This window comes from Zea mays, chromosome 9 (genome assembly GCF_902167145.1).
Source record: "Zea mays cultivar B73 chromosome 9, Zm-B73-REFERENCE-NAM-5.0, whole genome shotgun sequence".
Lineage (NCBI taxonomy): Eukaryota > Viridiplantae > Streptophyta > Magnoliopsida > Poales > Poaceae > Zea > Zea mays.
The window spans coordinates 90219112-90291200 of NC_050104.1; the positions used below are offsets into that span (position 1 = coordinate 90219112).

The 72089-nt window shown below is 45.1% G+C and overlaps 1 protein-coding gene and 1 long non-coding RNA gene across 3 annotated transcripts; one reads left to right on the forward strand and one right to left on the reverse strand.

The window, feature by feature from the left end:
• The first annotated feature begins 8156 nt into the window (after nucleotides 1–8156).
• On the forward strand, nucleotides 8157–11356 carry LOC103638656 (premnaspirodiene oxygenase). The gene is given in 4 exon segments (XM_035962606.1): nucleotides 8157–8722; nucleotides 9055–9588; nucleotides 9811–9890; nucleotides 10445–11356. Coding segments are annotated over 4 exon segments (1743 nt in total). The 5' UTR covers nucleotides 8157–8266; the 3' UTR covers nucleotides 11118–11356.
• A 22319-nt stretch (nucleotides 11357–33675) lies between these two features.
• On the reverse strand, nucleotides 33676–35101 carry LOC118473366 (uncharacterized). 2 transcript variants are annotated; one of them, XR_004852706.1, is made up of 3 exons: nucleotides 34494–35101; nucleotides 34310–34405; nucleotides 33676–33793 (listed from the first exon to the last, which is right to left on the reverse strand). It is a non-coding gene; the product is annotated as an uncharacterized lncRNA (long non-coding RNA). The 2 variants fall into 2 exon arrangements; XR_004852705.1 differs by having other exon boundaries at nucleotides 34485–35096.
• Nucleotides 35102–72089: the final 36988 nt, after the last annotated feature.

Here is a 72089-nt window from a genome sequence, read left to right on the forward strand (position 1 = left end):
CCTCCCTTAGGAGCTTCTTCGCCTTTTACTTTCAGCGGTATTCGCGTTGACTTTTCGCGCTTCGCCTTTTACTTAGGCAGTATCAGCGTTGACTTTTCGCTGTATGCTCTGCATTCCCTTTGGAACGACTTTGGAGCAGAAAACTTACACTGCGCTCCCTTTGGAACGACTTTTTTGTGACTTCGGCAAACTTACTCTGCGTTCTTTAGAACGACTTTTTGTTGCTTCGAAGAATTTTCGATAGTTCGAAGGTCCTCTTTGTTATCACAAGTCTTTCAACAATTTAATCCTGTGAAGAAAATATATTTTCCTTGTGGGAATCAACGAAACTATTTACATGAAACCTAAACAATGTCCTTTATTACAGAAAATAAAACTGAATGAAAAAAGATTACTATTAAGGTAGGATATTTGTCAATAGATGTGCTTTGACTCTGGCACAGTGCTGTTGACTGTGCGAGCTTCGGACTGTTCTCTGAAATCCCTTTGATGTGGAGCATATTGGCTCCCTTCTGGCTGCTGACCTTGTTGCAGCGGTGGTGGAGGCGGAGGTTGTTGCCAGGAAGCCTGAGGTTGACTCGCCGAAGCAACAGAAACTGGAGGGTGATTGCCTACATACTCTGGGATGTAAGGCGAATGATACGAAGCAGTGTGCATGACCTGCTTCGGCTGAGCCTGTTGTGCTGCCGCTTCGGCTATTTCTTTTTGCTTATGGATGGTAACATGGCACATCCTGGTGGTATGACCTTTGTTCTCACCACAGAATAAGCAAAAGATTCTTCTCGGTTGATCGCCAAATCTTCCTCCGAAGCCCCTGGCGCCTCTGCCTCTTGGAGCTGGTGGTCGGAAGGAGCCTTGCTGTTGCCCCGAAGCCTGTGAGGAACATTGTGGCCTTTGCTGTTGGCTCCCTCTATCATCATTTTGTGTAGAGTTATGAATTGATCTAACATGCCTCGGGTAGAACCTCCCTTCGAAGCCCCTGGTCATTTCAGAAAACCTGAAAGCCTCCTCCCTTCTTTGGCGAAAATCATTATCGGCCCGAATGTACTCGTCCATCTTCTGGAGCAGCTTCTCCAAAGTTTGAGGAGGCTTCCTAGCGAAGTACTGAGCTGACGGTCCTGGCCGAAGCCCCTTGATCATGGCCTCAATGACAATTTCATTGGGCACTGTTGGTGCCTGTGCCCTCAAACGCAAGAACCTTCGGACATACGCCTGAAGGTATTCTTCGTGATCCTGGGTGCACTGGAACAGAGCTTGAGCAGTAACCGGCTTCGTCTGAAACCCTTGGAAGCTAGTTAACAACAAGTCCTTCAGCTTCTGCCATGAAGTGATCGTTCCTGGTCGAAGGGAGGAATACCAAGTTTGAGCGACACTCCTGACAGCCATAACAAAAGATTTGGCCATGACTGCAGCATTGCCACCATACGAAGAAACTGTTGCTTCGTAGCTCATCAAAAACTGCTTCGGGTCTGAGTGGCCATCGAATACGGGAAGCTGAGGCGGCTTGTAGGACGGAGGCCAAGGTGTAGCCTGCAGCTCAGCGGACAGAGGAGAAGCATCGTCAAAAACAAAATTCCCATGATGGAAATTGTCATACCAGTCATCTTCGTTGGGAAAACCCTCCTGATGAAGGTCTTGGTGCTGAGGCCTTCGGTGTTGCTCATCCTGAGCAAGATGACGAACTTCTTCAGAGGCTTCGTCTATCTGCCTCTGCAGTTCAGCTAGCCTGGCCATCTTTTCTTTCTTCCTCTGTACTTGTTGATGAAGCATCTCCATATTTCTGATTTCTTGATCTATCTCGTCCTCTGGTGTTGTCGGGCTAACAGCCTTCCTTTTCTGGCTTCGGGCCTCTCGAAGGGAGACTGTCTCCTGATTGTGGTCCAGCGGTTGCAGAGCTGCGGCCGCAGTTGCTGAAGCTTTCTTCGGCGCCATAACGAAGGTTTATGATCGCCGAAGGTGTTCAAAAAACTCAAAGAGTGGAAGTGAGTTCACCGGAGGTGGGCGCCAATGTTGGGGACTTGTTCTCTGATGCTATGAGTCAAGAACAAGGCAACATAGAAAATGTTAATCGGTAAAGTCCTTCGTCCTTCGAAGCATTATTCCTCTCAGGATATAATGGTTTTCGGACGAAGGTTATGAAGGGCATACCTTCATAAATATATTATATAATGACGAAGGATGAATTATAAGAAATATAATGAACAACATAAACAATTATGTCTTATTATTATATATAAACAGAAATAATCATTGGATTACAAATGTACCTTCAACTTGAAGGAGATGAAAGTACAAGCGTGACGCAAAAGTGAATGCCAAATCAGCCCCCCCAGTACGGGGGTACTGTTCACCTATTTATAGGCACAGGTCACAGCCTATGCAAAATTACATTCATGCCCTTTACATTTGATAATAATTCTATTGTAATCTATCGAGGTCTGAATAGCCTTTTCATCTTTAAGTCGGTTTCATTTTGTTGCTATCATGCCGAAGCTTTCCTGCTCACACCTTCGGCGCTGTATCAACCTTCGTATTATTCTGGTCTGCTGTGATACCGACTTGAGTCCGAAGATACCTGTTCACACATTAAACTCCAGAAATACTGTTAAATCCTGTTTTTGAGGACCTTCGTAAGCCGAAGGCCCCCAACAACTCCTACTTTGCTAGCCACTAAATCTGATCTTGATGAGTTACATGCCTCTGTTGGACTTTGCTATGCCTTAGTATGCAAAAATGTTTTCTATTCCATTGATGATACGTCTATTGCTTTGCCAGCGGCTATTGCTAACCTTTTGCAAGAGTATATGGATGTGTTTCCCTCTGAGATACCCCCTGGATTACCACCTGAGTTGCCTCCAGATTTTCGGATTAGTTCCACGTTTAACATTTCAGATTTGAAGCCATATATGGGTGAAGAAGATGAGATCGAGTCGAGGACGACTCCAATTCAAGAGGAGGAGGAGGATGAGGACATCACTTCTATACATACAATGAATGGACCGATAACATGATCTCGTGCACGCCAACTAAATCTCCAGGTACGTTCTACCCTAGTCAATTGTGTTTCAGAGCTTACGCTTGGGGCCATGGATGTTTTGATGATTAGGTACTTTGGAGAGGACCAGCAAGGACTTGGGAAAGGCCAAGGTGTTGAGGAGGAGGAGCAAGGGCGGCCACAACAGGAAGGAGATCAAGTCCGACTCGGCTACGACTCCATCTCGGGTTCCAGGACCAGTCTGCACTAAAATGGACGCCCAGGATGCATCCGGACTCCGATTGCGACGCACCTGATATGGTTGGAAAGATAAGGAGATTATCGAACCAACCCAACTAGTTCCACCTTAAAACTCATCCGGAGTCAACGGGAATCATCGAAATAATTTAGCGTTCAGATTCTGTTTTGGTGCTGCGACACCGTCTGTTGGGCCGTTGGGCCGTGTATCGCGTCGAAGCCCATTAGGGGGCGAGTCCAGGGGTCACGCATGCCCTAATACTCTATTTATTCAGCAGCCGCCGCCACATTAGGTTTTGGGTTTTGCTTAGATCAATTCTGTCATCGAACAGTGTCGCCGTCATCGGTTTGTGAGACCCCATCCCGTAATCAATACAATTTTGGTTGCTTTTCTTTCCTGTTCTTGCTTGTGTTCTTGATTGCGCTTGCAGGGATAAGCCTTCGTGGCGAGGTCATTCATGTGTCACGGGTGATAACCAACGGAGCCGTGGTGTAGTGATTGCGAGGAACCGTTCGCTCGGAGCCTTGGATCATCAACGTCGAGATCTCGACTCAATCAAGTTATCGTATCTCACGGAAGATGGGTCGCGTCTTCTATCAAAAGGTAAGAGTAATCAGAGTAAAGCAGCAGTGGATGAGAAAAGATTAAGGAAAGTTTAGAAAGGATAAGAGTAGCAAAGGTAAGTAAGTATTGGTTGTCCAGTTCTATCTAGGTTTCGTCCTATAGTCAACATCCCTTTCATACCACTTGTGTCACACCCGGGTTTTAGGGGTCCAAAGCCCGGGCGCGAAATAATCACCAGGTGTGCTGGGACCAAGTCTCACACATATGATGAATAGTGGTACAGAAACAAATGTCACATCTTTACTATATAATAGGAGTTCTGTACAAAATAAATAAATAATTACATCAGAAGGAGACAACGATCCAGCAACCCAAAGTTGACTGGGAGACAATGGACTAGACCTCTCACGAACTCGTCATAGCATCCTCCATGCGCATCATCCTGCGGTACCTGTTCTTGACCTGTGGGGGTGTGAGACAGCAAGAGTGAGCTCACACACGTTCATCGCTCAACAAGTTGTGGGGAATAATGTGCATGAACTCGCCAAAGGTGGAAGCTCATGTGAAGTGTAAGGCTTACCAAAGAGGATGGTTAAAGCTGAGCATTGCTTTTAAAGTTGGTCACAATTTTGTTAGTAGTTGCTAAGTGTAAGTATATACCAACCCAAATATGTAATAGTTCAAAATTTGATAACAACACCTGCGATGCAATGCATATGACAAATTGAATTTAGTTCCATAAATTACTCATGTGAGGGTCCGAGCTGCTCATGACCGTGAGCACGGCTGATATACCAGTTTTACACTCTACAGAGGTTGCGCATCTTTACCCACAAGTCATGTTACCCCTCGTCTGACCGCCATTGCAGCAAAATCAACCCAAGGGCCTCCCTACACTGACCACTCTCCTACTGCCCTTGCCCCTTTCGAGTCAGGTAGTCCTCCACTAGCTTTCCTAATTAGTTAGCCAAGGGCGTTCCATACCACCCTTGTGGTAGCACTGTTTTCCCAGGTGGTTCTCCATGTTCCAATTAACATAATGATCTTATCATGAACAGTAAATAACAAACTGATAATAAAAGTAGGATCATGAATAATGTGTATCTCCATACCCAAAACCACAATAAGCAATAGTAGGTACTACCCAAAAATTCAGTGGTAAACCAGGTATAGAGATAGCCAAACTAGGGTAAGCTATTGGGTCCCATCAAAATTAACCTATGCAGATCATTATGATTAATAAGAACATGATTGGGTAAAAAGAAGTGATCAAGGGCACAACTTGCATGGGACTTGAGATTCCAGGTACCAACTTGCTTTTTAGATGACTCGTGACCTCACTGCTAAACGTAGCAATACAAACAAACATGGTATAGGCAAAATTAACATCACACCAAACATAAGAACAAACTGCATAATAATAATCTAGGCGTTGCTACGAGATCGCGGGTTCGAGAACCACTAAAATCGGAGTTACGGTTAGAGAGATATGATTTTCTAAAAATTTAGGTGTCCAATATATAATAAACTAAGTGCATAATTTTAATCTATGTTTAATGACAAAATAAGGTTACCAGATGATAAACAACATTATTATGAATTTAATGCAACTGGAATGGATAAAAAAGGAGCTAAAATGAATACTTATGAATTAAACAAGTTTCTGAAATTTTTTATGCTAAAAACTAATTTTAATATTAATTAACCATTTTCTGGTAATCTATGGACTGCAGATAGAAAAATCAGAGACCCAGGGTTGTTTTTGTTAATTTCAAGGCCTCAGCGTAATATTCTTTTAACACCAGAGGACCGCGGCCGCGGGTTTATTTTTAATAAAGTCAAGGGCTTTTTTGCGAAATGGCCGGGCCGAAGGGGGTATCGGCCAATCAGAACCGTAGGATCGCGGGTCAAAGGTTAATAAAAGAAACTGAATCGGTATGCAACGGTGACCCACGGATCAATGGCCAAGGATACGCCATGCCATTCATCTAATCTGATCCGCACAATGAGATCCAATGATCGAGATACAATCTGGTCAAAGGGGTGGGTTGCTTCTAATCCTGGCCGATGATCTACTATTCAACGACCTAGATTTTATTATGGCTATACCTTATCACACCTCCACGGCTTAGATCAAATCACCCAGATGATACGCCTAGCGCCAAATCACGGTCGTTGCACGCTGGATCAACGGCGCAAGCTTGCCCCCACCTCACGTCATCCAAGCACGGCGGCGCCACCAGCCTAGACGGCGGAGAGATGGCCGGAGTTCGGCCACCCCGTCCAGGAGGGCCTTATACTCTAATCTAAAGTGTGAATCATATAGTGCAAGGCATGGCGAACGCAGGGGAAGAGTTCTCACCGGCAGGGACGAAGCATAGAGGCCCGACCGCGGAGAGTGGGTGGTCCGCGGCGGATTCAGTCACCGACGAGAAATTCACCGAGCCCTGGCCGCCCACGGCCCCGGAATTCCACACGGCGACGTCCGCAAACCTTGACAAAGCTTTCCCGAGCGCACGTTTTGCCCTAAATGGACGGTAATCACCGAGGGCCGATTACGGCGGTGGTGCTCGGCTTTCCCTCCCCCTTCTCATTGTTTCTCTTGCGGTGGCTTAGAAATCTGCAGACGAGCAGGAAAGAGGGTCACAGCGTGGTCACTTTTATGGTCCCGGGAGCACGCGACCAGCAGGTATTTGGTTGCTCGCCTCCGGGTTCGTCAGCGAGGGCGCAACGGTCGCGACCGATTCGGCCGAGAGGTTCACAAGGACCGAACCCGCCGAACCGAAGAGCGAGTAAAATGGGAGGCAAAGCCCGCGTGAACCCGGCGAGGATCACGGGAGCGCAACGACCCGAACCTTGCCTTGTTTGTCATAGTCTGCTGGAGAAGATGATCCTGATGCCCTAGGCCCACATGGCAGCGACCCCGCGTGGAGAGTGCCTGATGGGAGGCGGCTACGGAGCGATCCCACGTGCCAGTGATGGAGACGAAGCTGTCCACACGTGGGTTTGACTGATGGGAGGGGCCCATATGTTGACACACATGTCTGATGGAGGCGGGCTGAGCTGATCAAAAAGGGAGAATGGGCTGGCCAGGCCGCATTTCGGCCCAAGCGCCAACAGGTGAGTTTTCTTTTATTTCTGTTTTCTTTTCTATTTTTATTCCCACCTTCAAAATTTAGATTTAAATATGGGTTTCAAATTCTAATCTAAATGTAACATCCAGAATAGCAGCATGAAGGCAATGTATATAATTTTATAGACTTATATATTTATTTTAGTTATTTTGTTTCCTTTGTTTAGTTAAAGGTTCAAAGTATGTTATGCACCCATATTATTTCTTTTTAGGAAGAGTTATTACTCTTGAGTGTGTGATCAAATTCTAAGTAAAAATAAATATTCATTACCTTACTTGTTTAGGGAAATATTTCTAACCATATGATTCAACAAAGGTTGGTTTTAATCATATGATTCAACAAATATTTCTTTTATTTAATCTCTTATCATAATAGACTTTTATTCAAACCTGAGAATACCAATTCCTAAATCTCAACATAATTCTAATATGAATATAAATCTTACTATTTTTATATTATTATTTATTGTTTTCCTTGTCATTTATTTATGTGAGGAATAAATAGCTTAATTGAAATTTTCTTTCCCATTTTCTATTCCTTTATAAACTGAGGTCAAATTCAGGTTTTCAATAAATGCATGATAACCACATCATCAACAAGAGATATGCCATTCTTTATTTTGTTTATTGGTTACTTAACTGATTTAATACCATTTGTTGATTATAAATAGGAAGGGTCCTAATGAAGTTTCAAGGGTTTCAACAACTCTCTTAACATCATCATAAATATATTTATTTATTTTATATCTATATATTTTTTATACCAATTTTGGCTTCACAATGAGTCAGGGACGTCGGCGCTGGCAAATGAAAGAGAAAAGAGCTGATTGGGTCCGGCGGGGTGTGCTGGCCACTGAAATTAAGCCTAATTTTCGATGGCTGGAGCGGGGCCACCGAGAATAGTAGCAGACGCCGAAAAACGACTAGAGTTGTTGTAGTGGAGAGGCATAGTCCTATAATTATTTAATATTATTTTATAAAATAGGATTCTTATTGGAGCAAAGTTTTAGTGTCAGAACTCTGGCCGGAGATGCTCCGATCCTTAGCATATTGGTTATAATATTATGATTATTTGATGTGCTGCATATTTTGCCCACGCGAATCTCATACTAGTGCACGCTTATAATTGAGCTCACCAGACGTCGATATATATGATGGGCCCTTGCTGCCCTCATTGGTGCTATATATATCCCGCCACCCCGAGGGACATGGAACAGCAAGCTAGGTATTGAACTCACGAAGCAAGCAAGACTACTGCTATAGAAAGCAGTAGCAAGGTCTAGTCGGCTGTGTCTAGGCGCCTAGCTATATGCCTATATAGTAAACGGTATCCAGCATGGACGAGTACATCTACCAGTCGCTCTTCCTCTCCGTCCTTGCTGTGGCACTGCTGCAGCTGGTGAAGATGGCCCTCAAGCCGAGGCCACGGCTGCCGCCAGGGCCTTGGAAGCTGCCCGTCATCGGCAGCATGCACCACCTCGTGAACGTGCTGCCGCACCGGGCGCTGCGGGACCTGGCGGACGTCCACGGCCCGCTCATGATGCTGCAGCTCGGCCAGACGCCGCTCGTCGTCGCCTCTTCCAAGGAGACGGCGCGCGCCGTGCTCAGGACGCACGACACCAACTTCGCCACACGCCCCAAGCTCCTCGCCGGCGAGATCGTCGGCTATGAGTGGGTCGACATCCTCTTCGCCCCCTCCGGCGACTACTGGCGCAAGCTCCGCCAGCTCTGCGCCGCCGAGATCCTGAGCCCCAAGCGCGTGCTCTCGTTTCGTCACATCCGGGAGGAGGAGGTGAGCACAGGAACAGCTAGCGCGCACGGTGCGTGCAGAAACAATTAATATGACGCACAGACATGCTTATGCATCGCAGCAAAACATGGCAACAAACTGACAAAAACAATTCCGGCCGTGGACAAACTGTAGTCACACGAGACGCTATGAGATGAGATCATGAGAGTACACTCTGAAGTCTGAACAAAAACAACGCATGCAAAAATCTAAAAATAAAGCAGGGAGAGACTGGTCAAAAGAGGAGAATATGCATGTGAGATACGCTGGTGTGTTGTGTTCTCCGGCCGGCGATACTAATGGTCGTTGGTTCATACATGCATGCATGCATGTAGGTGATGCTGCGGGTGGAGGAGATCCGCGCGGCGGGCCCGGCGACGCCAGTGAACCTGAGCGTGATGTTCCACAGCATCACAAACAGCGTCGTGTCCCGGGCCGCGTTCGGGAAGAAGCGGAAGAACGCGGCGGAGTTCCTTGCGGCGACCAAGGCCGTCGTCGGCCTGTCCAGCGGCTTCAACGTCCCGGACTTGTTCCCGACGTGGACCACCGTCCTGGCCAAGCTCACCGGCATGACGCGCAGCCTCAAGGAGATCCACAAGACGGTGGACACCATCCTCGAGGAAATTATCGTGGAGCGCAAGCGCATCCGCGACGAAAAGATCAAGGGCGGCGACGCCGCCGAGGACGTCGACGAGAACCTCGTCGACGTACTCATCGGCCTGCAGGAGAAAGGCGGCTTCGGCTTCCAACTTACCAACAGCATCATCAAGGCCATCATACTGGTAAATATATATAATACTCAGTTCAACATGTAGTAGTCCTATGTATATAAAGAGTTTAAAGTTGAGCTCAAACCGGCACGTTTCACTGTTTCATCTATCGTACTTTACGTCAATTTTTTTAGAATGGTACTACACGGATTAATTTCGTATCATACGGTGTCGTGCTCAAATACTAAAAACGTAAGCACAACATGATTCAAAATTACTGTGGACAGGTGTTGTTGTACCGTGCCGGTTGAAACACGACACGAAGAAAAACTTATATATCTCTAAAAATACATTTTTGAATTATTTATAACTTCGATGAAGACCCAAAAAATCGTGTATAAGAAAGAGAAATCCCTTTCAAATGTATTGCTAGGACTAGCAACTTAGTTCAAAACTGGTATATATATATATATATATATATATATATATATATATATATATATATATATATATATATATATATATATATATATATATATATATTAACAAAAACACATATTCTACGAAAATAAATATAAGTAGCAATATTTTCTATAGCTTTTGTCAACAAATGAAAATTATTAAAATATAAAAGAATCATTTAAACGTTAGTTTTTTAATTCGTGTATCACCTCATGTCGTTTCAATTGAAACACGCCCTATCTAACTGTATTAATTATGTCATGCCGCCTATTATGCATAGCTTTGAGACATGGTATAACCCAATTATTGAGGCCGTGCTAGTCAGCACATTTTTTCATATTATATATTATAATTAATGTGTTGGATTATTCATCTAATTGCATCACGTGGTACCATCTATCGTGTCTAACTTTGAGCCGTGGTACGATCCAATTATTGAGGTCGTGCTAGTCCAGTTCATTTTTTCATCTTAAACCTTTTTTCGGACAGTTGACGGCCTCAAATGGCATGCATGGCCCAAAGTTCCAGTTGAAGTCCGTGAGCATATATAAACCTTGGTCCATCTCCATTACATCCAATGGCAACACGTGTGCATATATGCGCAGGACATGTTCGCGGGCGGGACGGGGACGTCGGGGTCGGCCATGGAGTGGGGGATGTCGGAGCTGATGCGGAACCCGCCAGTGATGAAGAAGATGCAGGCGCTGATCAGGGAGGCGTTCCGTGGGAAGACGGCTGTGACGGAGGGCGACCTGTAGGCGAGCAACCTCCAGTACCCGAAGCTGGTGATCAAAGAGGCCCTCCGGCTGCATCCGCCGGCACCGCTGCTGGTGCCCCGGGAGAGCATCGAGGAGTGCGAGCTGGACGGGTACACGATCCCAGCAAAGTCACGGGTCATCATCAACGCGTGGGCCATCGGCCGGAACCCCAAGTACTGGGACGACGCCGGCGAGTTCAAGCCGGAGCGATTCGAGGACGGCTCCCGAGACTTCACGGGCAGCAGCTACGAGTTCTTGCCCTTCGGCTCCGGCCGGAGGATGTGCCCCGGCTTCAACTACGGCCTCGCGAGCATGGAGCTCGCCTTCGTCGGCCTGCTGTACCACTTCGACTGGTCGCTGCCCGAGGGCGTCAAGGATGTCGACATGGGGGAGGCGCCTGGACTCGGTGTACGCCGTCGCACGCCGCTAATGCTTTGCGCCACCCCGTTCGTCCTGGTCCCCGCCTAACTATAGGCACGTACATCGATCGTCATGCTAGCTCTAGCCGCGAGAGCTGAGGGGCCTATACTTGTATCTCTGTCTCAATAATTTCTCTCCACGATGGATGTGCTTGCTGGCTAAATACGTAGTATTATTACTGCGAAGCGTGTATTATTATGTACCTAAAGTTTGTACTTCTATCCTAAATTAAAGTGCGTCCCGCAGTAGACGCAAGGGTAATAAATAAGTGCATGCCGTTATTTTTTCTTGCTGTGTTTTAAATATTGCAATATCTAGGAGATATTAATGATAGTTAAAGCTTTCACATTTCACATGTCTGTGACATTATTGTTTTTTATTATATATATTATTTTTTGCTGTGGAATTTTTGGATTAATTAAATTTCGTGGCTAAATTCCTAACATTTTCTCATAACAAACCAATCTGTAGAATCGCCCTTGCTATTTGCTACCGATGGAAACAAGACTAATGACTAGATCAATAATAGCTGGGAACGGGAATCAAAACAAAGACTGATGAGAATCGAAAAAGTAATTAAGGATCATGAAATGTCTTAGCGCAACTCCAGTGTACAGAGCCAACCTCAATAATTCTATAATAAAATGACATCACCTCACTTGTGAAACTCCAAAACTATAAGACTGGTTCACTAATTAGAAAAGAGTTCTAAGCTGGCGGTAAGCATAAATTTTCCGTTTCAGTTATAGCGCGCTAGTGAAATTAAACAAATGGAGCCGGCTTAAGAAACCTATTTATGTACACGGCTTATAGATTCTATAAGATGAGAGGTGGAAAGTATGACCTGTCAAAACAACATGTGCCACTAGACATCCACTATAAATGACCGGCAAGCATATGAATTTATAAATACATATCATACATGTACGTATATAGGACAATATTACAACTAAATAACCAATATCCCGTTATGCAGTGCCACAAGCAACCATCCGGATTGGTGTGTTCTATGTGTGTAGTTCATGAGACAGAACGAACGACCCTGGCCAGATATTATTAGTACTAGTCATGTATGCATTTATGTCATTAAAGATGGAAATATGTTATCGAGTATACATAGATGATGTTTATAAACTTCCTTTACATGAATTTCAACGAGGAAAACCGAAGAACTTGACCGAAGGTGCATTATATGGCATAATTGAGGACCTATGCACATTCATAATGAAAGAGGTCCTTTCCGTTAACGGAAAATATCACAATGCTACCGGTACATTAGCTAGGCCAGAGTTTAGAGTACTCACAAAAAATTATTAGACTATCTCTTAGCCGAGATAGTTATTAGAGCTTAGGTGAAAATTTGATGTATAGAATGTGTGATGGTTGTAATTACACTTTGATGTATATAAATGTATAATAGAATTTAATTCCATGTTGATTTCAATATGAATATATATATAATAAGTCATGTGCTTCCAATAACTATAGGAAGCCATACATGATACTCAAAATGCCTAGACCACTATAGGAATCCAATTAATTCTCGTCGGCTCAGAACCGATGGGAATAAGCACTAAACCGACGGGGATTACTAATTCCTGTCGGTATATGGTTAATTCCTGTCGGCCCTGAGCTGACGGGCATCAGATGTCGGGGATAAGCTTATTCCCGTCGGGTGTTGACGGGAATTAGTAATTCTCGTTGGCTGCTTACAAGCCGTCGGGAATTAGGGTTAATTCCCGACGGCTATGGCTGGCCGACGGGGATTAACAATTAATGCACGTCGGCCTAGTAACTCCCGTCGGCCCTACCTAACCGACGGGAAATATTCGAATAATTCCCGTCGGCCTTGTCTGGCCGACGAGAGTTACTGGGCCGACGGGAATTAAGTGTTAATCCTCGTTGGTTTGACCATAGCCGACGGGGATTAACCTATATACTGCTGCAAAACCAGCACCAAATGAGGTCATTATTTCTCCACAATTGCACACAAAACATATATATCATCATACAGAACAAACACATTACAAACACATACATTGATAATCAATTCACACATCACAAACTTCACATCACCAACATAGTTTACACAAACATTTCAAATATGAACAACGAGATATGTTAAAGTGTTTAGTTCACGAAAAACATAGCTTGCACGAGTTAAGAAACAAATACGAGAAAACACCATATTTAGGGATGACCACCACTTGGATGGTTAGAGCTTTGACCGCTGCCGCCACCAGGAGGAGGAAACGCGAAGAGGGACTCAACAAATTCAGTCCATGCTGTGGGATCAGACCCACTACCACCCGCTTCGGGCGTAACCTATGCAAGTTAGCAAATATCAACACGTTAAATGCAAATATCAATAAATATACAAGTGTATAAATTCACCGACAGTTATCAAACGTACCCTATCTCCAAGTGTAGGTATATGTGTTGGAGGGGTGTTGAATTGTTGAGTTCCTAATCACTATTTAATGAATATTCAACAAGTTAAGTATATGGTTCATGTTTTGTTAACTAGATGAATTGCTAGTTTAGACAATGTTATTAACCGAATTTGCTAAGATTAACGTACCGGAGCTGGTGTGGATACAAATCGGCTCCATTGTAGTGGCGGTGGAATATTTGGTGTCATGCCATGTTGCTGCATTAACTGTTAAACATATGTGTTACTATTGAAGATGTTGTATTGAAATATAATAATTTAGAGTTCGGATTATTTATACTCACTTGATACATCGCTTGGTTATGTGCATTGGAAGCCTCCATAAATTCTCGTTGTTGTCTAATTTCTTCACGCATCCTCGTGATTTCCAGCTCAAAAATATCTCAATTCATCCCGGTCCAGCCTAGCTATAGGCTTGTACATCGATCGTCATGCTAGCTAGGCGCGAGTTGTGGGCCTACTTGTATCTGTCTCAATAATATCTCTCCACGATGGATGTGCTTGCTGGCTAAATACGTAGTATTACAGCAAAGCGTGTATTATATCATGTACCTAAAGTTTGTACTTCTATCCTAAATTAAGGTGCGTCCCGCAGTAGACGGAAGGGTAATAAACAAGTGCCGTTATTTTTCCTTTCTGTGTTTTAAATATTGCAATATCTAGGAGATATTAATGATAGTTAAAGCTTTCACATTTCACATGTCTGTGACATTATTGTTGTTTATTATATATATATAATTGTGATAGTCCTCCTGTTACACCCGGATTTAAGGAACAAGCCGGGTGCATCTCATATATGCGCCAAAAAAACAACATATATAATAACAGAGTGTATAGAGATAAATGTTACAATATAATCAGAATACTTATTACAAAGCGGAAGTCTTACAAAATAATAATATAAAACGAACTAAAGTCCATTCTTGGCGCCAATAAGTCAACTAGGAGACGACACCTAGATCAGATCAAACTCCTTGTTTTGTGGCTCCTCTTGAACCACCTGTTCTTCTCATATGGGGGTGTGAGACAGCAAGGGTGAGCTCACAAATCTTCATCGCTCAACAAGTTGTGGGGAATAATGTGCATTAACTCACTAAAAGTGGGAGTTCATGTGAAGTGTAAGGCTGATCAACAAAATAAAGGTTGAAGTTGAGCATTGCTTTTATAAGTTGGTCAAAATTTTATTAGCAGTTACTAAGTGTAAGTAAATACCAAACCTTAGTAATAATAAATAGAAGTAATAATAAAGTAATCCCAATGCGATGCAAATGACAAATTGAATTTAATTCCATAAATTAATCATGTGAGTGTCCGAGTCGCTCATGACCGTGAGCACGGCTAGTATACCAGTTTTACACTCTGTAGAGGTTGTACCCTGTACCCACAAGTCGTGTATCCCATGTCGCCAGGGTTTGCAAGACCCTTAAACACTACCGAGGTGAATGGCTAGGGATCCACTACGAGGCCTTTACAAGGTTCCACTAGCTTCCAAAAACCCGCTACAGTTTATGGAAAGAGCACTTGCAAGAATTCCTCGTCTGACCGCCATCGCAGCAAAATCAACCCGAGAACCTCCCTGCATGCAACTCCCCTACTGCCCTTGCCCATTTTGGGTAAGGTAGTCTTCCACTAGCTTTCCTAATTAGTCAGCCAAGGGCGTGCCATACCACCCTTGTGGTGACACTGTTTTCCCGGGTGGTTCTCCATGTTCCCATTAACATAATGATCTTATCATGAACAATAAATAATAAACTGATAACAAAAGTGTGAACACGAGTAATGTATATTTCTATACCAAAAACCAAATAAAGCAATAGCATATACTACCCAAAAATTCAGTGGTAAAACAAGGTATAAATATATACAAAACTAGGGTAACCTATTGGATCCCATCAAATTAACCTATGCAGATCATTATGATTAATAAGAACATGACTGGGTAAAAAGGAAGTGATCAAGGGCACAACTTGTCTTCAATGAGCTCCTGCTCAGCAACTTCTATCTGTTGGGTACCAGGATCCTCAGCCACTGGCTCTTCTACTCGCCACACTACACACAAGCACTATATATAGAGAAAATTAACATCACATCAAACATGTAAACAAGATACATAATAAAATATACATATTAAAATAAGATCCTAGGAACATGAATCATTAATTTTGGAGTTATGGATTTTAAGTTATGACTTTCCAAAGATTTTATGTGTTTGGTATAAGATTAGTTGGGAAATAAATTTTAATGTGACTTTCATGTTAAAACAGTGGTACTAATGGATAAACAATAATATTACAAATTTTAGAAACTGGAATGGATCAATTTGGAGTTCATATGAACTTTCTATGATTTAAACCAATTCTAGCCATTTACTTTACATTAAAAATAGATTTCCAATTCAATTTTCCTGATTTACAAATTCCCTGGGCTGCGCCTCAAATTCTAGAGACAACAAGGGCTAAACTACAAAAATTCCAGAGACTCAGAGCGTTGTTGCTCTGGACGGCGGGTTCATTTCCTAATTTCAGGAGGTTTTTTATGTAAAAACGATAGGGCGAAGGAGTACGCATCGCTCTCAGCCGTCGGATTAGAAGTTTACGGCTTAGATCGAACCTATCCGAGATCAAATCGGTATGCAACGAGGACCGCACGATCTAAATCTAGCGCTCCCGATTTAAAAGCCTCAAACCGAATGTCGTCCACACGATTTAAATCGATCGGCTACTACTACTCCATACCGAAGCGTTGTCCTAGATCTAATCACAGCCGTTGCAACAGAGATCAACGGCACACAATCTGTCTTCTACCTCACCACCCAAATACGACGGAGAGAGCTCCACCCGGTGGCGCACTCGCCGGAGACATCGCCCCGGGCGTGCGGTTGAGCCCAAACCCTAATTAACCCCTACTACACGAAGGTATGTCAACGACGAACACGAAAGATGTGAAAAAATTACCGAGAATCGGGCGTGCAGACGGGTTGTTCTCGAGTCTAGGCGGCTCGGCGGTGCTCCTTCCACTCCGGTGAGCAATTCCCTTCACACCGCTGTAACTCGCGCCCAAATTCTCCCCGGTGCACGATCCACAATCTTGTAGGGTAGTCTCGGAGCGCACGACGAGTGTTTAACGAGAGCGACGGTGGCTAACGCCTACTGCGGCTATCGGCGAGGTGGTCTGGTGCGGCGCTAGTTGTCGAAGGGGGGCGAGGTAGGTCAACATGGCGCAGGCGTGCTATTTGTAGGGCGGCGGATACGGTGCCCACAACCAAGTTGAGCACAATGGCCCCGCGTGATTTCCGCACACGCCGCCACCGATCTCGGTGAGGTGGGTATCTAGGGGAAGGTGGCACCTGACAGCCGGTTCCATTCGCACAGGCACAGACGACGCGGGCGTGGCACACTAGGCTGACCGGGTGGACCCACTGGTCGGCTCAGGTGCGTTACTTGAGGTGAGCGACTGACGAGGCGGCCCGGAAAGTCAGTGAGTATGTGATGGCGCGCAGAGTGGCTGACGGGCGGGGCCCCCTTGTCAGCGCAAGCGTGGTCGTGGGAGCGCGATGATGGGCTGCGCGAAGGAAGCTAGATGGGCCACAAGCATGGAATTGGGCCCAATGAGGGTTTTTCTTTTTCTTTTATGTTTTTCTTTTTCTTTTTATTCTTCCTTTATCCTTTTGGATTTCAAATTTAAATTTGAATTTTAGTTGTAGATTTGCACATATGTCAAATGTACCAAATCAAATTTGGTGATGAAAAGAATATATTTATGCATATAATTATTTCCTATGTTTTATGTGGTATTTCTTTTCTTTCTCCACTTCTAAATTCTAGAATTCTTTTAGATCTTAAATTCCACTTTGGACTTTAATATATTTATTTTTACATTATTTTTATGTTGTCACAAGATGCACACAAAATAAAACCTCAGCATGATGCACAATTTAATGACATGAATTTTATTAATCCTTTATATTTAAATGAGGTGTTCACATGTGATAGTAAATAGAGATGGTACACATATAGGAACTAATGTCTCATCTAGTATTATCTTACAAATTGGGTATTACAAATCCTACCCCCCTTAACAAGAATCTCGTCCTCGAGATTTAGGAAGGTCTAGGGAAAAGATGGGGAAAATCTATGCGAAGCTCTTCTTCTCTCTCCCAAGTAGCTTCATCTTCTCCATGATGGCTCCATTGCACTTTGCACATCTTAATAACTTTATTTATTGTAACTCGAGTCAAAATGTCAAGAATCTTGATAGGATGTTCCGTATAAGTCAGATCATCTTGAACACTAAGATCTTCCATCTGTAGCTGCTCTTCAGGTACCCTAAGGCACTTCCTCAGTTGTGACACGTGGAAGACATCATGTACATACGCAAGATGATCGGGTAGTTCTAGTTGATAAGCAACTTCTCCCACTCGCTTTAAGATCAAGAAAGGTCCAATAAAGCGAGGGGACAACTTCCCTTTAAATTTAAATCTCCTCATACCCCGTATTGGTGACACCTTCAGATACACGTGATCACCCTCCTTAAACTCTAGCAGTCTTCTCAGGGTATCCGCATAGCTTTTCTGCCTTGACTACGTAGTTCTCAAATTCTCCCTTATCATTCGCACTTGTTCTTCTGCCTCTTGTATAATTTTAGGCCCAAAGAACTGCCGTTCACCAGTTTGATCCCAATACAGTGGAGTCCTGCATTTTCTGCCATATAGAGCCTCAAATGGTGACATCTTCAAACTGCCCTGGTAGCTATTATTGTAAGAGAACTCCGCATATGGTAAGCTCTTATCCTAACTAACACCATGTTTAAGGGCACAAGCTCTCAACATATCCTCCAGCACTTGGTTGGTTCTCTCGATCTGCCCATCAGTTTGAGGATGGTAGGCTGAACTGAAATTCAACTGTGTGTCCAAGCACTCGTGCAACTTCTTCCAAAATCGAGAAGTAAACTGTGATCCTTGGTCTGACACGATCTTCTTAGGCACCCCATGTAGACAAACTATTCGAGTCATATACAATTATGCTAGCTTGCTCCCATGTAGTTAGTTCTCATAGGTATGAAGTGAGCCACTTTCGTCAGTCTATCTAATATCACCCAAATAGAGTCATACCCTGCAGGAGTGCGGGGTAGTCCAACAATGAAATCCATACCAATTTCTTCCCACTTCCATTCAGGTATCTTTAATGGGTGCAATAGTCCAGCTGGTCTTTGGTGTTCAACCTTGACTCATTGGCACACATCACACATAGCCACATGTGCAGCCACATCTCTCTTCAGCCCATACCACTAGTACTTCTGCTTCAAATCTTGGTACATCTTAGTGCTACCACGATGAATAGAATAATCAGAGTCATGGGCTTCCTTCAATATAGTCTCATGAAGGCTATCAATCTCAGGAACACATATCCAGTTCTTGAACCATATTGTGCCTTGCTCATCCTCCGTGAATTCTAGACCTCTACCTTCCGTAATCAGATCCTTGATCTCTTGAATTTTGGCATCACCAATCTGGCCTTTACGAATTTCTTGTTCCAAGGTAGATTCCACATCAATAGTGACTCCTTAAGTATGTGCAACTATTCCTAGGTTAAGTCTCCTAAAATCCTCAACAATCTCATTGGGTATCTGGGCAACAATAGCTGCATGGACGTGTTCCTTCCAACTCAAGGCATCTGCAACCAGATTCGCCTTGGCTAGGTGATAGTGAATCTCCAAATCATAATCCTTAATAAGCTCCAACCAACAACGTTGCCTAAGGTTGACACCCTACTCCACTGTATGTTGGATTGCTGTGGAAGCTTGAGAGTTGAGAGTCTGAGCCTAAAATTGAGCCTATGTTGTAACGTTGCATGCCTCCCCTTTTATAGCTAAAGGGGGCATGTACAAGGGTACTGAGCCCCGACATGTGGGCCCAGGAACATAGTGGATGTAGTACTTGGAGCTACTAATATTTGCTGCTGGGGCAATCTTCTCGTGCCCTGACATCCGAGATCTACGTAGTATCGGCATGCAGGGGAAGCTTCTTGTACAAGGGATGATGAGCACAGTGCGCCGCGCAGCATGGGCGCACTGTTTCAACAATGGACTGGACAGGTGCGCCGTCTGCAGGGTGGCCCTGGCGCCGCCTGCCGGCGGAGTGGACAGGACACAATAAATGCTGAGGGGGCACATCGCCTGTCAGCTGGGTGGAGAAGCGGTGCGTCCTTTCTGTAATAAATGTAGAGTCCGCACGGTCTAGGGGGCTTACGTCAGGCCCCGCCCGCTAGTTTATGTCACGGGCAACGAGCCATGTGGGCGCATTGGGTCTCCGCCTGAGCGGGGAGCGCATGCGCAGAGTAAAGCCCGGCCACGTGTCAGTACCGGACCCTTGCTCATGCCAGGGTTTCCCCTGTCCCGGGACCTTGTTGCGGCTCGGACCTTACTCGGAGGGATCTGGACCCCATCCAAGGGACCCGACACGCTTACTCGGGAGTCCCGGGCCACAATCGGGTGTCCGGGTTGTGCGTACAAGGGTCCGACGCTCCCTCGCGGAGGTCCGGCTCGACTGATACATCCTGGATGTATCATCTTTCCTTGCCATATGGTGCCCCTTGCTCTGCCCATGTGGTGGGGAGGAGCGCTGTTCACCGTGTGGCTAGGGAACGGCGTACGGGCACCGCGTCTTCATACTGTAGTAAGGGGTACCCCTGATTCAGGGTACCGACAATGGCCCTCGGGTCCACCTCAGGGGAGGATGCGAGCCTGCAGGTGGGGCCAAAGTTTGACTGGCGATTGGCTCGCTGCTCCTACGCGCCCGTTGATGCAATTACTGCCGGCCCACCCATGGTCATGCCGACTGCCATGCCTGTCCCCATTGCTGACTGGCCCGTGACCTCCACACTTAATGTCTTTGTTGGGCCATGCGCGGGGTGCCTCGAGTCGCTGCATTGGTTTTGAAAATTTATCTTCTCAGTCTTCTGCGATGGCCTTGAGGAGGCATGGTATTGGCCCGAGCGGCAGTGCGACTTTTCTGCACCCAGAAACCGGCGCACCGGGTGCATGACATGTGGGTCTGGGCCCCCATGCCAGAGGTTGGACCACCGGTCAAAGCCGAGGGGGCGCACAACTGCGGGGCGGTTGCACGCTCCTTGTGCGGCAGTTGCCTCCTTGACCGCTGGTTGCGCCAAAGATGGAAGGGCGTATAACCACAGGGCGGTTGCACGCTCCTTGTGTGGCGGTTCACCTTCTTCGCGCTTCGGGCCAGCTTGTATGACATGTGAGGCCTAGCCCCCATGTCATAGGATGGGAATCCTGGTGCGCATTGGGGGAGACCTTGCCCGTGACGCTTCGGGGCACGAGCGAGGAAATCTGCCTTTAAAAAGGGGTCCACCCTTCGAGTAGCAGCCATGTCTTGCTTCTCTCCCACTCGTGGTGCCCTTTCATCTTCGAGCTCTTTGTGCCCCTTTGCCTTCAAGGTTTCTGCTTTGTGTCGCCATAGTTTACCATGGCCTTGTGACTTCATCCCGAGCGTGCCCAGACTGAGTGAGTGCTCGAAATGGTATACCGCCTGCTTGGATGGAATGCGCTGGTATTTGCTGGGAGGACTTGTGTTGGGGTCTCTCCTTTCGGCGACCTTTCTGCCGAAGAGTTTGTGTTCTTTATTTCCAAACTCCCCAGCGAGTCGGTCCCGTCGATCCCATCTTTCTTCGTGCAGCTGTTGGAGGGGCCTGGCCCCCGAGCTCTACCCGTGGTGTCCTGTTTCATCCTTCAGGCGGCCATTGTCGCCTACTTCCGCGGGATGTCCGTGGAGGCAATGTTCTTTCCCGCTTCTTCCTCCAGCATTCGAGGGGAAGGATGATTACCAGCCTCGTGGAGGTGGGCAGCAGGCTGAGCCACGACTCCATCCCATGCGCCCCCCAGTATCTTGGGGTGGGAAGCGAGCCGTGCTGCGGCTCCATCTCTTTGGCTTTGATGGCTTTGGTGGCACCTCTGACGCTGCCTCCCGTCGCTGATCGGGGCGTGGCTGTCCGTCCACCGCATGGGCGACGGTCGCGCCGTGCGCAGGTCCGCCACATACGTGGCGTCCCCCGCGCTGTCAGCCGCACTGTTCCGACGCCGTCCGGGGGGTCGTACAAGACGTTGTACGCTATGGAGGTGGCGGCCGCGTTCTTGGATGGTCTTGTCCTCACCCCCGTAGGAGGACAGGAGCGAGGACCTCTTCGTGCGCACTGTGATGGCCGCCGTTGCCGGCAAGCCACCAGGGCGAAGATGGCCGCCGTTGCTGGCAAGCCGTTGGTGCAGAGGCGGCCACTCGGAGTAGAGGTGGTCGCCACTGCTGGTGAGGCTGCCCGGAGCTAGCTTCGAACGCGACCCTGCTGGTGCAGAGTAGTCCATTCCTGCAGAGTAGAGATGGAGCTAGGGCTCCGCTTGAAAGCGGATGTAATACTTCTGCTTTTTGTAAGGTACTTTTGAATACTATTTATCAAGCAGTATTAGCACTTATCTGTGTACCACTTGTCCCTGTTGTGTGTGGTGTAACTGATTCTTCCTTGGTACCTGGCCCCCCTGGGATGTAGGCTCAATTTGTCGAGGCTGCAGGCCAGCATACCTAAGAAAGAGTTTGGCGGTGGCCCCCAGGAGGTAGCCTCAACTGGGACCTGGGCCTGCACACAGCTTCAGCTAGGGAGCATTAGTAGTACACCCACAGGACCCGTCATCTGACACTAGCCATCCTTTGATACATGCTCGGGACCTACAAGGTCTAGTCTAGGAGGCCAAGTTGTGCGTCCGAACCCCCTGGATGGTGGCTGTAGGTACTAGGACACTTGTCACAGAGTGGTGGAGCATGCAGGCCCATGGTACGGAACCAGGCTGAGCGGCTACATGGGCTCCGGACTACCCCAGGAGACAAATGTCCATTCTCTAGTTCCGGACCCCATGTTGTCGGACCCACAGGACTTATAGCTCCAAATACTAGGTACCCGTCATGGAGTGGTGGAGTGTGCAGGCTTTCGGGTACGGAACCAGGCTAAGCGGCCACACAGGCTCCGGACCACCCCATGGAACGGGGTCCCGTTCTCTAGAGCCGTCTCCCAGCTTGTGAGGCCCTCCTGCTTTCGCAGAGAGGTCCTAAACTGTAAGCCTGGCTGTTCAATTCGGATGTCATTATGTCTGATGGAAAGGGAACTGTTCGGGTGGGTTAGATAAAATAATATCTGAAAAACTGCAAGGTAAGACCATGGTGCAGTCGGATAAACTATCGTAGAGACACATCCGAGGGGGTAAATCTTTTCTTTATAACCTGTCATGCATGGGTGCAGACCAACAGGCCGGGCTTATGAGGGTGGACCTCACCGGGTTGGCGTACACGTATGCGTTATCTAGTTACAAAAGGGAAACAAATTAGACCCCTCAGACTTGCTCCTATAGATAGGACTTACAGAGATGCTCCAGAGGTGAGGAAGAGGTACTCTTTCAGTCATAGCAAGATAGTCACCCCCGGGTTGGCGTATTCCCGCCACCTTGAAGGGTCCTTCCCAGCTGGGGGAGAGTTGCAGAGCCCTTCTAGGTTTGGTACTTGCCGTAGGACTAGGTCCCGACCCTGGGTTCCCATCTGTGTTTGATGAGGGAGTCATCGTCCTTGTGTTGTAGCCATTTCCGCATGGATTTGTCAGAGGCCTCGACCCGTGGGGAGTCCAAAAGGGTTTCTGGGGGAAGGCAGGCTTCGGCCCCGTAGACCGGGGACCACGGGGTCCCTCTAGGGGTCCATCTAGTTGTCCCCACTGAAGTAGGGGCCTCCGGTGAAGACATCCTTCAGGTCCCCCTTGGGTGACTGATATCCGAGGTCCTGTTCAGCTGCGGCCACCTCGTTGTTGTCGACCTTTTCTTTGCCAGGTCGGTGACGAGGTGGGGAGCCGTCCTTGGAAGACTGCTCACACCGCTCGCTGACGCATTTCGCGAGATCAATGATCTCGCGACACTCCGCGACGTTGTGGCGACCGTTGGGGTGCACAGGGCATGAGCCGCTGTTACCCCTCTGCGGCCGTGGGCGTTTGTTGCGGTCGCCCAGGCCCCTGGTCGCAGCTGCAACGACTAGAGCAGTGGACCGCGACCTCTGGTAGTCACGGTCCTTCTTCTTTTTCTTCTTACTGTCCCGGGGGACGGCAACCGAGCCACCCGACTGGGCAGCCCCAGTTTGTGGGGCCGAGTGCCATGCATGACCCTCGGCGGCTCTGGCGCATTTGTCGGCCAGAGCGAAGAGTGTGGGGACAGTTTCGACGTCATGCGTGGCCAACTTCTCCAACATTTTCTCATCACGTACTCCCTGACGGAAGGCCGTGATGATGGAAGCATCAGAAATGCGAGGTATAGTACCTCGCACCTTGGTGAAGCGGGAGATGAACGTCTACAGAGTCTCCCCAGGCTCCTGCCTCACCGCATGGAGGTGGGCCTCCACACCATGCTGCTGGTAAGCACTGGCAAAGTTCGCAATGAACCGCGCGCAGAGCTCTTCCCAGGAGTAGATTGACCCTGGGGCGAGGTTCATGAGCCAAGTCCGGGTAGGACCAGACAAGACAACATGAAAATATGTTGCCATCACAGCGGTGTTCCCACCTACTGCTGTGATAGCGGTGACATACACCTGCAGGAACTCCAACGGATTTGACGTTCTGTCGTACTTTTCCGGCAGGTGCGGCCAGAACTTGGGTGGCCACGATGCCGCGTGAAGATGATCCACGAGAGCGGCGCAGCCCACGCCGGCCACGGGGACACCCGCTTGGGACTGGGTGCCCATTGGGGCCTGCGGTGCTACCGCAACAAAGTCTTGATCGAGGTTGCGGCCCTTGATGTTTTGGTGGCGCTCACGCGCCCTTTCTAAAGAGATTCGTGCATCCTCTCCCGCGCGCCTGCAGTTGAGTTCGGCCCGGAGGTCGTTGGTCTGTGTGCCCCTTACTGAGGGTGAGCGCACAGACGTCGACGCCTCATGTTGGCGCCGGGATGACCGTGACCTCGACCTGGTCGAGGTAGAATGCGCCATGCCGAGCAGCCGGTCGACGTCGTCCCACCACTGCTTCATGGCCCCTGGTAAGGCCGTGGAGCTTGGAGGGTGTCGCAGCAACTCCCTGGCTGCTGACAACGCTCCCGGAGCCGCCCTCGACGGTGTCCGGGATGTCTGTGCAGCTGTATGCTGCCGTGCAGCGTGCACAGCAGCAGTGCCCGGCACTGGGCGATTGGGAACCTGTGGCGTGGAAGAAACAACTTCTTCCTACACCAGGAAATCCGTGGAAGTCTCGGCGCGGTGCTCAATGATTTGCACCATCATGCTGAGCGAGAAAACCAGCAAAAACCTAATGCCTAGCCCCCTACCTGGCGCGCCAAATGTCAGAGAGGGAATTCTACGGCCGGGTGGTAGAGTGCACCCGCCCTAAATCCTAAGATGAGGAAGGGGCTTAAGCATTTTGCCTGTCCTGCTAAGCGAACATCAAGCACATGAACATGCGAGAGTTTAGAGTGATTCGGGCCGCCGGAGCGTAACACCCTACTCCACTGTATGTTGGATTGCTGTGGAAGCTTGAGAGTTGAGAGTCTGAGCCTAAAATTGAGCCTGTGTTGTAACGTTGCATGGCTCCCCTTTTATAGCTAAAGGGGGGCATGTATAAGGGTACTAAGCCCCGACATGTGGGCCCAGTAACATAGCGGATGTAGTACTTGGAGCTACTAATATTTGATGCTAGGGCAATCTTCTCGTGCCCTGACATCCGAGATCTGCGTAGTATCGGCGTGCAGGGGAAGCTTCTCGTACAAGGGATGATGAGCACAGTGCACCGCGCAGCACGGGCGCACTGTTTCGACAATGGACTGGACATGTGCACCGTCTGCAGGGTGGCCCTGGCGCCGCCTGCCAGCAGAGTGGACAGGACACAATAAATGCTGAGGGGGCACATCGCCTGTCAACAGGGTGGACAGGCGGCGCGTCCTTTCCATAATAAATGCAGAGTCCCCATGGTCTAGGGGCCATACGTCAGGCTTCGCCCGCTGGCTTATGTCACGGGCAATGAGCCACATGGCCGCTTCGGGTCTCCACCTGAGCGGGGAGCGCATGCGTAGGGTAAAGCCCGGCCACGTGTCAGTACCGGACCCTTGCTCATGCCAGGGTTTCCCCTGTCCCGGGACCTTGTTGCGGCCCGGACCTTACTCGGAGGGATCTGTACCCCATCCAAGGGACCCGACACGCTTACTCGGGAGTCCCGGGCCACAATCGGGGGTCCGGGTTGTGCGTACAGGGGTCCGGCGCTCCCTCACGGAGGTCCGGCTCGACTGATACATCCTGGATGTATCATCTTTCCTTGCCATATGGTGCCCCTTGCTCTGCCCATGTGGTGGGGACGAGCGCTATTCACTGTGTGGCTAGGGAACGACGTACGGGCACCGTGTCTTCATACTGTAGTAAGGGGTACCCCTGATTTAGGGTACCGACAAGCACACATCCCAAGCCTTGGCCACATGCATCCCAATAAATGTCAAATCCCTTCTGTAGATCTGGCATAACCAACAGTGGGGGTAACATTAATCTCATCTTTAATTGATCAAAGCTATCTTGGCACTTAGAGTTCCACTTGAACTCTCTTCCCTTCTCCAGAAGCGAGGTCATAGGCTTAGCAATCTTAGAGAATCCGTCAATAAATCTTCGATAATAGCCTGCAAGTCCTAAGAAACTGTAATGGGTACTCTCCGGACTTCAGTAACTGTACTGGGTACTCTCCACTCCACTATCTCCTTGACTTTAGCAGGACCCATTGATATCCCACCATTAGAAATGATATGTCCAAGGAATGGCACTTCATCAATCCAGAACTCACATTTGCTATACTTGGCGTAGAGTTGATTATCCCGTAGCTTCTGTAGCACCAATCTCAGATGGTCCTCATGATCACTGTCACTCTTGGAATAAATAAGAATATCGTCAATAAAAACCACGACGAATCTGTCAAGATACTCCATGAACACCTTGTTCATTAGATTCATAAAATAGGCTGGTGCATTACTTAATCCAAATGACACAATTGTGAATTCATATAAACCATATCGGGTTGAGAAAGTCGTCTTGGGAATGTCAGATGGCCTAATCTTCATTTGGTGATAACCCGTTCGGAGATCAATCTTCGAGAACACCCTAGCACCTCTCATCTGATCAAATAAATCCTCAATGCGGGGCAATGGATACTTGTTCTTCACAGTAACATCATTAAGGGATCTATAATCCACACACATCCTTTGCGGTCCATCTTTCTTCTGTACAAACAGAACCGACGCTCCCTAAGGTGAGGAACTCGGACGAATGTACCCAGCCTCTTGTAACTCTGTTAACTGCTTCTTAACTTCTTTTAACTCTTCTATAGACATCATGTATGGCCGTTTAGAAATAGGAGCAGTCCTAGGTAAGAGATCAATGACAAACTCAACTTCCCTATCTGGTGGCATCCCTGGTAACTCCTCTAGAAAGACATCTGAAAAATCCCTAACCACACGAATGTTTTCACCAACAAACTCCTCATCTATAAAGAATGCCGCACGTTGGGTAGAAGTAGTTACTGCAATTTCAACTTGAAACCTTTCTCCTTTAGGGCTGGTGAGTTCTACAGTACCCCTACCACATTGTACAATGGCCTTTGCCTTTCTTAGCCATGACATACCAAGGATCGATATATACTGCTTGCCTCTAATTTATAGCGGTAGCCCGGAAGTCTCTTCCCATAATTGTCAATGTCAATTTATGTGTCATATGATTTGCCTCAACAGGCCCTTTAGGTGTAATTACTATCATTGGTGTTTTCATATTTCGCAGTGGTAATTCTTTGTGTTGGCATATCGATCAGACAAGAATGAATGTGTAGCACCAGAATCAAATAATATTGTTGCAGGAATTGCATTAATATAAAACATACCAAGTGCGATGTCAGCTCCTTCAGCAGTAGCATCAGCGCTGACTTGATTAACCCTGGCAATAGAGAATCCCTTGCCAGATCCTGGAGTCTGCTGTTTGTTCTGAACTGGGGTAGTAGCAATCCTCTGTGGGCAAACATTTGCATAATGTCCAGTATTCCCACACTTGTAGCAAGTAGTGCCTGCACTCTATCCTGAAAATTTCGTCGGGGTGCCAGTGGGGGTAGCCTGACAAGTCGGTGGAGTCCCTTGAGGTGTATGCTGAGCTAGACACTAGCCTCCTCAAGTGTGAACTGGTGTACCCTGGGTGAAACGTAGCAAGGACGAACGCTGCTGCTTCCCTATCCCTGGGATATCGCCTTCCTCTTCAAATATCCTAGCTGAACACGCTTGTGTTCAATAGCTAGGGCTTTATCAAGCAGCCTCTGGAATGACGGAAAGGTGTGAGCCACTAGAGCATACTGCAGAGGTCCATTAAGTCCTTCAATAAAATGCTCCTGCTTCCTCTCATCTTCAGCAACTTCATCCGGTGCATATCTGGAGAGCCGAATGAACTTATCGAGGTACTCGCTGACTGACATGCTCCCCTGCTTCAGTGACAGAAATTCCTTCTTCTTAATCTTCATCAGTCCAGCTGGTATATGACAGTTCCTGAACCGCGTAGCGAACTCTGCCCATGTGATAGTATTAGTACCATCGTGAGCAGCAGTGTAAGAATCCCACCAATCAGCAGGACCAGTAAGACGACCAGAAGCATATAGAACCTTCTCCCGGTCAGAGCATTGTGCAATATTCAACATCTTCTCCATAGACTTTAGCCAATCATCAGCGTCCAGTGGATCAGGAGAGTTAGCAAATGTAGGTGGCTTGTGGATCATGAACTCCCGGTGCTTGCCCTGCGGTGGAACTGGTGGTGGAGATGGTGACAGTAGTGCTTGTTGCTATTGCTGTTGCGCCCTTCGCTCCTGGCGCATCTCCTCTCGCTCTTGGCGCATATCTTGGCATAACTGCCGCATCCGTACGTGCATATCCGCCATGGTATCAGCCATCTGTTGCATTATCCGCATCTGGGCTACAACTGCAGGATCAGCTCCGGCTGGTGGAGGATTTGGAGGATCCATCTTAGCTTGTTGTGGTTATGGTTGTCTAAATATCCTCCGAGTGTGTCGATTGGGAGGTAGATCAATTCCACCACCCTTCCTGGTATTGACCATCTAAGTTAGAAACATATGGTAAGAAAGAATAGTAGACAAGGCAAGTAATTACGAATCGTGTTACTTTGGGGGATTTATTAGCTAAGTAGATTAGTGTTTTACCTACTAAATCTATTTCATTACCTTATGGTGGTACATGGTAGGATGTCCATTTATAATATCTCAATCAATGAAAGAAGCAAATCATGCATTTATCATCAGAACAATCAACCAACATGTTTTTAAATAGAGAAAATAGTTTTCATTTTGTCTTAGGTTTCCCTATCTCTTAAAAAGGTCATAGTTGTAGGATTCCAAGGTGTGAAATCCATCTTGTCTTAGAGTAGAAAAGATAAGAGTAATCAGAGTATGACAACAAAAGGTGAGACAGGATCAAAATAAGATAAGTATAGAATGAATCAGAGTAAGGTAAGTAGGTAAGGGTTTTGTCCATTTCTATCTAGGTTCCATCCTATAGTCAACATTCCTCTGATACCATTTCTGTCACACCCGGATTTAAGGGACAAGCCGGGTGCATCTCATATATGCGCCAAAGAAGACAACACATATAATAACAAAGTGTATATAGATAAATGTCACAATATAATCAGAGTACTTATTACATAGCGGAAGTCTTACAAAATAATAATATAAAACGAACTAAAGTCCATCCTTGGCGCCAATAAGTCAACTAGGAGATGCCACCTAGATCAGATCAAACTCCTCGTTGTGTGGCTCCTCTTGAACCACTTGTTCTTCTCCTGTGGGGGGTGTGAGATAGCAAGGGTGAGCTCACACATGTTCATCGCTCAACATGTTGTGGGGAATAATGTGCATGAACTCACCAAAGGTGGGAGTTCATGTGAAGTGTAAGGCTGATCAACAAAATAAAGGTTGAAGTTGAGCATTGCTTTTATAAGTTGGTCAAAATTTTATTAGCAGTTACTAAGTGTAAGTAAATACCAAACCTTAGTAATAATAAATAGAAGTAATAATAAAGTAATTCCAATGCGATGCAAATGACAAATTGAATTTAATTCCATAAATTAATCATGTGAGTGTCCGAGTCGCTCATGACCGTGAGCACGGTTAGTATACCAGTTTTACACTCTGTAGAGGTTGTACCCTGTACCCACAAGTCGTGTATCCCATGTCATCAGGGTTTGCAAGGCCCTTAGACACTACCGAGGTGAACGGTTAGGGATCCACTACGAGCCCTTTACAAAGTTCCACTAGCTTCTGAAAACCCGCTACAGTTTATGGGAAGAGCACTTGCAAGAATCCCTCGTCTGAGCGCCATAGCAGCAAAATCAACCCGATAACCTCCCTGCATGCAACTCCCCTACTGCCCTTGCCCCTTTCGGGTAAGGTAGTCCTCCACTAGCTTTCCTAATTAGTCAGCCAAGGGCGTCCCATACCACCCTTGTGGTGGCACTGTTCTCCCGGGTGGTTCTCCATGTTCCCATTAACATAATGATCTTATCATGAACAGTAAATAATAAACTAATAACAAAAGTGTGAACATGTGTAATGTATATCTCTATACCCAAAACCACATAAAGCAATAGCATATACTACCCAAAAATTCAGTGGTAAAACAAGGTATAAATATAGCCAAAACTAGGGTAACATATTGGATCCCATCAAATTAACCTATGCAGATCATTATGATTGATAAGAATATGACTGGGTAAAAAGGAAGTGATTAAGGGCACAACTGCCTTCAATGAGCTCCTGCTCAGCAACTTCTATCTGCCGGGCACCAGGATCCTCAGCCACTGGCTCTTGTACTCGCCACAATACACACAAGCACAATATATAGAGAAAATTAACATCACACCAAACATGTAAACAAAATACATAATAAAATCTACATATTAAAATAAGATCCTAGGAACAGGAATCATTAATTCTGGAATTATGGATTTTAAGTTATGACTTTCCAAAGATTTTATGTGTTTGGTATAAGATTAGTTGGGAAATAAATTTTAATGTGACTTTCATGTCAAAACAGCGGTACTAATGGATAAACAATAATATTACAAAATTTTAGAAACTGAAATGGATCAATTTGGAGTTCATATGAACTTTCTATGATTTAAACCAATTCTAGCCATTTACTTTACATTAAAAATAGATTTCCAATTCAATTTTCCTGATTTACAAATTCCCTGGGCTGCGCCTCAAATTCTAGAGACAACAGGGGCTAAACTACAAAAATTCTAGAGACTCAGAGCGCTGTTGCTCTGGACGGCGGGTTCATTTTCTATTTTTAGGAGGTTTCTTATGTAAAAACGATAGGGCGAAGGGGTACGCAGCGCACTCGGCCATTGGATTAGAAGTTTATGGCTTAGATTAGACCTATCCAAGATCGAATCGGTATGGAACGAGGACCGCACGATCTAAATCTGGCGCTCCTGATTTAAAAGCCTCAAACCAAATCTCGTCCACATGATTTAAATACACTGGCTACTGCTACTCCAAACCGAAGCGTTGTCCTAGATCTAATCGTGGCCGTTGCAACGAAGATGAACAGCACACAATCCGTCTTCTACCTCACCGCCCAGATACGGCGGAGAGAGCTCCACCCGGCGACGCGCTCGCCGGAGACATCGCCCCGTGCGCGTGGTTGAGCCCAAACCCTAAGTAACCCATACTACATGAAGGTATGTCAACGGCGAACACGGAGGAGGTGAAAATTACCGAGAATCGGCGTGCAGACGGGTTGTTCTCGAGTCTAGGCGGAGCGGCGGTGCTCCTTCCACTTCGGCGAGCAATTCCCTTCACGCCGCTGTAACTCACGCCCGAATTCTCCTCGGTACACGATCCACACTCCCGTAGGGTAGTCCCAGAGCACACGATGAGTGTTTAACGGGAGCGACGGTGGTTAACGCCTGCGATGGCTATCGACAAGGTGGTCTGGCACAACGCTAGTTGTCGAAGGGGCGAGGTAGGTCAACAGGGCACGGGCGTGCTATTTGTAGGGCGGCGGATACGGCGCCTGCAACCGAGTTGACCACAATGGCCCCGCGCGATTTCTGCGCACGCCGCCGCCGATCCCGGCGAGGTGGGTAGCTAGGGGAAGGTGGCGCCTGACAGCCGGTTCCATTCGCACAGGCACGGACGACGCGAACATGGCACACTAGGCTGACCGGGAGGACCCACTGGTCGGTGCAGGTGCGTTACTTGAGGTGAGCGGCTCACGAGGCGGCCCAGAAAGTCAGTGAGTATGTGATGGCGCGCAGAGTGGCTGACGGGTGGGGCCCCCTTGTCGGTGGAGCACGTGGTCGTGGGAGCGCGATGATGGGCTGCGCGAAGGAAGCTAGATGGGCTGGAGGCAAGGAATTGGGCCTAGTGAGGGTTTTTCTTTTTATTTTATGTTTTCTTTTTCTTTTTATTCTTCCTTTCTCCTTTTTGATTTCAAATTTAAATTTGAATTTTAGTTGTAGATTTGCACATAAGTCAAATGTACTAAATCAAATTTGGTGATGAAAAGAATATATTTATGTATATAATTATTTCCTATGTTTTATGTGGTATTTCTTTTCTTTCTCCACTTCTAAATTCTAGAATTCTTTTATATCTTAAATTCCACTTTGGACTTTAATATATTTCTTTTTACATTATTTTTATGTTGTCACAAGATGCACACAAAATAAAACCTCAGCATGATGCACAATTTAGTGGCATGACTTTTATTAATCCTTTGTTTTTAAATGAGGTATTCACATGTGATAGTAAATAGAGATGGTACACATATAGGAACTAATGTCTCATCTAGTATTATCTTACAAATTGGGTATTACACCTCCCGTGTTATCGGCCCAAGGATTTCCCACAAAACATGTATATTACAGTATTCACATTTGATATACACACACTTCGGAGATAGAGCGGAAGACTTACAAAACATTATTTACATTTCCAAAACTCAAGTTTTATATGCTAGAAAGAGTTATAATATTTGCAAGTTCTGTTAGTCTTTGAAGTGCATAACTTAATTACAATACTTGGAAAGGTGAAGCCTTTCCATAAGAAATACACATAAGCAAACTAAGCTTGAAGACCTCCACATGAAGCAACTAATGAAGCCAAAGACATCAAAACCTTTCCTGCAACAACATAGGGAATAAAACCCTGAGTAGGCAATTACTCAGCAAGACTTACCCGACTAAGGAAAAGACTCTCAAGGGTATGCTAGCTTTTGGGAATCAAGGGAAAAGCTCATTAATTATCAAAGGCTCCTTTTTGTAGAAAAGTAAGCTTACTAAGTAGATCCTTAAGCCAAGTTTTACTTCACAGGTTAGGTTGTTACTTCAATCTACTAACCTGAATCTAGATTTGCCTAATCTAGATCATACACTTGGCCTACACTAGATTGTTTTTAATTAAATCTTTGTTATACTTGTTAACTACGATGCAGAGCAGTGATCCAGTCTTCATAACCGAGAAGTAACGGCGATCCGAATCGATTAATACCCAGATGGGGATCTCCAACCACACGACATATGTAGCACTTAACCCTTGCATATGTCAACCATTCCCACGGATCCTCCACTACATGAACTGGTCCACGCTACCCGGGAGCACATTACCCTACCATCCAGCCTCTTGCCAGGAGGATAACTGCTACTCCCACCATCTCCCACGCCCAGTGCGCGGTTGTCCTTTCACGTATGGAATAGACGGGTTCAGGCTTATCCATTACGAGGTGCAAGTCAACCACCCGACCTCAAGTGATGACGGGTTCAGGCCATGCCTAGATAATGAATTTCTCACTGTAGATGATGCATTCATTATCCCAATCAAATTTTCTTTTGGAAGTTATGAGTCATAGATCAAAAATATTTTTCTAATCTATCCGCATGATTAAGCATCTCTAGATTTTATAAAACAGATGACAAGGTATAGCAATCAATTCTTTCAAGGAATGATAATGCATCAAGTGTTTAATCAATCAACTCCTATCACCTAATGCATCATATAACTGATAAAATTTTGTAAATACAAGGAAGGTGGCAAATGCACCGGGGCTTGCCTTTGTTGCAGAGAAGATCCAAAATCCTTCTACTAGATAACCAGTTAGATGGAACCACACCAATGGGTATTCAAGTACTGGAGCAATTTCTCTTTGATGTCCACTTCTTCATGGAGCTCTACATGAGATAATATGGTTATGAATGATTGTGCAATGCCATGAAAATGCAACTTGCCTAGAGGGTAACAAAGAATACATCTAGAATACACCTACAAGCTATCATCACAAGCTACAAGTCATTAGAGAGCTAATCCTTTTAAGATTTCACCCAAACACCTCAAACTTAATAAGCAACTTCATCCCATCACTAAGACACTAGATGCCCTAATTACCCAAGGATGAAATCCTTTCTTCTATTTTGAGCAACAATTAGTTTGCTAAGCAAACATTGCCTAAACAGCTTCAAACTTTACCCAAGAGCTAATATGTCCAAGATAAGCTTACATAATTTTCCTATAATTGTTAGTGCTCTATTTTTAAACACACCTAGCACACAATCTAAATCTTTTCTTCTCCAATCATCACACACAAACACAGGATAAGGACGATGGCGCTAATCATAGCCTACCACAATCACACAAGAACCAATTCTTTTGGACTTTCTCTTGCATTTACACATATATCCGAACCGCACCTGCTCTAACACGCGACAAGCCGATGAAGCGAGAGGAACACGTAAGGCCGCACGGAGAAAACACACCGAGCACGACAGCTTGTCGGGTGTGAGGACCTGCAGGAGATGACGACACCATTACTGCTAAGTACACAGCCGGTAATTCCAAACAAATAAAAATTTATGATGAACCGACGAGGCAGACGGCTAGCGGCTTCACGACGATTCCGCGAGTGCGATGAGGTTAGAGCAGAGGTTGTGGGTTGTCGAAGACGATGACGCGAAGGAGCTGTGGGTCGAGCATGACTGGCGAGAAAACGACGATGACGTCACGTCGCGCCAAGAGCTCAACGACGACGAGAGCACCGGTGATGCTGTGATGAAGTCGAGGGATACGACGCTGAAACAACAGGTCGACGACGAGGTGGAGCTCAGACGGCTGTAGAACAGTGTTGAAGTACGCAGGACCGGACCTAGGCAAGGACGAGCAGAGACCGGAGGTTGGGACATAACAGAATCGACGACAGGTGCAGAGGGCCGAGCTGCTTTTACGTGAGGGAGCAGGACACTCACAGGCTGAGAGCGAGCAGTTGGGGAAGAACTACAGAGAAGCTTGCTAGAGCACAGCTTGGAAACGAGCAAGGACAGGCTGGCCGCTGGGGCTAGGAAACATGGAGAGCGAACGCTGGGGCAGGTGATGGCTGGGGGTTTTCCTGGGAGTTGAACGTGGTGAAGCCGAGCAACAGTTGGAGTTGCAGGTGACGTGAGGAATTCTCCATCCAGGAACATCTATCTCTATTCGTATGAGAGAAAAGAAAAAGAATATGGTAGCTCGTAGCTGTTGGGATAAGAAAAAGAATAGGGGGTGGAGAGTATTCCAGAGAGATGGATGTGTGCGAGAAAGAGGAGGATAGCCGGAGAATTTCCCACAAACCTTATCTTCAAAAAAAATCTTCAATTTTGGTTAAAGAATTCTGGTAGATATCCAGAAAATGAGCTAAAACATCCCGAAATTCAGCTCTCCAACTGAATTAAGCAAACTAAGGTCCTATTTCAATCTCACAGAATAAATTTTAGCTTCCCGCTAAACTTTAGCCATATAAGTTGAAGTGCTAAAGTTTAGCTTCTTGGGTGTTTGGACTACTCTAATAAAGTTTAGCACATTAGAATAAAAAAGACATCTATGCCCCTAATGCGGAGAGAGAGGGAGTGAGGTTGGAGGGCATGGGTGGAAAATGAGGTTCCCTGGCCCACGTTTAGCTACTTTTAGCACCTCTTGATCAGCTTATGAGATAATAGGTGCTAAATTTTATCACACCACCATTAGCTCTCCTGTTTAGATCACCAAATGGCTAAAAGTAGCTAAAAAAGCTGCTAAAGTTTATCTAGTGGGATTGAAACAGGGCTTGAATCAAAATTTCAGCCACCCGAACTGAACTCGCCGCTCAAGTGAATCCCCATCCTTGTCCCATTTTCATCACAATATTCCAAATGGTAACAGGGAACCGACCTTAACATAAACTGCTCTCCAAACTATATTTTATTTCTTTGCTATAGGGACTGCAACTCCAAACTCCAAGGATCATACTCAAAAGATCACAAAAAATCGGATGAAAAACACTGCATTTCAGCCTCAGCTAGCTAAATCAAAACTGAACTCAACACCCACCAGAGAGAGTTTGAGCATAGTTTACTCCAAATTTAGTGCAGCACCAAATAAAACTAATTAAAGGAAACTTGTTCACTATTATATGGTATTTCACTTTCCTATAGAAACCATAGTCTATAACTCCATAAATCAGCTACAAGAGAGCTCCAAAGTTAGGCAAAACTCACTGAAATTCAGTTTCAGGTAACTAAACCAAGTCTGAAATCAAAGTCTGACATCATGTTTTTGCGCACCCTTTCCTCCCAGTTCCATGTAGCTTTAGGGGCCTAACCTTTAACCAAACTTGTACATAAATATGTGGTCTTCCACTTGGTACATGAACTTTAGCTCATAGCGGTATGGATCAACCACCAACAAGCTCCCAAAGTTGCCTCTGAAAATAAATTATTCAGGTCAGAGATTACACTAAGTCTGAAACTCCACAAGTATTACAACCCTACTTTGGACCAGTTTTACACCCAGTTGCATATGGTTTTAGGGGCAGGTTGCCGCAACAAATTTGTATCCCTAGTGTAGTTCTACAACCTAATTATAATGTCCACCTTCAAACTGTTTATAAATCAAAAGTTATGAAGGCTCAAAAACAGCTAGTTGATATTATTTTCAGCAAACTTGAAATCTGTCTCAAAACTGAATTAAGCATTTTACTCCAACTTTTCCTCTAAAACTTGGAGTTCTCCATACATGAAAGTTGTTCAACTTTTCAAATTCTACAACTTTGATATATGGACCCCTAGCAAATTATCTCTAGGTTTAAAACTCCACTTTTGGGCTAGTTTAGAATTTCAATTGAAATTTTGGACCTAATAAAATGTATTCTAGGTGTATCAAGCAAGATGATGCTAATGCATATGATGACATGCCAAAGTTTAATTCTTGTAACACCAGGGGTGTTACAGCCTTCCCCTCTAAAAAGGAATCTCGTCCCGAGATTAAAATTTTGGGCTCAGTAATGGAAAAGGAAATATCTCACGATCTTATTCCACATTTGTTCTTACAAGACAGGGGGTGTACCCCTGTTGGCCTACATCAAAGACAAAATACACAGGGCCTAAGATTTACAGGAATCTAAAAACTGAGGAAAATGCTCCATTAGATAGTCTTCTGATTCCCAAGTAGCCTCATCCGCGGAGTGTTGGTTCCATTGTACTTTATAGAACTTGATAATCTTTCTTCGTGTGATCCGATCTTTTTGATCCAGAATCCGAATAGGATATTCAGAGTAAGTTAGATCAGGTTCAAGGTTGACATCTGAAACCTTAACCACTCTTTCGGGGACTCGGAGACATTTCTTCAACTGAGATACGTGAAACACATTGTGCACTGCTGAAAGATTCTCTGGTAATTGCACCTTATAAGCCACAGGTCCACATCGTTCAAGCACTTGAAATGGACCAACATAGCGAGGTGCAAGCTTTCCTTTGACACCAAAGCGGTTAACCCCTTTCATTGGCGACACCTTCAAATACACATGGTCTCCAGCTTGGAAGAACAAAGGTCGTCATCTTTTATCAACATAACTCTTTTGACGATGCTGAGCTATCTTTAGGTGATGTTGAATTAGTTTGACCTTGTCTTCTGCTTCTTTCACCAAGTTTGGTCCAAAGAAAAATCTCTCACCTGGTTCAAACCAATTCAAAGGAGTTCTACATCTTCGACCATAAAGAGCTTCAAAAGGTGCCATCTTTATGCTTTCCTGATAACTATTATTATATGGAAACTCAGCCAAATGCAAAAATTCATCCCATTTAACCGAATAATCAAGCACACAAGCTCTTAACATATCTTCCAAGATTTGATTCACCCTCTCAGTTTAACCACTAGTCTACGGATGATAAGCTGAACTATGAATTAGCTTGGTACCCAACAATTTGTGCAACTCTGTCCAAAACTTGGCAACAAACTGTGTGTCATGGACCTTCGGTCCATGGGGATAGCTGTCTTCTCCGGCGAGGTTATACCCCTCTGTCGCAGGCTTGGTTGTAGGGTAACAGCCCTAGGCGCTTGAGAGTCATTGCAAGAGAGAGATATTGGTTGATAATTCCTTCCCCCTTCCAACTGCCGAGTACAGGGGCTATATACAGCAATTGGCCGGCATGACTAGAGCTAATCGGCTCCTAGAATTAAGGACTAACAATAGCAACTAATCCTATCTTTCCTCCTAGCCTTGGATAGCAACTAATCCTCTCTTTCCTCCTAGCCTTGGCACCGATTGTTGCTTTCCTTTCCTGCGGGTGCGGACTGCATGGTGGTGACCGCTCCCTATGATGCCCATGACATCTATCCCTCCCTTGAGGACCAGCTCGTCCTCGAGCTGCCATAGACTTACCTGACATGACTTAAGGTTAAGCCTTTTACATCTCGGCTTACCTTTATTATTTAAGATGAAAATACAAAATAATTGTGGAACTAAAATATAAATTTGAACTACATCTATGTCCTCCTGGATCCCAAGGAAAGAGCTGAACTGCGGACTTCATGTTGGATGAAAGGTGGAGGAGGAACCAGCCCGTTCTTATGTTGGGTCTGTCCAGCACCAAGGCAGGTGCCCGAATGAAGGAGACGACCCTCTTTGGCCATGCAGGGGGGCTGCATACCCAGATCTCAACTTCTGCAGGGGGTTCAAAAAGTATAGACGAGACCTGGTGGTTGGGCACGCAGGCTGCGAGTTGGTGCAGCGATGAGCTGATCAGCAAGTGCAGCTTCCGCACCGCCCGCCTAACAAGGAAGCCACGCACTGCGGCTTGCAGGCGCACCACGGCTTGCTCATGTGATGATGGCCATGGGGTGGCCCTGGAGGCCACAGCAAGGTGCTTCTCCCCACGAAGGGACTGTACCTGGCGGCGTGCAAGGAACCCTCGCGCTGCCGCCTGAAGCCGCACCGCTGCTTGGAGTTCCTTCTCTGTCTTCTCCTTGTAGCGGTGGAACATCACAACGAACTGATCCCACTTCTGTGCGAAACGGCCAAAACTCTCTTCGAGCTGAGTGAATGCAGCTGGAGATGGAGAGGGCGGGTGGGAGGGCGTTGCGACGGCTGATGGCGCGACAGATGGTGGTGGTGAGGGATGGGCGGCTGGTGGTGGTGAGGATAACCTGGAGCTGATACCAGGTGTCATGGACCTTCAGTCCATGGGGATAGCTGTCTTCTTTGGCGAGGTTATACCCCTCTGACGCATGCTTGGTTCTAGGGTAGCAGCCCTAGGCGCTTGAGAGTCATTGCAAGAGAGAGAGAGATTGGTTTGATAATTCCTTCCCCCTTCCAACTGCCGAGTATAGGGGCTATATATAGCCATTGGCCGGCATGGCTAGAGCCAATCGACTCCTAGAATTAAGGACTAACAATAGCAACTAATCCTATCTTTCCTACTAGCCTTGGATAGCAACTAATCCTCTCTTTCCTCCTAGCCTTGGCCCCGATTGTTGCTTTCCTTTCCTGCGGGTGCGGACTGCATGGTGGTGACCACTCCCTATGATGCCCATGACACTGTGGACCCCGATCCGACACGATGGTCTTGGGTACACCATGTAGACTTAGAATGCGAGCAATATACAACTTATCATATGCAAGCACCGAGTTGCTTTTGTTCATAGGTAGGAAATGAGCTAACTTGGCAAGACGATCCACAATCACCCAGATAGAATTGTACCCTCGTGAGGTTTTGTGTAAACCAACAATGAAGTCCATACTGATATCTTCCCACTTCCAGGCTAGAATGGGTAAAGGTTATAATGGCCCGGCATATTTCAAATGGACGACTTTCACTCGTTAGCAAGTGTCACACTTAGCCACATACCGAGCAATTTCTATTTTCATCTTAGTTCACCAAAACCTTTGCTTCAGATCTTGATACATCTTATTGCTTCCTGGATGAATGGAATACCGAGACAAATGAGCTTCGTCCAGTATTTGTTTGATAACAATCCAGGTACCTTTGGCTCTACCAAACGGTTATGGAACCAAAGAACACAATTTTCATCGATTCTAAAACAGATAGCTTTTCCTGCTTCAACTTTTTCTTTGATATGAGCTATACCTTTATTCACTCTTTGCGCATCAATAATTTGGCTTTGGATAGTTGATTCAAGAATAAGATTGGCTATGGTTTCATGCTGAATTATTCCCAAATTCATTTTTTCCATTTCCTGACACAGGGTGATAGCTAAAGGTTTTATCGAAAGACAATTACACTGAGACTTCCGGCTGAGAGCATCTGCCACTACATTAGCCTTGCTAGGATGGTAATGAACTTCTAATATCATAATCCTTGATCAACTCAGCCATCTCCTTTGCCTCATATTCAGCTCAGACTGGATAAAGATGTATTTCAGACGTTTATGATCAGTATATATGTGACATGTATTGCCCAGCAGATAATGGCGCCAAATCTTAAGTGCATGAACAACAACAGCCAGTTCGAGATCGTGGGTTGGGTAATGCTCTTCATGACGCTTGAGTTGTCGTGTTGCATAAGCAATCACACAACCTTCTTGCATAAGTACACACCCTATGCCAATGTCCGAAGCATCACAATAAACATCAAAGGATTTCTCAATATCAGGCTGCGCCAATACTGGTGTTGTAGTCAATAACTTCTTTAGTTCTTCAAAAGGTTTGTTGCACTCGAATGACCACGCAAATGTGACATGATTCTTGAGCAACTCAGTAATAGGCTTAGCTATCTTGGAGAAATCTAGAATAAAATGATGGTAATACCCCGCCATTCCAAGGAAACTTCAGACTTGGTGTATTGTAGTGGGTGGTTTCCATTCCAAAATGTCCTTGACTTTACTTGGGTCGACCGCAACACCTTCGACAGACAAGATATGACCCAAGAATGGAATTGTGTCCAACCAAAATTCACATTTACTGAACTTGGCATATAGTTGGTGTTCCCTTAGCCGTGTCAAAATGACACGCAAGTGCTCTACATGTTCTTCTTTAGTCTTGGAGTATATCAAGATGTCATCAATAAATACCACCACAAACTTGTCAAGTTCAGTCAAGAATACCGAGTTCATCAAGTACATGAAATGAGCTGGAGCATTAGTCAAACCAAGAGACATCACCAAATATTCATAGAGACCATATCGGGTAGTGAAGGCAGTCTTGGGAATATCTTCAGGTCGAATTCTTATCTAATGATAATCTGATCTAAGATCAATCTTAGAGAATACTTTAGCTCCAGAAAGTTGATCAAACAACTAATCGAAACGAGGGAGAGGATATTTGTTCTTAATGGTCACCTCGTTAAGTGGTCGGTAATCAACACATAACCGGAGTGTTTAATCCTTCTTTTTCACAAAAATAGCAGGACAACACCAAGGTGACGAACTTGGGCGAATGAAACATTTATTGAGCAAGTCCTGCAACTGAGTCTTCAGTTCTACTAATTCCTTAGGTGGCATTCTGTATGATCTTCTAGATATGGGTGCAGTACCTAGCTGCAATTCGATCACGAATTCCATGTCCCTTTCTAGAGGCAAACCAGGCAAATCTTCGGGGAATACATCTGGAAACTCCTTGACCACAGGTATATCCTTCACCTTTTTAACAATGATAGCACACACTCATTCAACTGCTCTCTTCAAAGTTGGCAACTAGATTAGAAACTTAGAATTGCCATCGGGTGAATCTAATTGCACTGTTCGTTGCAACATATCAATAACAGCTCTATGTTGACATAACCAATTCATACCAAGGATGACATCAATGTCCTGATTCTTAAAGACGATTAAGTTAGTAGGGAAAATGCACCCCTCCAAACTTATGGGTACTTTCTCCACCATTTCCTTAGTATAGGTACGCCCTCCAGGGGATTGTATACAAAAAGTATCTTTTCCAATTTCCAACGGTAGCTGATGTTTGACAATAAAAGCTTTGTTGATGAAGGTATGAGATGCGTCTGAATCGAATAGAGTCACCGCAGGATGGTTGGCGACAGGAAATACACTCATCATAACTAGAGCACGCTCAGGAATAGCATGGCATGATTAAGATTAACTTGTCCCCACCTAGGTACAACTCTGCTCCTCTTCTAGTATCTTGTCGGTTACACCGAGGTAACTTGGTCAGCGATTGTGGCTTAGCCACTGATTTAGGGAAATGATAGTCTTGAGTAGAATGTCCTGACTTTCCACAATTCTCACATGAGTTAGTGTTGTCTAAGATAGCTTTAGAATGAATGTCTAGGACGGCTCATGTGAGAACCCCCATCCTTGTCCCATTTGCATCACATGATTCCAAATGGTAACAGGAACCGACCTTAACATAAACTGCTCTCCAAACTATCTTTTATCTCTTTGCTACAGGGACTTCAGCTCCAAACTCCACGGATCGGACTCAAAAGATCACAAAAAATCGGATGAAAAAACTGCATTTTAGCCTCAGCTAGCTTAATCAAAACTGAACTTAACACCCGCCAGAAAGTTTGAGCATAGTTTCCAAATTTAGTGCAGCACCAAATCAAACTAATTTAAGGAAACTTGTTCACTATTATATGGTATTTCACTTTCCTATAGAAACCATATTCTATAACTCCATACATTAGCTACAAGAGAGCTCCAAAGTTGAGAAAAACTCACTGAAATTCAGTTTTAGGTAACTAAACCAAGTCTGAAATCAAAGTCTGACAGCATGTTTTTGGGCACCCTTTCCTCCCAGTTCCATGTAGCTTTAGAGGCTAACCTTTAACCAAACTTGTACACCAATATGTGGTCTTCCCTTGGTACATGAACTTTAGCTCATAGCGGTATGGATCAACCACCAACAAGCTCCCAAAGTTGCCTCTGAAAATAAATTATTCAGGTTCAGAGATTACACTAAGTCTGAAACTCCACAAGTATTACAACCCTACATTGGACCAGTTTTACACCCAGTTGCACATGGTTTTAGGGGCAGGTTTCCTAAGCAAATTTGTATCGCTAGTTTAGCTCTACAACCTCGTTATAATGTCCACCTTCAAACTGTTTATAAATCAAAAGTTATGAAGGCCCAAAAACAGCTAGTTGATATTATTTTCAGCAAACTTGAAATGTGTTGCAAAACTGAATTAAGCATTTTACTCCAACTTTTACTTTAAAACATCGAGTTCTCCATACATAAAAGTTGTTCAACTTTCCAAAATCTACAACTTCAATATATGGACCCCTAGCAAATTCTCTCTAGATTTCAAACTCCACTTTTGGGCTAGTTTAGGGTTTCAATTGGAATTTTGGACCTAATAAAATGTATTATAGGTGTATAAGCAAGATGATGCTAATGTATATGATGACATGTTAAAGTTTTAGTAATTAGAAAAGAACTATAAGCTGGCGGTAAGCATAAATTTTCACATCACATCACTTGTGAAACTCCAAAACTATAAGACTGGTTCACTAATTAGAAAAGAACTCTAAGCTGGCGGAAAGCATAAATTTTCACTGGTGATTTCAGTTACAGTGCGCTAGTGAAAATAAACAGATGGGCCGGCTTAAGGAACCGCCCGTGGAAACCTATTTATGTATAGGGCTTATAGATTCTATAAGAGGTGGAAAGTACGACATGTCGAAACAATGCGTGCTACTAGACATCCACTATAAATGACCGGTAAGCATATGAATTTATGGATACATATCATACATGTACGTATATAGGACAATATTACAACTAAATAACCAATCTCCCATTATGTAGTGCCACAAGCAACCATCCGGATCGATGTGTTCTATGTGTGTGAGTTCATAAGACAGAACGAACGATACATCATGAACCCTGGCCAGATTTTATTAGTACTAGTCATGTATGCATTTATGTCATTAAAGATGGAAATATGTTATCGAGTGTACATATATGATGTTTATAAACTTCGTTTACAGGAATTTCAATGAGGAAAACCGAAGAACTTGACCGAAGGTGCATTATATGGCTTAATTGAGGACCTATGCACATTCATAATGAAAGAGGTCATTTCCGTTAACGGAAAATATCACAATGCTACTAGTACATTAGCTAGGCCAGAGTTTAGAGTACTCACAAAATTATTAGACTATCTCTTAGCCGAGATAGTTATTAGAGCTTAGGTGAAAACTTTGATGTATAGAATGTGTGATGGTTGTAATTACACTTTGATGTATATAAATGTATGATAGAATTTAATTCCACGTATATATATATATTAAGCCCTGTGCTTCCAATAACTAGAGGAAGTCATACATGATACTCAAAATGCCTAGACCTTAGGGTATCATCACCATTCAAGCTGACTTCCAGGGAGCTGCGGAGTGCTTTCGGGGGGCCATCCAAATGTCTCTCTCAACCAGACCCTTGATGGCACCTACAACACCAAACAACAACACACCAACAGGGGATGACCTCACAATCCCCACGAACGAAGCATCTACCGCTACCACTGTGTGCCCGACCGAAAAAACCAAGAGGGTTAACCTTGGTTTCTCCGACGAGCGCAAGACTATAATCATCAGCTCCAACCTCACTGCCAAATAGGAAAGCGCACTCGTCCAGATTCTGCAAGACAACCGAGACATGTTCATGTGGCAACCCGTGGACATGCCAGGAGTCCCAAGGGAGCTAGTCGAGCACCAACTGAAAGTGTATCCTCAAGCAAAACCGATCCGGTAGAAGCTACGCCATTTCATGCCCGATAAAAGAGAAGCTATACGAGCCGAATTAGCCCACCTAGTAGCAGCAGGTTTTATTAGAGAAGTTATGCACCCTGAGTGGCTTGCAAATCCTGTTCTTATACTAAAAAAGAATAAAGTTGATTGGCGCATGCGCGTCGACTATACCGATCTCAACAAACATTGTCCAAAGGACCCCTTCGGACTCTCTAGAATAGATCAGGTAGTCGACTATACTGTTGGTTGCTCTATGCTCTCCTTCATGGATTGTTACTCGGGATATCACCAGATTAGTCTGATGAAGGAAGATGAAGAAAAAAACTGCATTCATCACGCCCTTTGGGTCCTTCTGCTACACCTCCATGTCGTTTAGCCTAAAACGCTAGAGCGACTTACCAAAGAGCTATCCTGGCATTCTTAGCCAACCACTGGGGCAAGCACGTGGAAGCTTACATTGATGATGTAGTAATCAAAACCATGAACCCGGATGATGTCATCAAGGATCTCTAGCAGGTTTTCAATAGCTTGAGGCGCTACCGCTAGAAGCTTAACCCAAAGAAATGTGTTTTCGGGGTACCAGTCAGGAAACTTCTCGGATTCATTGTAAGAAATCGAGGGATCGAGGCTAATCCAGAGAAGATTGAAGCCATTCTATGGATGGAACCGCCATGATCGCAAAAGAAGGTGCAAAAGCTCACTAGGTGCTTGGCCTCGCTAAGTGTTTCATCTCATGACTCAGCGAGAGGGGGATGTCATTCTATAAACTGCTCAAGAAAGTGGACAGATTCGAGTGGACTCCTGAGGCTCAAGAAGCACTAAAGGCACTCAAAATACTCTTGACCACCCTGCTGATTCTCAAGCCACCCCACCGAGCTACCACCAATCGACTAGCTGAAGATTTACTGCTATACATCTCCTACACGACTCACATGGTAAGCACCATGTTGGTAGTCGAGCGGGTAGAAGAAGGACATGCATATCCAGCTCAACACCCCGTCTACTTCATCAGCGAAGTCCTCGGGCCCTCCAAGATTAGGTATCCCTAGGTTCAGAAGTTATTGTATGTTGTACTGCTCACTACACGAAAGTTGTGCCGCTATTTTGACAATCACAAAGTCATAGTGGTCACAGGCTTCTCGATAGGAGACATAGTCCGCAACAGAGAAGCAGTAGGGAGGATAGCCAAATGGTCATGCGAACTCGGAGTTCATGACATATTGTTTTGACCGTACACGATGATCAAAACTCAGGCTCTAGTGGACTTCATATCAGAATGTACTAAGCAGCAAATCCCTAAAAACCTCGAATCAATGGAGGTCTAGAAGATGTACTTTGACGGTCACTGAAGCTACAAGGAGCAAGGGCCAGAATCCTCTTCATCGCCGATGGAGGAGATCAGCTCAAGTACGCGTTGCAACTTTTATTTCCAGCTTCCAACAATGCAGCAGAGTATGAAGCCTTGATACATGGGCTCAACATTGCTGTATCACTCGACATCAAGAGACTAATGGTATACAGAGACTCCCTAGTTGTCATCAGCTAGGTCAACAAGGATTGGGACTACTCCACCAATTCAATAAGCAATTACTGTGTCGCGGTTAGGAAGATTGAAGATAAATTCGAAGGCTTGGAGTTCCACCACATAGAAAGAGATTGCAATGCAGCAGCAGATACTCTACCAAAGCTAGGATCGAGCCGTGCACAAGCTCCACCAGGCATCTTTGTCTAGGAGATACAATAGTCGAGTATCACATCATGACCAATGGAGGAATGCAAGGTAGTGGAGTAGACAGAACCAGACCCAAATGACTGGAGGATGCCATTTATCAGATATATCAAGAACGAGGAGGAACCGAATGATAAGGCCGCTGCCGAGCGCACTGTGAGATAGTCGGCCCACTATATAGTCATAGGAGAAGTCTTGTACAAGAGAGGGGTTGTTGGAGTCTTCATGAAATGCATCGATTCAAGCGTCAGGAGGCGTTTGCAGGAAGAAATTCATGCAGGGCAATGTGGAGTACATGCAACATCTATGACTCTTGTGGGAAGGCCTTCAGGTCAGGTTTCTATTGGCCAACAACAAAGAAAGATGCACTCCACCTAGTCCAAAGATGTGATGCATGCCAATTTTTGGCCAAACAGCAACACTTGCCAGCACAACAGCTACAAACTATTCCGGTCACCTGGCCCTTCGCATGCTAGGGACTAGAGATGATCGGACCATTCAAGAAAGCTCAGGGAGGGTACACTCATGTGCTGGTAGCTATCGACAAATTTACAAAGTGGATAGAATACAAGCCGATTTCAACCTTGACCTCAGCCAAGGCACTGGAGTTCATCCAGGAAATCATATTCAGATTCAGCATAACCAACAGCATCATCACAGACCTAGGATCGAACTTTACTAGCGCAGAATTCTTTGACTTCTATGAGCAGAAATGTATCCAAGTCAAATACGCATCAGTAGCACACCCTAGACCTAATGGGCAAGTGGAGAGAGCGAATGGGATGATATTAGAGGCGCTTAGAAAGAAAGTATTTGACAAAATTGAGAAGGTTGCTGGAAAATGGGTCAGGGTGCTGCCTTATGTACCCTGGAGTTTGCGAACCCAGCCCAACCGAGCCTTGCATGGAAATACTCCTTTCTTTATGGTATACGGATCATAGGTAGTGTTGCCAGTAGACTTGGCCTTTGGAGCACCCAGATTAACCTTTAAAAGCATTGTAGAGGCAGAAGCAACCCGACTTGAGGAAATCGATGTGCTAGAAGAGGAACGTTTGAATGTTGTCATTTAGTCGGCCCAATATCAGCAAACCTTAGATGCTACCATGATAAAGTTGTGCGACACCAGGCATTCACGGTAGGAGACCTGGTGCTTCATCGCATATAGTCAAGAGAACGACGGCACAAACTATCACCACCATGGGAAGGACCCTGCATAGTTGCAGAAGTAACTCGACCCAGATCATATTGGTTAACTTAGATGGATGAGACTCCGGAAGGGAACTCATGGAATGTCGAGCACCTCAGGAAGTTCTATGCATAGTAGCGTCATAAACTCTAGATGGTAGACTATAATTTGTAATTTGGTTACCTCATTACCAATAAAGCTTCTTCATTCATCCACATACAGACAAACTCTCAAGGAGCAATCGGCTTAAGTCGAAAACACCTTAAGTCTACACTACATGATCACGCTTACAAAACAAAGGGTGCCTACTATACCCTACTAACAGAGCAATCGACTTAAGTCAGAAACGCCTAAAGTCGGTGCTACATGCTCACGCTTACAAAACTAAGGGTGCCTACTGCCTACTATACCCTACTAACGGAGCAATCGGCTTAAGTTGGAAACACCTTAAGTCGGTGCTACATGCTCACACTTACAAAACAAAGGGTGCCTACTATACCCTACTAACAGAGCAATCAGCTTAAGTCGGAAACACCTTAAGTCGGTGCTACATGCTCACGCTTACAAAACTAAGGGTGCCTACTATACCCTACTAATGAAGCAATGGCTTAAGTCAGAAACACCTTAAGTCGATGCAACACGCTCACAGTTACTAAACAAAGGGTGCCTACTATACCCTGCTAATAGAACAATCGGCTTAAGTTGGAAACAATTCAAGACGATGTTGCACGTCCTCAACTACAAAACAAAGAGGGTGTGACATGCCTCATCAACAAAGCCTTAAAACTTAGATCCAAATTCCTACTTGATCGACCAATATTCAACTTTCTATGATTACATAGTATTATGCAAGCACATTTTCAGGGGGAATGTTGTTCGCAGGATCACTAGAAGCTGGAGCTTTGCCTAAAGTACCCAACGCAGCAAGGACGTCATCTATGATATCATCAGGAACCACGACGCCTAGCCCACTACTCCTCCTGCTCCTCTCCTGTCGGAGCAGCATCCCACTCGACCGTCCAACCCGGTGGCAGGGTGGTAGGCCAAGTTACACCATCAACCATATCCTGAAGCGTACCTGCAAAAATTATGCCACAAGCAAGGCTGAGTATACTAATACTCAGCTAGACTTACCCGGTGTGAGGAATCTACTCCTCTACCTCTAGACCATGCATCTGTTTGGCGGAGGGGTTTGGTTTGCCAAAAGCACTAGCTGAGTCTAAAATCAATTTTTAGCTTTTCCAATTCTAGTATCATTAATTCAGCTAAGTTTGCTCTTTCTAAGCATATATGGTAACAATTATTTAATATGTAATACCCAAATTTGTAAAGCATATGAAAAGAGATTTCCTTGAATATTTTGTCTCTATTTAATGGAGCATGTGAACACCACATTTAAAAAGGAATAATTAATTAAAGACATACCACAAAGTTTTGCCTCATGCTGAGGTTTCATTTTGTGTGCCTTTTGTGACAGTATAAAAATAATATAAAAAGAAATATATTCAAGTCCAAAGTGGAATTTAAGACTTAAATTGGAATTTTAGAATTAGAGAAAGAGAGCATAGTTATCAAGAAATAAATATTAAAAATAGATTAAATCACCCATACCATGTCTAAGTGAATAATTCTTCAACAAGATGTGCATCATGTTGGAGTTTATGTGTTGTTGCATTTATAAATAATAAATATAAGATTAATAAAAATAGGTTAGTGGCCCAAAATTGGGATTTAAGACCAAACCTATCTCTTAGGGAATAAAAGAAACTAATGGTTGAGGGGAAATACTATACAAATAAAAAGGAAGATATATATATATATAGGGTAGGTATAACGGGAGCCCTGGGCTTCGGATATTAAAGAAAGCCCAGGTCGATTACGTGGTCTGGTCCGCTTAGACAACCGCGCCTGTATTACGCAGACAGACGGCATGCAGGGCAGAAGACGCCGTTACGCGGTTGGTTCAATGGCAAGGCGGTCAACATTTGGAAGTGGTGCGGAATTATAGGGAATAATTTCCACATGCAAACGTGATTACTCTGTTACGTGGGCACAAAATTTATGGATCTTGCATGGGGTGTAATGGCGGCGGGTAACTAGAATGTAGAATAAGATGTTGAAGGATATGGCATAAAATCGGCAATGTACAAAAGTGCATAAATATTATATACTTTGTGGCGTAAAATGTTGAGTCATTGTGCGTAAGTATTGTGTTAGGGAAATTAGTTTTATATGTACATCGCTAGAATATCGGGACGGTTTCGGAAATAATGGAAATACCCTAGAAACGTGGATGCGGTTACTTGTATAGTATCCGTGATTTCCTTTCATCGGAAAAAACACCACAAAGCCTACATAACTATTTGGAGGTGGAGATGGCCGGCTCTGGAGAGTCGCCGGCGATGGTAGGAGGTGGCGTTCATCTTGATCTAGAGACAGAGGGAGGAGTTGATGGAAACTCACTGGTCACACCACCTCCTGCTCTACTGGGTCCTGTAATCGACGAGATGAGCATAGGGGAAGAAGGAGAACAAAGGGTCCGACCTCCTATGTCCAATATTAGCTCCATGGAGATGGATACGCCTCAAATACTGCATTCACATGTAAGTCCAATTGTTGTATTTGATTCTTGATTGATTAGATTGTTATGATCATATTCCATCGTACAAACAACAATGTCAATTAATTTGCAGAAAAAAAACATTGATCCAACTATAGTGCCAACGGTAGGGATGACTTTCAAGGATGTTGATGATGCATATAAATTCTATAAAAGGTATGCATATGAAGTTGGATTTCCACTGAAGAAATACAGAGAGAAGACATTCAGTAAGTGGATAAATTGTTCACGTGAAGGTAAAAGTGCACCAAAATCAAATGATACACCTAGGATGAGGAATAGGACTTCGGGGCGTACACAATGTAAGGCTGGAATAAAATTAAAAAAAATATATGATGATGAACAAAAAATGGTTGTAGCTGCAAAAATTGAGCTGGTAAACTTGGAGCATAACCATGAGTTCATAACTGACGAAGCAGAGAAACAACATTTACGTTGCAACAAAAGTAGGGATGCTGAATTCATAAATTTTGTTGATGCAATGCATGATAGCCGAGTGCCGCAGCATTGCATAGTTGATTTTATATCAGAAATGCATGATGGGCCAGAGAATGTACCGGTAACTGCTCAAGATCTGAAAAATATGTAAGCAATATTTTTTTGTTTCATGTGTATAAATTTAGTGCCATAAATATTACTATAGCAAATGTTTGTATAATCATTTTTTGTGCAAACAAATGTAGGAGGGCAGCAAGGAGACGAGAAAACTGCGCAAATGATGTAGCCAAACTTTTGGCTTTCTTTACAGAATGCAAGAAACATAATCCACAAATTTTTTGTGATTTTCAGCTAGACAATGATGGAAAAATAGTGAGTATTTTTTGGTCCCACGCAAGTATGCAGGGGGAATATGCAGATTATGGTGATGCTGTGACATTTGATACAACACACAAGACAAATATATATGATAAACCACTGGGCATGTTTGTTGGAGCTAACAGCCATCTGCAGTGTACAGTGTTTGGATTTGTTTTGTTGGGAGATGAAATAGTGCAGACTTTTGAATCGGCTTTCAATTCATTCAAAACATGTACGGGATGCGAGGGTCTGAGAGTTATGCTAACAGGTATGATGTATGTCAATTTGTTATACAAAAAAGTGAATTAATTTATTGTGAAAGCAAATTAATAGTTTGTGAGCAATTGCAGATCAAGATCCTGCAATGCCAATTGCTCTAAGAACTGTATTTCCAAAAATAGTTCATAGACTGTGTTTATGGCATGTCCAGAACAGATTAATGTCATTCTTAAATGAGATATATGCAAGGTTTGCTGATAAGGATTTTAAAACAACATTCCAATCTATTATACATCATCCATTAACTCCTCATGAATTTGAATGTGCCTGGGAAATGATGCGAGAGGAATTCAATCTTCATGAAGATATGACTCTACGCAAACTATATGAAATAAGGAAAGAATGGATACCAGCATTTTTTAAAAAATGACTTCTGTGGGGTAATGGTATCTACACAATGAAGTGAGAGCATGAACAGATTAGTGAAGCAATCACATGTAGATGCGAACACCCCTCTGCATGAGTTCGCTAAACAAATGATGAAAATGTTGCACAGGAGGAAAAATGAAAGAATCAAAGGAGGCATTGATGAGCAAGGTATGTCATGCTTATTATTATTATTGTATGGCATACATGTTTATGTAAATACTTTGTTTAATTATGATAATAACGTCTTATAGGGACCAAGGACAACAAATACATTGTATAGGTTCGAAGTAAGAGTGTCTAGAGCATACACCAGAGCTGTTATGAATAGATTTGAGAAATCAATGAAATACGCCACTGCATACAAAATATTAAAGGACACAGACGGTTGTGATAAAGATTGGATCGTACAACATACAAAATGGTCTAATAAAATTGTGTGGGGGACAACATCAATTCAAGATAACAATGGACATAGAAGATGGGGAGTATACATGCGAGTGCAAACAGTGGGAACATACAGGTTTGTACATATTGTGTTGAGTAAAATAGTAAATTTGCATGCTAAATAATTTGTTGATTGAAGTACAAATTAATATATATCGTTAAAAATAAGGGTTGGTTTTAATTTGTTTTAAGGTCTATTGTGTGTTCATCTTTTAAGAGCCTTCATGCATCTTCAAGTAGAAAAGATACCTTCAAAGTATGTATTGCAAAGGTACACTGTCTCATCAAGAAAAGATGTACCGTTTGAAAGAATTGATAAGAGCTTCAGGGGAAAGGATGGAGTTACTAAATCATACAGATAGAAAATGTTGCTAACGAAAACAATGAAAGTGGTTCGCCAGGCGTGTATGTCTAAAGCAGGGTACGATAAGGCAATGGATGTGTTGGATGAGCTCGATGGCGTTCTATGCCGATTAGAGCCAGATATTGGATGTAATGAGTCATATGATGTTAGTGATGATGAGGAAAACAAGGTAATAATATTCCAGTTGTTTAAATGTTATACTATTTGTAACATATAGTATGCATGGTAACATATTATTTGAACTAGGAAGAAGAATTAAATAATAATAATGCTGGCGATGGGATGGAAGATGACAATACAATTACATGCCAAAAAATGGTATGTAAAAGATAAATATATAATATTGCATGAAGTATTGTATATAATGAATATATAAAATCAATGTACTAAGCAAATTTTATGTTGTAGGATGAGCATAACACCATAACTGGATGTGAACATGCGTTAACAGTAATAACATCTGCTAACCACGTACATATTAAAAAAAATTTGTTCATTTGTATATAATGAAAATATATGTTTATGCTGCATGGAAATGTTGATGTATTTGGGTTGTGCTATATAGGTGGACAACCTGAGATTTTCACCTGAGGTTGGTGATACAAGTTCTCCGTGTCACGTAGCACATGAACAAATGGAACATATTGGTGCATCTTCAGAAGCTAAGAAGGTGAGCATTGAAAAAGGATTTTACTGATTAGTAGAAAGATACTTTATGTAAATATGCGTATGCTAATTAAGATATTCTTTTATTATACAGAGGTTGAATTTTAATGAGGATGTTATAAATCTGAGTATGCCGGATCGTGCAAGGCCAAAAGGATGGACAATAAAAAATACAGAAGATAGGATTATGAAACTAGGTGCGAAAGGAGAAAAAAAGAAGAATAGGAGATGCCAATTGTGTGGAATAGCAGATGGACATAACAGCAGAACATGTCTGTCTGTGGAAGAGAACAGGGCAAGACTAGCAAAACTGGCTAATCGAAAGAGAGGACGACCGACCAGATCAAGACTAAACAATAAAACAACTGCTCCACAGTGGAATGAAACATCGACTGCTAAAAACATCATATTGATGAAGAAGTAGAAATTGAATAAGCCGCTGAGCATATGGAAATGGGTGAATAATTTGAAGTGTGACTAAAGAGTGGTCGATGTAGTATAAAGTTGTAATAGCATAATGACCTATGTTTTAGTTTTTGGAAATTAATATTTTGCATGGCTGGTTTATATAATGCGTTGATATAATACTATTATATGTTGCGTAAACTAGACCATTACACAAATTATGAAAACTGAATATATACCAAAACTTGGCATTGAAAGTTTAGCAACCGGCCGATCTGGACATAAATGGTATAAATACTCAATACACTTAACATAACTAAGCAAATGAGAGTGCATACTTCGGAGTTCACACTACATATACACGAGAAAAGGTTGTAGCATAAGCACTGGTCACAGTTAGCATAATTAGCATGGTAAATGTGTAAAAAAGGGACCTATTGTATATAAAATACGACAGTATATAGGTTGCATAAAACTTGAATATTAAATATAATATGATAATAGAAATACGCCAAACATTGGGCAAATACGATTAACCATCTCACAATCTGGAAATGAAAACCATATAAGTTCATAACAGATACCATAAGTATACAGTCTGGGAACACTTATGTTTTACACACTTGAAATAAAAACTGATACGAAGTAGCATAGACACTGGACACATCGAACATAAGTGTCATGGGGAGTATCATACACATGAGCAACACCTGACATAAGTGACTTAAGTAACATAAAAATTTTGGGGATCCCATAGGGAATCAAGTTCAGCTGTGATATCTAAGTCTTGGCTTTCAAACAACGCCGTTTCCTTGGAACATACTTGAAAGGCAGCAGTTCTACAGGGAGGGGGCAAACCCTGTTGTTGTGATGAAAGGTCAGGTAATGCAGAACAAAAGCACGTTGGTCCAATGGTTCATCCTGAAATAATCATAATAGATGAATTAATGCTAAGAATAAGTATGAAGGAGTAATATATGCATGATCAAAACACTAATTTAGTAAACATACCGGTACAACAAATTCTGATAAGTCGCCATCATCAAAATCGTAGCATCGGAGGAAGTTTGCGACAAAAAAACCACAATCATTTGACCCTGGAGACATGGTTGGACAATTGGGAAGAAGGCCAATCTTGTAGTTGCCAAACTTTGGTATACTTGAATCTGGTCGAGCTTCATGTAACGCAATGCTAAGTCTTCTCATTATTAATCTGGACCAAGGTACCTTCGTTCCATTTATCAGCAATTGATCATTGTGGATTTGTTTCCAGGTAGTGCCTCCAAGCAATGTCCCATAAGGATTTGAATCTAGAATGTCTATTCGACGAAGTTCAAAGTTGATTGCATAAAGGGTCCAATGGCTACGGCGTAGCATAGGAACCAGTATCTGTCAAGGTATATGTATAAGTTTATGAATGAACAATAAGAGGTGTATGGAAAATTAAAGATAACGTAAAATATAACTTATAACCAACAGAACATTAAAATATTCTTACAAATAAAACTGATTGGGGCTCACTAATTTTATTTGGTTCAGAACTTCATCTGGAGGAAGCATCGGTTCTAGTTGTTCTTTAAGAACTGATGTTGAGAAGGGCTGGGGATTTGAACTGTGCTGTTCAAACTCCTCGATATTCAAAACGGTCTGGACAAAAAATATATTGATTAGTATTATATATTTATACAGTAAGGGTTGAAATATGATACAAAGTTGTAGATAAAAAAATACCCCAACATTGACATTCAATATTAGAGTGTTGATTAATGTATCTGGATTGTATAATACATCATCATCACAAATACAGTCGATAAAACCCTGCATGAAAATATTCTCCAGGCATTTATTAGGACCAAACGATTGGACAACATCGAGGACAGAACCTCCAAATCCTCCAAAATCAATGATGGACCTAGGAAAAAATGAAACTTTAATTACAATTCGTCTAATTATACTTAACTGAAGTTGGAATAACAAATACATACATGCTCAGATCTAGTTGTCCTGATAAAATGAATTTATATAGTTTGCGAGCACATTCTTCGCGCGATACGTGGGGAAGATTAGCAACCTTAGATTTAGAGGAACTGTAACGCCCTGAATTTGGGGGTAGAATTTTTTCTTCTTTTCTCTCACCAAATTCAGGCGTTACTCTTTCCTTTTCCCCTTTTCTTCTCGCCAAGCCTTGATATTTTCAAAAGTTATAGCGAGAATTAGCTCGACATCTTGCGAACCAAAACCTAGAACTATTTTTGTTAGTGGCATCATGCCGGATTATGCACTCTTTTGTTTGTGGTTGAGTGAAGTGGAGAATTAGGCATATAAGAAATTGTTGAAATTAGAAAAAGAAAAGCCTTTTCTTTTTCTCTCTCCCCCCTTTCTCTCTATTGGCCCAGCCGCCCCCTTCCCCTTCGCGCCGGCCCAGTTGGCGGCCCAGCCGCCCCCCTTCCCCCTTCCCGTGTGGGCCCCGCGGCGGCCCAGCCGCCCCCTCCCCCCCCATCGTGGGCCGTTCCGGCCAGCCCACCCCGCGCCCACCCCCCCTTTCCCCCCCTTTGGGCCCAGTCGGCCCAACCGCCCCTTCCCCCTTTTTTCTTTTTCCAAAATTCCCTCCCCGCGGGCCCCGCCCGTCATCCCCTCCCCCTCCCCCAACTCTCTCTCCCCTAACCCTAGCCGCCGCCGCCCCTTCCCCCGGCGTCGTCGCCGCCGCGCCGCCCCCTCTGGTGAGCCCCCCCCTCTCCTCCCTTCCCCCCTCCCCCGCCCGCCGGCGCCGCTCCCCGGCGCGGCGTTCCCCGCCCGGCCCCGGCGCGCCGCCCTTCGGCCGCCCGCGCCCCGGTCGCCCACGCCTCGCCGCGCCCCGGCCTCGCTCGGCCGCGCCCGCCTCGCCCCTCCCCGCGCCGGCCCCGCCTCGGCTGCTCCGGCGAGCCCCCACCCCCGTCCCGTGCCCGGTCGCGCCCCGGCCTCGCCGCCTCGCCGCGCCCGTCCCCAGCGAGCTTGGTCCCGCCCTCGCTCCGACGAACCCGCCCCGCCCTCGCCTCGAGCTCGCTGCCCCGGCTGCGCCCCGCCTCGGCCCCGCCTTGCCCGGCCGCCCCGGCCTCGCCCTGGCCGCCCCCGGCTGCGCCCGGCAAGCCCGCCCCCGGCTCGGCCGTCCCCTGTGAGCCCCGCCCTTCGGCCGCCCGCCCCGTGCCCGACTCGGCCGCGCCGTCCCTGCCCCGGCGTGGTGGTCGGCCGTGTCTTCGCCCTGGCATGCTTGCCCGCTCGCCCCGCCGTGCCTTGCTCGCGTCGTGACGGCCCCGACATGGCCTCGAGCTCGGCCCAGCGTGCCTATGGCGCGCGGCTTTGAGCTCGGCTAGCGCTCGGCCCCGACGTGCGCACGGCCAGTTCGTGGCATGTGCGTGCGGCCTCGCGCGCGTGCTCGCATAGTGCGCAGTGCCGTGGCATGACCCGTCGTGTCCCCGTCTACCCCCCCCCCCCCCCCCCCGTGTCCTATGCGCGCTAATCACGTGTTTATATTAATAAGATAGGAGTCTCAATTTGGAAATTGGTTACGTTAGTTAATTTGTATAACTAATCATCTGTCTCATTCAATGTTAATCTACTAAAAGTGGTCACGTTTACATTAGTGCATGTAGCTAATTCTTTTGTTAGAACCAATTGGAACTAGAGCACGTAGCGTTTAGTTATTCGTTTACCCGTAGTGCTTCTCGGGCATAAGCTTTAACTCTCGCGAGACCTTTTCCCATTTCTTTCTAACCATGGTGAGTTCATTATCGTATGTGATATTCTATGCATGTTCACTTTATTTGTTCCCTTGTATGGTGTACTGTTTGTTTCCTAATTTGAATGGATGAATGTATGTATGGTTGCAATCGCATAGAGAACGATCCGGTTGAAGAGCCCGAGGAACTCGCAGGAGAAGCCCCTGAGCAGCAGTCGGTTGGTGGAGGCAAGTGTTCCTTGACCTATCTATGTCCTATTCATTCTTTAATTCACCTCCCGCTTTACACATTTATGCCTAAGGATTGACTAGCTTTTGTTATCCATATCCTTGTTTACCTATTTGGGTTGGATTATTATTGTCTAGCTTTATGCTATTGCTCAAACTCTAATCAATGAACATGATGAGATTATCTATGATACGATGTTTTCCCTTCTCTTATTATGATGTTGTACTTGTGGCCTTAAGGGGGCTCGAGCGGTTTCTCAAGTGCCTCTCCGTAAGGACCTGTTCTATGGATGACCGCCTGGGAAAACAGTGCAACCATGAGGGTGGAATGGGATGCCCTTAGCTGAATAATTAGAGGATCCGGGGTGTAGTTCACTTAGCCGTCGTGCCGTCAATGGGGCTCGGTGTATGCGGCTCGCTCTGCCAAGTTTGGGTTCGCCCCTTGGGGAGGAGTGCGGTGCATTTAGGAAACCTAACGGGTGGCTACTGCCCCAGGGAATCTTTGTAAAGGCTACGTAGTGATGCCCTGCTGGGTCACCTTGGTAGTGATCAATGGAGAGTCATGATCTCCGGGCAGAAAGGGAATCACGGCTTGTGGGTAAAGTGCACAACCTCTGCAGAGTGTTTGAAAACTGATATATCAGCCGTGCTCACGGTTATGAGCGGCCAAGGGAGCTCCAGTGATTAGTGGTACTTGATCAGAGACATTATGGTACAGGTGGCTATGAGATCGATGGTTCTGGTTATGACTATGGTGCTGGTAAGTGGTATTCTTTCCGTTTGGAAAGGGTACATCGGGCTAATAACTTGGGTTAATGCTAAAACCTGGCTTTCTATTAGTAAATAATAATCTGACCAACTAAAAGCAACTGCTCGACTTATCCCCACATAAAGCTAGTCCACTACAGCCAAACAGGATACTTGCTGAGTATGTTGATGTGTACTCACCCTTGCTCTACACACCAAACCCCCCCATCCCTAGGTTGTCAGCATTGCAACCACTGCTCAGGAGAAGATGAAGCCGTGGAAGGAGACTTCCAGGAGTTCCAAGACTACGACGAGTTCTAGGCGTGGGTTAGCGGCAACCCCCCAGTCGGCTGCATGTGAAGGCCGCGTTTATCTACGTTTCTTTTCCACACTTTGATTTATTGTAAGGACTATATGGACGTCTCAGATGTATGATGTAATCGATTATTTCCCTTCTTAATACTATTTTGAGCACTGTGTGATGATGTCCATGTTATGTAACTGCTGTGTACGTGAATAACTGATCCTGGCACGTACATGGTTCGCATTCGGTTTGCCTTGTAAAACCGGGTGTGACATAAGTGTTATCAAAGCCGTGCTGACTGTAGGACCGCTAACCTAGAATAGAATGGTCGTTCTAAGGACTATAGACCTCTGTCCCTGCCTTGACTTTGATATCCCTTCAAAAGTTGGTCATACCGACCAAACCTATGTTCTACTATATATTATACCTTGCTGAAAATCATGTTTTATTCTAATCCTTCATTTATTTATGGCTCATTACTTGCTGGTCATATTGATTCTGTTCTCACCCTTTTGCTTGTGATGTCTTTTGTAGATGGCTCGACTTAGACACACTGCACGAAAGTCTGTCATCCCCTTCTTACCCTCCCGCCTTGCTGAGCGTCTGCTTCGCCGTTCCGTGGCCGGACAGTCCAGTCACTTGGAGAGGCTGCACCACCGCCTGCATGAGGAGCAGGAACGTCGACGACAGGAGCAGCAGGGCTCTTCCTTCTCGCTCCAGCAGGAGATAGAGTCCGTGAGGAGCTGCTCCCCTGTGCTTCCCCTGGAGGCGCCCCCTGCACCACCACCGGGCGCCCCAACTCCTGGAGTAGCTGCTGGAGGAGACCCAGACGACGGAGGTGGCGACGACAGCTCGAGCCACGACACCGACTTCCCTGCTGACCAGGAGCCGGAAGGATGGGTTGCTCGACCCATCACTCGCGACGCTGCTCGCGGGTGTCACTTCCACGATGCGCTCGACACCCTGCTACGTCGGGCACTTAACCGGCGTACTTGGTCCATCGAGTATCGCTGTGTGGTCTACCAGCATAGTCGCGGGGGCCTGCTCAGAGCACTATTCTATCTCTGAGCGGGACTCAGCTGAGGCAGCCATGCAAGATGCTGCACGGCGTGCGCTTTCGCACTACTGCTCGGTTCTCGGTGGGGTAGCTGACGGTCTCGACCTGAAGTATTACCCCCGCCGTCCATCTGGCAGCACAGGAGGCGTGATTGTCTCACCTGTTGGTGAGGGCAATCCTAGGTTGAACAGCACAGTCAACCTAGCCGCCGTGCTAAACACGGAGCTGGACCATGCATTAGACGAGCTAAGTAGGGCTCGTGCTGAGATCGCCCTGCTGCGGGCTGAGCGCGCGGAACGTCGTCACCTGGATGACGGTTCCTCCGCTCCCGTCGGGACTCAGCACCCGTACCGCTCACCTCGGCGTGGACACCAGTCTTATGGCAATCCCGACTGCAAGACCAAGATAAATCTAGAACCATAGATCGTTAGAGTTGGATCTTGTAATTAATACAAAATATATACGTAGAAGCTACAGTCTTAGCGTTAGTCTCGCTTTTAGTTAGTCTTAGTTAGACATGGTAGTTTGCTATATCCTGTGCACTTATGTTTGTCATGATGAACTATGTTTGGTTTGGATCTTTGTAATGACTGTCACCAGAATGTGGGTATCCCCTGCATTTTGGTTTACCTATTATGTTAATGGAGTTAGTTATCTAGTTGGGAAAACCTTTTATTCCACTTTCCTCTTTATCTGAGAAGCTGTGTGGTCTGTGTTGGAGATCAGTGAAGATGCTCATCTGTTCAGTGCTGTTGAAGAATTCTATACTCTTTTCTTATGCTGCAAGATTTGCCAGATCAGTTCTGATGTGTGGTTGCATTCTGCAGATGTCAGAGAACAGGCGCAGAGGAGGAAGGCGTGCTCAGCAGGAGCGAGCCGCTCAACATGAGGAGGTGCCCCAGCAACAGCACCTGCCGCCCCCGCCCCCGATGTCCATCGAGCAGATGTTTCTGATGCAGACTCAGGCAGTTCAAGCCATCGGTTAGACTCTGGCCGCCATTCAGCAGCAGCAGCAGCAACAGCAGCAGGCCCCACCTCAGCCTCAGATGCCCAGAGACAAGCGTGCTGAGTTCATGAGAGGTCATCCACCAACGTTTGCTCACTCTTCTGACCCCATGGATGCTGAAGACTGGCTGCGCACTGTGGAGCGGGAGTTACATACCGCTCAGTGCGATGATAGAGAGAAAGTCCTGTATGGTCCCCGTCTGTTGAGAGGAGCAGCTCAGTCATGGTGGGAGTCTTACCTCGCCACCCATGCCCACCCCGACACCATCACCTGGGAAGAGTTCAGAGGAAGCTTTCGTCAGTACCATGTTCCTGCAGGTCTGATGACAGTGAAGAAGGAGGAGTTCCTGGCCCTCAAGCAAGGGCCATTGTCTGTCAGTGAGTACCGGGACAGGTTTCTGCAATTGTCTCGCTATGCTCCTGAAGATGTCAACACCGACGCCAAGAGGCAGTACCGTTTCCTGAGAGGCTTGGTTGACCCTCTGCAATACCAACTAATGAATCATACCTTCCCGACATTTTAGCACCTGATTGACAGAGCAATCATGACAGAGAGGAAGCGTAAGGAGATGGAAGATCGTAAGCACAAGATCAGTGGACCCCAGCCTGGAAGCAGCAATTGTCCTCGTTTCTCAGGCAATCAACCTCAGCAGTTCAGGCAGAACCAGCGTCCACCTCAGCAGCATCAGCAATTCCAAAGGCAGTATCCTCAGCACCAGTATCAGAACCGTCAGAGCAATTAGTCAGGAGGTCAGTTTCAGAGGCAGAATCAGCAGGCACCTCGTCTTCCTGCCCCAGCAGCCCAGCAGAATAGTCAGGCAGCACCAGCTCAGATTGGAAATAGAGCATGTTTCCACTGTGGAGAGCAAGGCCACTGGGTGATGCAATGTCCGAAGAAGGCAGCCCAGCAGCAGTCAGGCCCCAATGTCCCAGCAAAGCAGAATGTGTCTCAGCCTGGAGCAGGCAACCGCTCTCAACCGCGCTATAATCATGGGAGACTGAACCACTTGGAGGTTGAAGCAGTTCAGGAGACCCCCGACATGATAGTAGGTATGTTCCCAGTCGACTCCCATATTGCAGAAGTGTTATTTGATACTGGAGCAACACATTCTTTCATTACTGCATCATGGGTAGAAGCACATAATCTTCCAATTACTACCATGTCAACCCCCATTTAAATTGACTCAGCCGGTGGTAGAATCCGAGCCGATAGCATTTGTTTGAATATAAGCGTGGAAATAAGGGGATAGCGTTTCCCGCCAACCTCGTAGTAATGGGTACTCAGGGAATAGATGTCATCATAGGGATGAATTGGCTAGATAAGTATCAGGCAGTTATCAGTTGTGATAAGAGGACAATCAAGTTGGTGTCCCCACTAGGAGAGGAAGTGGTGACCGAGTTAGTCCCACCTGAGCCAAAGAAAGGAAGTTGTTATCAGATGGCTGTCGATAGCAGTGAAGCAGACCCGATTGAGAGTATCAAGGTCGTGTCCGAGTTTCCAGATGTGTTTCCCAAGGACTTACCGGGTATGCCACAAGAGCGGAAAGTTGAATTTGCCATAGAGCTTCTTCCTGGAACTGCCCCCATCTTTAAGAGAGCTTACAGAATATCCGGACCAGAGTTGGTTGAACTTAAGAAGCAGATTGATGAGCTGTCAGAGAAAGGTTACATTCGGCCAAGCACCTCGCCTTGGGCCGCCCCTGTCCTGTTTGTGGAGAAGAAAGATGGCACCAAAAGGATGTGCATCGATTATCGAGCTCTGAATGAAGTCACGATCAAGAACAAGTACCCTTTGCCCAGAATAGAAGATCTGTTCGACCAACTGAGAGGAGCCAGTGTGTTCTCCAAGATTGATCTGAGGTCAGGTTATCATCAGCTCAGGATCCGACCTTCGGACATTCCGAAGACGGCATTCATTTCCAAGTATGGGTTGTATGAGTTCACAGTGATGTCTTTTGGTTTGACCAATGCACTAGCCTTCTTCATGAATCTGATGAACAGTGTATTCATGGATTATCTTGACAAGTTTGTGGTGGTATTCATTGATGACATTCTGATTTATTCTCATAGCGAAGAAGAGCATGCAGATCATTTGAAGATGGTATTGCAGAGATTGCAAGAGCACCAGTTGTATGCAAAGTTGAGCAAATGCGAATTTTGGATCGATGAAGTCCTGTTCTTGGGTCACATAATCAACAAGGAAGGATTGGCTGTGGATCCGAAGAAAGTGACAGACATTCTGAACTGGAAAGCGCCAACAGATGCTCGAGGAATCAAGAGTTTCATTGGATTGGCCGGATATTATCGGCGATTCATTGAAGGGTTTTCGAAGATTGCGAAACCAATGACAGCGTTGCTAGGCAACAAGGTTGAGTTCAAGTGGACCCAGAAATGTCAAGAGGCCTTTGAAGCGCTGAAAGAGAAGTTGACAACAGCGCCTATCCTAGTCTTGCCTGATGTGCACAAGCCCTTCTCGGTGTATTGTGATGCTTGCTACACAGGTTTGGGATGTGTGTTGATGCAAGAGGGAAGAGTTGTGGCTTACTCGTCCCGACAGCTGAAGGTTCATGAGAAGAATTACCCAATCCATGATCTAGAGTTGGCAGCAGTGGTTCACGCACTGAAGACATGGAGGCACTATCTGTATGGACAGAAATGTGATGTTTACACAGACCACAAGAGTCTGAAGTACATATTCACTCAGTCAGAGTTGAATATGAGGCAACAAAGATGGTTAGAGTTGATAAAAGACTATAAGTTGGAGATTCATTACCATCCAGGCAAAGCAAACGTAGTGGCAGACGCTTTGAGCAGGAAGAGTCAAGTCAATCTGATGGTCGCTCGTCCAATGCCTTACGAGTTGGCCAAAGAGTTCGACAAGTTGAGTCTCGGATTTCTGAACAATTCGCGAGGAGTCACAGTTGAATTGGAACCTACCTTGGAGCGCGAAATCAAAGAAGCGCAGAAGAATGATGAGAAGATCAGTGAGATCCGGCGACTGATTCTAGAAGGCAAAGGCAAAGATTTTCGAGAAGATGCAGAAGGTGTGATATGGTTCAAAGACCGCTTGTGTGTTCCCAATGTCCAATCCATTCGGGAGTTGATTCTCAAGGAAGCTCATGAGACAGCCTATTCGATTCACCCTGGCAGTGAGAAGATGTATCAGGATCTGAAGAAGAAATTCTGGTGGTACGGAATGAAGAGGGAAATCGCAGAGCATGTGGCTATGTGTGATAGTTGTCGAAGAATTAAGGCAGAGCACCAGAGACCAGCTGGATTGTTGCAACCGTTGCAGATCCCTCAGTGGAAATGGGACGAAATCGGTATGGATTTCATAGTCGGATTGCCTCGCACTCGAGCCGGCTACGATTCCATTTGGGTAGTAGTGGACCGCTTGACCAAGTCAGCCCACTTCATACCTGTCAAGACCAACTATAGCAGTGCAGTATTGGCAGAGTTGTATATGTCTCGGATCGTTTGTCTTCATGGTGTGCCAAAGAAGACAGTGTCAGACAGAGGAACGCAGTTCACCTCTCATTTCTGGCAGCAGTTGCATGAAGCCTTGGGCACCCATCTGAATTTCAGTTCAGCTTATCATCCGCAGACAGATGGCCAAACCGAAAGAACCAATCAAATTCTTGAAGACATGTTGAGAGCCTGTGCGTTGCAAGATCAGTCCGGATGGGACAAGCGATTTCCTTATGCGGAGTTTTCCTATAACAACAGCTACCAGGCCAGTTTGAAGATGTCACCATTTCAGGCGCTTTATGGAAGGAGTTGTAGAACTCCGTTGCAATGGGATCAGCCTGGAGAAAAGCAGGTGTTTGGGCCAGACATTTTGCTTGAAGCTGAAGAGAACATCAGGATGGTCCGAGAGAATCTGAAGATAGCGCAATCAAGGTAGCGAAGCTATGCAGACACAAGAAGAAGAGAGCTGAGTTTCGAAGTTGGAGACTTCGTCTATCTGAAAGTGTCACCGATCAGAGGAGTCAGAAGGTTCGGAGTCAAAGGCAAGCTAGCACCCCGCTACATTGGTCCGTACCAAATTCTCTCAAGGCGTGGAGAAGTGGCCTATTTGCTCAGTCTGCCAGAGAATCTGTCCACAGTGCATGATGTTTTTCATGTGTCTCAGTTGAAGAAGTGCTTGCGTGTGCCAGGAGAGCAGTTGCCAGTGGAAGGTCTTGAAGTCCAGGAGGACTTGACCTACGTTGAGAAGCCAGTGCAAATCCTTGAGGTTGCAGACAGAGTCACCCGAAGGAAGACCATCAGAATGTGCAAGGTCAGATGGAATCACCATTCAGAGGAAGAAGCAACCTGGGAGCGTGAAGATGATCTGTTGGCTAAATACCCAGAGCTCTTTGCTAGCCAACCCTGAATCTCGAGGGCGAGATTCTTTTAAGGGGATAGGTTTGTAACGCCCTGAATTTGGGGGTAGAATTTTTTCTTCTTTTCTCTCACCAAATTCAGGCGTTACTCTTTCCTTTTTCCCTTTTCTTCTCGCCAAGCCTTGATATTTTCAAAAGTTATAGCGAGAATTAGCTCGACATCTTGCGCAACCAAAACCTAGAACTATTTTTGTTAGTTGCATCATGCCGGATTATGCACTCTTTTGTTTGTGGTTGAGTGAAGTGGAGAATTAGGCATATAAGAAATTGTGGAAATTAGAAAAAGAAAAAGCCTTTTCTTTTTCTCTCTGCCCCCTTTCTCTCTTTTGGCCCAGCCGCCCCCTTCCCCTTCGCGCCGGCCCAGTTGGCGGCCCAGCCGCCCCCTCCCCCCCCCCGCCGTGGGCCATTCCGGCCGGCCCACCCCGTGCCCACCCCCCTTTCCCCCCCTTTGGGCCCAGTCGGCCCAACCGCCCCTTCCCCCTTTTTTCTTTTTCCAAAATTCCCTCCCCGCGGGCCCCGCCAGTCATCCCCTCCCCCTCCCCCAACTCTCTCTCTCCCCTAACCCTAGCCGCCGCCGCCCCTTCCCCTGGCGCCGCCGCCGCCGCGCCGCCCCCTCCGGTGAGCCCCCCCCCTCTCCTCCCTTCCCCCCTCCCCCGCCCGTCGGCGCCGCTCCCCGGCGCGGCGTTCCCCGCCCGGCCCCGGCGCGCCGCCCTTCGGCCGCCCGCGCCCCGGCCACGCCCGCCTCGCCCCTCCCCATGCCGGCCCCGCCTCGGCTGCTCCGGCGAGCCCCCGCCCCCGTCCCGTGCCTGGTCGCGCCCCGGCCTCGCCGCCCCGGCTACGCCCCGGCTGCCCCGCCTCGCCGCGCCTGTCCCCGGCGAGCTCGGTCCCGCCCTCGCCCGGCCTCGCTCCGGCGAGCCCGCCCCGCCCTCGCCTCGAGCTCGCCGCCTCGGCTGCGCCCCGCCTCGGCCCCGCCTTGCCCGGCCGCCCACGCCGGCCGCGCCCCGGCCTCACCCCGGCCGCCCCGGCCTCGCCCTGGCCGCCCCCTGCTCGCCGTCCCCGCCGCGCCCGGTCCCGGCTCGGCCGTCCCCGGCGAGCCCCGCCCTTCGGCCGCCCGCTCCGTGCCCGACTCAGCCGCGCCGTCCCCGCCCCGGCGTGGTGGTCAGCCGTGTCTTCGCCCTGGCATGCTTGCCCGCTCGCCCCGCCGTGCCTTGCTCGCGTCGTGACGGCCCCGGCATGGCCTCGAGCTCGGCCCAGCGTGCCTATGGCGCGCGGCTTTGAGCTCGGCTAGCGCTCGGCCCCGACGTGCGCACGGCCAGTTCGTGGCATGTGCGTGCGGCCTCGCGCACGTGCTCGCGTAGTGCGCAGTGTCGTGGCACGACCCGTTGTGTCCCCGTCTACCCCCAGACGCCTCGTCTACCCCCCCGGTGTCCTATGCGCGCTAATCACGTGTTTATATTAATAAGATAGGAGTCTCAATTTGGAAATTGGTTACGTTAGTTAATTTGTATAACTAATCATCTGTCTCATTCAATGTTAATCTACTAAAAGTGGTCACGTTTACATTAGTGCATGTAGCTAATTCTTTTGTTAGAACCAATTGGAACTAGAGCACGTAGTGTTTAGTTATTCGTTTACCCGTAGTGCTTCTCGGGCATAAGCTTTAACTCTCGCGAGACCTTTTCCCATTTCTTTCTAACCATGGTGAGTTCATTATCGTATGTGATATTCTATGCATGTTCACTTTATTTGTTCCCTTGTATGGTGTACTGTTTGTTTCCTAATTTGAATGGATGAATGTATGTATGCTTGCAATCACATAGAGAACGATCCGGTTGAAGAGCCCGAGGAACTCGCAGGAGAAGCCCCTGAGCAGCAGTCGGTTGGTGGAGGCAAGTGTCCCTTGACCTATCTCTGTCCTATTCATTCTTTAATTCACCTCCCGCTTTACACATTTATGCCTAAGGATTGACTAGCTTTTGTTATCCATATCCTTGTTTACCTATTTGGGTTGGATTATTATTGTCTAGCTTTATGCTATTGCTCAAACTCTAATCAATGAACATGATGAGATTATCTATGATACGTTGTTTTCCCTTCTCTTATTATGATGTTGTACTTGTGGCCTTAAGGGGGTTCGAGCGGTTTCTCGAGTGCCTCTCCGTAAGGACCTGTTCTATGGATGACCGCCCAGGAAAACAGTGCAACCATGAGGGTGGAATGGGATGCCCTTAGTTGAATAATTAGAGGATCCGGGGTGTAGTTCACTTAGCTGTCGTGCCGTCAATGGGGCTCGGTGTATGCGGCTCGCTCTGCCAAGTTTGAGTTCACCCCTTGGGGAGGAGTGCGGTGCATTTAGGAAACCTAATGGGTGGCTATAGCCCCGGGGAATCTTTGTAAAGGCTACGTAGTGATGCCCTGCTGGGTCACCTTGGTAGTGATCAATGGAAAGTCATGATCTCCGGGCAGAAAGGGAATCACGGCTTGTGGGTAAAGTGCACAAACTCTGCAGAGTGTTTGAAAACTGATATATCAGCCGTGCTCGCGGTTATGAGCGGCCAAGGGAGCTCCAATGATTAGTGGTACTTGATCAGAGACATTATGGTACAGGTGGCTATGAGATCGATGGTTCTGGTTATGACTATGGTGCTGGTAAGTGGTATTCTTTCCGTTTGGAAAGGGTACATTGGGCTAATAACTTGGGTTAATGCTAAAACCTGGCTTTCTATTAGTAAATAATAATCTGACCAACTAAAAGCAACTGCTCGACTTATCCCCACATAAAGCTAGTCCACTACAGCCAAACAGGATACTTGCTGAGTATGTTGATGTGTACTCACCCTTGCTCCACACACCAACCCCCCCCATCCCCAGGTTGTCAGCATTGCAACCACTGCTCAGGAGAAGATGAAGCCGTGGAAGGAGACTTCCAGGAGTTCCAAGACTACGACGAGTTCTAGGCGTGGGTTAGCGGCAACCCCCCAGTCGGCTGCCTGTGAAGGCCGCGTTTATCTACGTTTCTTTTCCGCACTTTGATTTATTGTAAGGACTATATGGACGTCTCAGACGTATGATGTAATCGATTATTTCCCTTCTTAATACTATTTTGAGCACTGTGTGATGATGTCCATGTTATGTAACTGCTGTGTACGTGAATAACTGATCCTGGCACGTACATGGTTCGCATTCGGTTGGCCTTCTAAAACCGGGTGTGACAGGAACTATCCTTTGAAACAAGTTCAGTAGTTGCCTAATATATATATAATTGTTAGTGATGAATGGCATAAATTGTTATGTATTTTAGTGTATATATATAAAAAATATAATAAGATGAAATTACATGACTTACTTCTGTCAATGGGGTTTTGTCAAACTGGGGTGCACCAGATACAGGAGTATCATGTTTAACAGTTTTTGTCCTTCCTAAAAAACAATAAAAATATAAATATAAACGTAATCAAACATAGGTTATAACTAATATTAACATAATATGATGAAGGTATAAATACTGACAGTATTTATGTTTGGTGTTAATTCAGGAGCAGCAAGCTTGTCGGTTGTGGGAGCCTAGTGAATAAAGTAAATAAAAACATGCATATATATTATTGTTACTGGCATAAATTGTAATTGAAAAATATAATAACTGTGAATAAAGGAAAACAAACATGGGATTTTGGAGTCTTGTCAAAAATAGGGGCATTCATAACTGAATTTTTTCGCAAACGTTTTCACTGACAATCTGTAATGGAAACATATGAAATTTGAGTAAACAATAACTTGTATGCTATATTTAATACATTATTTATATATAAAGTTTGTATGAAAAAACTTACCTGTTCTGATACTTTGATATCATCAGTAGGAACATGTACTTCCTGATCATGTTGCTTATTATCAAGGGTTGGAACAAGTGGAGAGGATACTGGAGCATTTGTTGGAGACATTGAGGTAGTGGGAGGGATACCTACATTTGCAAAATATAATAATAAAATAGTTGTTACTGAAATGAACCAGAAATATAAATGTATCGTTATAAAAAAAGTTAAACATACACATCATCGCAAACTACATCAATATACTATCAGGATGCATAAATAAATGAGATCTATCAAAATAAAATCAAATGCAATGTGTTGGTGATTGTATGAGTATAAATTAATGCATAAGTTATATATACAATGCTGCATAAACTAAAGTATCTGAGATCATATAACTAAATATAATTTTCCACGCAATAATTCGGGAGCTTGATTAATATAAAAAATAAACATAAATAACAAAACCTTCTTGCTGTGAATCTCGCTGCGTTGCAGCTCTCAGGACTTCATCGATCATTTCACCAAATGTTTCAGATAGTTCAATCTGCTCCGAAACAATCATCTGATGGCTCAGCTGAAGAGAATCACAGTACTTATCCACCTCTTTGTCATGAGCGTCAAACATTGATTCAAACATTGGTCGATGCTGGGAGGGCAAACATTTCAACTTGTTGCCAATCAAATGCTTGATATGTGGCACATATATGTTGAAAACGGCAGAAACGGGCCGTTCTAGTGCAATGACGTAACACGTTTCTGAACGGCTACGAAACTGTATAAAGCCCAGTTACAACTGTTAGCAGTAATTAAAATTGAAACTTCTGCAAAACAGGACAAAAAATGGATATGTCTAACCTCTGCATAGCCGAATGGTTCACCAGTTTTACGGAGTGGACGTCTATCACCCTTAGCCAAATCTCTTATGGTCTCATTATCAAAAAACTTAATGCGGGGAGTACCATATTTGTTATCAGGAGATGCAGGGTGATGTAAGTGATCAAGATAGTAAATCTGAAAAAATGAATGAAAAAAATATAAACTTAGTACAAAACAAATATTTGCATATCATATATATGCACAGTGAACAAAATAATTACTTACTAGAACTATGAGTGAACATCCATATATTGTTGCTGTAATGTTTGTTTTGTTCCTTTTGTGCCAACGTGTGGCAGCATCACACAAATCCGTGTAAACTAGTTGACACCAGTCAATATCAGCCATTCGGGCCATGTTTGAAGTCATTAGTACCTCATTGTTTGTAATGCCCCATGAAGCAGATGGAAAAAGAAGTCGATTGAATAGAATCAGAAAAAAGCATCTGATTGATAACTCATCATCAGTGCCAAGCACTATCTTGTCCTGAAGCTTGACAACATCAAATTCTTCTTTACCAACTTTGAGATCACGTCTAAGTTTTGCAGCAGCATCCACTTCACCATACCAATCAGTAAACACCCTGCCCCCTCCAGCACATGACAACCCAAAATAAGACGAACCGTCTCTTTTGTTATCTTCAGTTCCTTGCCAGCCCCTGGGCGTATGGTCATGTCATGTGGATCCAATTTATCCATCAACCACCTAATGAGAGATCTGCTCTCTAAGGCATCAGTTCGCAAATCAAATATACTGGAAAATCCCAACCTAGCGACTGCATCGCGCTGCCGATCGCTCATTATCCAAGTTGAGACATAACATCATAAGGAATGCAGTGGATATTCAATTTCTAAAAGCATAAATGAATATGCATTAATACACAAAGCATATATATTGTTATAACTAAGGATACTATATATACATACAAGTGATATTTATTAGAGCCTTGTGAATAACTATTCTACAACACTAAAAAAATAAACAGCATACTTTGAGATAATAATATACATAAATGTAACTTGGGGGGGAAATACAAAATTGATTGGGCACCAAAATTAACACATAAAATAAACATAAATATATACATAGTACCTGGGATTTTCTAGGAGTCTTCTATTTAGGAGAACTTTTTTTAATGATATTAGACATGGCATCTATATCAAACTTTGGACTGCTTTTCACACTCGGAACTTGTGGAGAAGGGACCTTTATCTTCTTTGCACTGTTTTTTCTGTAGGGGAAGGTGAGGTTGATCTGAATTGGCGCTTCAACGATGGAGCATCCATGAAATCGTCGTCGGACAGTGTGGATGGAGCAGGAGGTTTTCTTTTTACATGACAAGCTAAAGCCTTTCTGCGAAAACGATGAACTGGTGTTGGTTGTGGCTCATTCTGCTTCTGATTATGTGGATTATCATCTTGATGAGCTGAGCTGCTAGATCTTGTACGTCTGGAAATGTCAATGGAAAAAACCTCCTGACTGGACTCAATGGTTAATCTTTTTGGATTACTTGGAGGGCGATCAACAGATCTCATGATTAAACACTGAATAAATCTGTTGAAAAAAAGATGTTTTTAAATACAGTGATTTATGCATGAATATATGCCAAAAAAATCTAATTTTTACTATAACTATCTACAATGCATACTACATAATGCTAAATGGAATTACATAACTTAAACTACCTTTTACATTTATGTGACAACATTTAATGAACAATGGTTATATACAAACATAAAGATTAATTTAATATTTCATATAATTGAAACCGGAGCATGATAAAATAAGTGCCTTTTTTGCATCAACTAACTATACAACATATTTTAATAACTGGTTCATAGTAATGTACACATTTAGCTCATATTCAAAAATGAATATTTAAATAACTTTTGCATAAATAACAGTATATGTATGTATTTATATATATAATAAACAGTAGTGTATACTACTGATTCAATTAAATAGAACAATACAATTATGCTTATTACCTTTCATAAACATCTGTACAAATGAGCATAGACATTATTGACGATATGCATAAATATCAAATCCAATAAGTATATTTTATATATAATACAACAGGTGTGTAAACTAATGATTGAAGTAAACAAAACAATACAATTATGCATATTATCTCGACCAATATTCAAAACATTTGTACAAATGTGCATAAACTGTCTTGACGATATGCATATATATCAAATACAATAAGCATATATGTGTTACTAATGTTGTATAAAGGTACTCTCTGCAAACTCATGAATAAATACCTGATCCACTGCCTTCGTCTAGGTCTATGAATGCCGAGTGATACACTGGATCTAGAAGAAATGCAGATGCCCTAAGATCGGGGCTCCTGAACAAAAGATAGATGCAATGAGCGACACAATAAGCAGATTAGAGAGATGTATAATCGGATACAAATCACACATTTAGGTGAAGAATAAGGGTTACAATCAAATCCACTTCAATCAACGAAAAAGGCTTCAAGAATCAACGGAAAACTCGATGTATTTCAAGTTGGATT